Genomic DNA, 56,946 nt, shown 5'->3' with positions numbered 1-56,946 from the left:
AGGCACAAGTAATGATGTATGATGGCTTTGTGTGTTCTGATATATAGACCACCTAGATACAATAAGCATTTTATACAGCAGTTTTCAGAGTTTTTATCACATATTGTGCCTAATAATATTTTAATACTTGGGGACTTCAATATTCACGTGTGTTGCCTGGATAAGCCTAATGCTTCTGAGTTTTTACAATTGGTGGATTTTACACAGTTTGTGACTAGTCCAACCCATGACCAAGGCCATATTTTGGACTTGGTCCTTCCTATCAGCAACACCTATCATCAAAATTTATTCTTAATCATATGCCTGTTATTTTCAATGTTTCTATGCCATGTTATACCTCAGTCTGATGTGATTTGTTCTCATCTCATGTCGCCTTCCATGGCTTTAGAATTTTCTGATGTTAATAACTCATTTGTGAATTTGATTGAGTTTCCTTCTCCTTCTGTTGGTCCGGATGAGCTGTTGATATTGTTTATTTCTTTTTGTTCAGATATTTTGGATGAGGTTGCTCCATATAAATTTAGGAAATATATGTTTAATTCACAACAACAACACAAAAAAAACACACTTTCTGCTATTAAGCAATAAAGCAGAAAGCTTAAACTAAAATAAAAAGGAGAAAATAAAATACACTCTTCAAATCAAAATTCAACTTTTTTCAGACTATCAGGCTGCTGTGAGAATTGCTAGGCAAAATTACTTTTCCAATGTTATTGGAACAGAAATACAATGCCCCTTCAGCCCTCTTCTCTACTATTAATAGCAAGGATAGGACCGGGCCCTAATCGAGCCCTACCCAAGATTTAATATTTCAAAACACAACCAAAATACAAAAAAGCATAAACACATTTTTCAAAACTTTACTATAATATAACACAGCCTAAATACTGATAAGTATTACCAAAATTAATAGTAAATAAATTGTCATAATAAATAAATGGAGATGTTGAAGCACCTAAGTATTTTATGTGTGAATCTAAAATAGCCAATTGAAGAGACCAGACATGAGCTACTCCCACAGCTATGCCTGCAGTGACAAGTACTTGTTACAACAAAGAGAAATATGAGCAATATGAAATGCCTAAAATAGTCTAACAGACAACAAAGACAACAAAATAAAAGTTACATTTTATAATTTATTTGTAGATGTTAGCCAGCTAGCTAGCTCATTAGTAGGGTATAATTAGCATACCCATACCTTTAATTTAAATTTTGTGCATACAGTGGAAAATTACATACTTAAACTTGATTATTTCATTTTATGAATGCTAGATTATAGTCCTAGTCATGATCTTTTTCAAAATACATTTAGACATATTTTGGTGAATTAAAAGCAAGCAGTAATGTAACTGAAATTTAAAACAACATTACAAAATCACACATATTATAAAAAAAAAAAATAAAAAAAAAATAAACAATCAAACAAAACAAAAAAAAACATTCCACGGTGTCAGTGTTACCAGTTAAGATGTTCTAAAAAGACTATTTCAAAATACTATATAAACATTAATGGCTAATACATCGTACGATGTATGATAATACAATAGTTAACTTGTGATTTTTACCTCTATACTGATATTTATTCTGCTTCTCTTCTTTGTATCACTTCCTGCCTTGTGCTCCTGATAATTAAATTTTTTCACAGATCTTTTTAGAAATTATACTTTAATTGCCATGCATAATTAATGTGCAATGATAATGTATTATAATTACGTCATGAGCAGAAAGTGTTCAAATTAGTCCAACATGACATGTTGTCAAATCTTATGATTTTTCGTTGATGTCAATTTTATTTTATTCCAACATTATTATAATCAGATCGGTGATTGATCAGTAGCCTACTAAAATTATGTTAACTGTCAGAAATTATTTTGCTTAATATATGGGTGTAGGAGTGCATGATGGTCACAAAAGGGCACACTTCCGACCAAAAAAAGAAAAAAAACAACTTTCCTGTGGCGCCCCCCCAGTCTTTTTGCGCCCTAGACAACTGCCTATGTCGCCTATGCCACGGGCCGGCCCTGATAAATAGAATTCTTACTCCAAACCAATGTCTTGGTTTGACTTTTTCATTAGAAATGTGAAATGTTTCAGACAATTTTTGTGAAAAAAAAATTCCTTACAGCATCTGTTGAGCCTTTGATGACGTCAACTTGTGTTAGGAGTTTTGACCTATTTGAGCAAGTATCATTGTCACAAGTTAAGGACATCATTATTCATTTAAAGTGACATCTGGTGGTTGTGATGTGGTTCCTTTACGTCTTCTTAAGGAGATAGTGAATGTTGTTGGGCTTTCATTTCTTCATTATCATTTTATATCACTTTTATCATTAATAGCAACCTGGTGTGGTTCCTTAAGCCAGTAGTTGTTCAGCCGCTTCTAAAAAAATACCTACTTGGATCCACTTGATTTGAAGAATTATCGGTGCATCTCAAAAATACAATGCATCGCAAAGGTTTAGAAAAAATATTCTGTTCACAGTCTTTTTTAGACAAGAATGAGGTCTTAGACAAGTTTCAGTCAGGTTTTAGGGTGGGTCACCATCAAAAACCCTTCAATAATAAGAGATGCAAATAATCCTCCAACTCTGATTTTATTGGAAAATACTGCAGCTCTAACTTAATTTTACATCATTGCAGCATTTGATACAATAGATCATGGGAATCTCTTAAAGCATGTATCACATCTAGTTGGGATCTGTGGGACAGTTTTAAAGTGGTTCGATTATTATCTGTCGAATAGAGTATTCTTGGTGATGTATGGTGAATTTGTTTAATCTACAGCTCCTATAACCTGTGGGGTTCCTCAGGGTTCTGTTATTGGCCAGGTATTGTTTTCCTTGTACATGCTGTCATTTGTGTGTGTGTGTGTGTGTGTATATATATGTATATATTAGGGGTGGAACGGTTCGCAGAAAAAAATTGCTAGGGCTGCGGTTCAACTTAAATCAGACAACACATCTGTAATATGGTTTGCTATAAATAACACGTAAAACAAACAGGGTTCGGCTAATGTTTCTGTTGATTGAATGCGCATTCTGGCTTCCCAGTACATTACAACAATAGCGAAGAAAAAAAAAACGTGGACAAACCATTCACTCTTGTTCAATGCGAATGGCATATGCTGGAATATGAGCAGTCATTTATTCCGTCATCACCCGAGTGCTGATAGCGTGCGCACACAGGTGAGACCTGAACAGCACACATTGGCTGCATCCGAAAACTTAGGCAGCTGACTTGCTGCCTCACTGCCGTATCAGGCAATGACTTTGCAGACAGCTTTTTTGCACGAAGGCACCTCATGAAACTGATTTTAGACAGGCTTCTGAGGCAGAGTAATGATTTAATGAGCTACAACAAAATATAGAGAGCTTTGGTGATAACTAAGTGGATATTTCATTACTGCAATATTAATTTCTCACTAGAAATGACATCAAAAGTGGAAAACGTTGATCAAAAACGTACATTTACACACAAACTGACCACCAACCGCAACTTTCAGAGGCCATCTTTATTTTTTGGCTTAACTGTCACAGAATTGAACGCACAGGATTGTGGGATACCAAAGGCAGTGAAGGATACATCTATGCTGCCTTCAAAAATTGGCAAGATGAAGGCATCTCAGGAGACAGGAACTGAAGCTAACATTGAATTCGGACCTGCCTTGATGCCTTCCTACCTTGGAATGCATCCTCCGAAGGCAGCATTTTCAGTTTTCGGATGCAGCCATTGATATCTGTGTTTAAACTAAACTCATTTGAGATTTTCCAGTTTAAACATTTAAGAGCCAGGGCACGCGAGCTCGCGCATGCAGTGAGAAGTCCGAAGCACGCAAACCCGCATCTCAGAACATGCTCAATATTAAGCTCTCTCTTAAAGTATTACGTTTAAATTGACAAGTTCACACCAAAATTATGTCAAAATGTCCGTCTTGGTAAGAATCCTATAGCAGACATAGCCGGTTGAACGTACTGTATCAGTGCACTGGATTAGTGCATTCTCTTAAAGTGACCGCACTTTTTTAATATTAATCAAACAGCTACAACAACGAAATCAATCACTGCTCTTGATTGAATAGCTTTTGTAACTTTAATAAAGATTCATCTTTAATTTATAGTCAAATACGCAATGCTGTTTTACATTTCAGTACTTTATTCAATTTCTGTACCTAAAACTAATGTTAGACCTACCTAAAAAAATGAAAATCACTGTTTATGTTATTTGTATATTTACTCTATTGTATTTATTTGTGCTTTTGCTGGTGATTTGATAGATTATTCTGTGTTTTTTTTTTATTTTTTTTTTATTTGGCAGTATAGTTTTTCGCTAAACATAGCACATACGGAACCATACCGAAACCGTAACTCTATAATCATGATACAAAACGAACTGTGAGTAAGTTGAACCGTTCCACCCCTAATATATATATATATATATATATATATATATATATATATATATATATATATATTTCTTATCATATGTACATGTGCATTGTATATATCCATACCATATGCATATATGCTGATGATACACAAATTTATATCCCTTTGAAACCTTTAGAGAATTGAGGTTTAAATTTGCTTTTGGTATTTCTGGAAGAAGTGAAGAGCTGGATGGTTCATAATTTGGTTCAGTTAAACCAAAGTAAAACAGAGATTTAGATTTTTGGCCCCATCAGAGGATGCTCAGACATTGCCACTTATTTAGTTCCTTGGTGAGCCTAGGAGTTGTGTTTGATTCAGATCTGAAATTTGACAAGCAGATAAATGCTGTGGTTAAGAGTTGTTTCTTCCAAATTAGGTCTCTTGCTCGATTAAAACCTATTTTGTTGATGAAAGATTTAGAAAAGGTTATTAATGCCTTTATTTATGTTCTGTATGTGGGGTCCTGTCAGACCATTATTTCATGCTTACAATTAGTTCAGAATGCAGCATCTAGGCTGCTTGTGAGTGCTAAGAAAAGTAATCACATCTCTCCTGTTTTGGCCTCTCTCAGATGGCTACCGGTGGACTTCAGGATAAAATACACCCAATAAATTATACACATATATAAGTGTATGTGTTTGCAGTGCATGGAATGGCTCCTGCTTATGTGTCTGAACTTATTACTTTCCGTCAGTCATCTAGGTCTTTAAGATCAAATATTAAGTTGTCTTACTATCCCACGAACTCATTTAAAGCTGAACTGGAATCAGGCCTTTGCTGTTGCTGGTCTGCGGTTTTGGAATAGTCTGCATCCGTGATTAGGGAGATTACTTCCATAAACACCTTTAAAGCTGGGGTCAAAAATAACTTCTTGTCATTAGCCTTCATTTGGTCAGTACTTGTCTTTTGAATATCTAAGGATTGTGCTGAATGGTGCTCCACGCATTCTGTTTATCGTGCAGCACATTAAACCGAAAAACTCTCCAGCCTTTGTTGAAGAGTTCACAGAAATGTTATCAGTGATTTCCACAGAGTTTGACTGTTTTGCTTTTGCAGGGGATTTTAATATTCACATAGATAATGCAGAAATCAAAACTACAAAAGAAATTATAACGGTTTTAAACACTTTTGACCTGATTCTGCATGTGAATGACAGAGTTTCTTCTCAAACCTTATAAACAGTAACTTAAACAACACTCACACTATTTTTACTACTGTTGAGAGACTAACAAACCCCGAAGTCAGATTCCCAGTTAAATGCTCTCTGACAGCAAATGCAGTGAGTTTGCTTCCTTCTTTTCTGAGAAGATCAATAATATCAGGAAGGCAATTAGCACATCCTCAAGTCATGCAGAGGTCAGACAGATTCGACCACAATATCAAAAAGAAGATAATATGTCTATTTTTTAAGCAATTGATAGCAAAATTTTGGAAGAAATAGTGCAGCACCTTAAATCGTCAATCTCCTATCTTGACACACTTCCCACATCTTTTTTCAAAAGGGTGCTTAACTGTTTAGAAGCAGATCTCTTAGAAGTGGTGAACGCCTCACTTCTTTCTGGGACATTCCCAAACTCCCTGAAAACTGCAGTTGTTATGCCCCTCCTGAAAAAGAGCAATCTTGATAACACCATTTTGAGCAATTATAGACCAATATCTAATCTTCCTTTTATAGGCAAAATTATTGAAAAGGTAGTTTTTAATCAGCTGGACAAATACTTAAACTCAAATGGATACCTAGACAGTTTTCAATCTGGTTTCCGACCACATCACAGCACAGAGACAGCTCTCATTAAGATAATAAACGATAATCGTTTAAATTATGATTCTGGAAAAATATCAGTGCTGGTACTACTAGATCTCAGTGCTGCGTTTCACACTGTCAATCATAACATACTACTAGAGAAACTGGAAAACTGGGTCGGGCTTTCTGGGATGGTACTCAAATGGTTCAGGTCAGACTTAGAAGGGAGAGGTTATAATGTGAGTATAGGAGAGCATAAGTCTAAGTGGACGTCCATGACATGCGGAGTCCCACAAGGCTCAATTCTTGCACTGCTCTTGTTTAGCCTGTATATGCTCCCACTAAGTCAGATAATTAGAAAGAACCAAATTTCCTATCACAGCTATGCTGATGATACACAGATTTACCTAGCCTTATCGCCAAATGACTACAGCCCCATTGACTTCCTCTGCCAATGTATTGATGAAATGAACAGCTGGATGTGCCAAAATTTTCTTCAGTTAAACAAGGAAAAAACTGAAGTTGCTGCAATTGAAAACAAAGTTGAAGTTCTCAAGGTGAATGCATACCTTGTCTCTAGGGGTCCAATAAGTTAAAAAATTAAGTCAGATATCTTGGTGTGAGTCTGGAGACAGACCTTAGTTTCAGTAGTCATGTCAAAGCAGTAGCTAAACCAGCATACTATCATCTCAAAAACACTGCAAGAATTAGATGTTTTGTTTCCAGTCAAACTTGTTCATGCCTTTATCACCAGCAGGGTGGACTACTGTAATGGTCTCCTCACCAGCCTTCCCAAGAAGACCATTAGACAGCTGTAGCTCATCTAGAACACTACTGCCAGGTTTCTGACTAAAACCAGAAAATCTGAGCATATCACACCAGTCCTCAGGTCCTTACACTGACTTCCAGTTATATTAAGGATTGATATTAAAGTACTTTTACTCATTTATAAATCACTCAATGGCCTAGGACCTAAATACATTGCAGATATGCTCACAGAATATAAACCTAAGAGACCACTCAGATCATTAGGATCGAGTCAGTTACAAATACCAAGGGTTCACACAAAACAAGGGGAATCCGCTTTTAGCTATTTTGCCGCCACCAGTTGAAACCAGCTTCCAGGAGAGATCAGATGTGCTAAAACATTAGTCACATTTAAATCTAGACTCAAAACTCATCTCTTATTGAAAGAGCACTGTGCGATGTCCGAACTGATTGCACTGTATTTTATGTATTGCACTGTCATTTTCTATTTTTAACTGTCTTAAATTCATTTTAAATCATTTTCAAAGTTTTTAAATTCCTTGTTTTATTTTTGTGAATATTTTCTTATGATTATTTTACTTTCTTTTATGTTAAGCACTTTGAATTACCATTGTGTACGAAATGTGCTATATAAATAAACTTGCCTTGCCTTGCTTTGCCTTGTTTTTTTATATACTTAGAGTGTTTGTTGTTTATGTGTATGTAGTTGTACAGCACTTTGGTCTGCATCTGCAGTTGTAAAGTGCTTTATAAATAAAAGGAATGAATAAATGAATCTCCTCTCCCTTCTTCATATTTCTCTCCAGCCTCATGTCCTTTCTCCTCTACACTCTCCTCTAATGTGGACCCACTGGGCCTAGCCTGAGAATGAACACAGATGATGTCACAAATGCATGAAATTAGACACAATATATTCTGTACCAAAAAAAAAAGAATCTTACATTTTCTGACCCAGGGCTCAAAAAAAAAAAAAAAAAAAAAAAAAAAAAGCTAAAATTTTAGAATGGCAAAAAAAAAAAAAAGTATTGTTGTTTCTGTAAATTAGAAGAGTATGCAGTTGTGAAGTCGACTTCATTTTGGAGATCTTGAAGAGGTATTTTAGTTCATTGTATTATTTTAAATTATTATTTTTTTTTTATAATTTACCAAAATTGCTTTGAATCTGTTATGAGATTAATATTTTAAATATAACATTTTGAAAGTAGAAATACTGATTGATTTAAATGATTTAAATAACTGAAATGATATTTTGAAAATTTAACTAAAACTGTCACTAGGTGGCGCCTGGCAGCAAGTCACTGATTTTATCACCGAATCATTCATTCATTCAGTTGATTTGTTTGAAAGTCTGGTTAATTCAGGAACTTTATTAATTGGTCATTAAATAATTGACTTGATTCATTCATAAACATTCATTCATAAATTCACATTCATTCAAAACGAAAGACTGCTGTATTTGCTTGAAGATGTGCAAGCGGCTTAGCTGTGACTGTTTGAAACTGTTTTCATTGAGGAAATAGAGCAAAATCAGGCAATAATGTTATAATCAGACAATGTAAGTCACTTAATATTAAATCTTGTTTATTGAACTGTTTTATTAAATAATCAAAAACTCCAGTGTTTTGAGCAGCGAGTGGATTCTGGTTAACATTGAGTCTTTTGTCTCTTCTGTTGAGGCGGTGGTCTAGAAGTTCAGGGAGGCGACGGCGCAGTCTCCACTATCCCAAGTCTTTCTAGAAGTCGGGCACAGAGGTGGGTGAGTGCTAAGAGTAAGAGAGCAGATCTCAGTAAGGTGTTGGATGGGAAGCTTTACTATTCTAAACCGGGCTCTGATTCTAACACTTCTTCTAAGTGGGCAGTCCCCCTGGGCCCTGCATGCTGTTTTGGCTCATTGTAATATAGCCTTCTGAGGATAGCTGTGTTCTTAGCTTGGTTAATGGAGTGTCCCTCCTGATTGGCTGGGTTCTCCATTTTTCTATGAAGGTAAATAAGTAGCAAAACTCGAGAGCTTGTTGATTTGAATGTGAGAACTTTTCATATGAATATTTGTAATTGTAAGTTGAAATTTACACTCAGAGCTCCGATGTGAAAAGCTGAATCTTTTGATTTGCACACACAGACAACAATCAAAACACCCGTGTTTTGAATTTGAAGTTTCAGATTAATACAGTAGTTACCAATGTGTAAAATGACATTCACGTAAACGAAATGACAGACACAGATGTGTACGACTTATTCACTTTTGCACTTTACTTCAGTGTTGTTGTACAACCACAAGTCAGCACTTACAACCTCTTAGATCTGACAGTACAACTTAAAATCCTAGCACTTTGACTTTTGCTACTCATTTTCCAATATTCCTGTAGCAAAACTCACTTGTGCACTTGTACATGCAGATATGAGAGCGCAGAACCGGGTGGTGGGGCTGGAGTGTGAATAAAGCCAATGTATTATTTTATGATTCTGTGTTGTCCTCAGTTTCTTGTGTAAATAAATTACAAAGGTAGACTTGAGGTAAAAGACCAGGCAAGAACATGAAAAACATGAAAAACCTACTGTATGCAGTGGTGTAGCAAGTCAGCCCCAGGACCATATGCAAAAACATTTGTATAAAATGCAAGCATACTTTACAAGTAAGAGGAAACATGCAATATGGATGCAGACAATCATTCAAAAATGCTGTGCTACCATACTTAATAACTAAGAGTTACAAAAGCCAAACCATTTAATAGAAAAAAATATACATTAAATGTTAAGTTTATAATATGCATAGTTGACAGACTAATTTACAACACGTGAATTCATTCATTTATACCGAAAGAAATGGAAGTGACATGAGTGCCTGGTGAAGAGTGAGAAAAATTGAGGAGCCTATATTTTATAGGTTTATATACAATACTCATTTTGTGAAAAAAACACTTCTTCAAATTATATTTTAAATGATCATTAGGCCTATTGCTGCTTGCCCACTTCAGACGTTAGACCTAATGTGCATTTTTCTTCTTCAAATTATAGCTAAATGGTTTGCAATGATTAATTTAAAATCTGGATTAAATCAAGGTTTATCTAATAATTCTGTTGCACCAAACTTTAAACCATTAAAAATAAGCAGGTTTACATTTTGACCCATCATTTTGATCCTGGATTTAAGAATATATTTAAGATTAACTTTAATCCTGTTGCACCATAACTTTAAACTCAGATTTAAATCTTGATTATGGATTAACTTTAAACTTAATGGAGGTTTGAATAAAATAAAATGCACATGCAATTAAAATAAACAAATCAAAAAAAAAAAAACAGTGGAGATCTGACAAAAACAGGTCTCAGAGAGGTGTTTATTACAAATAAAAATGAAAAAAAGCACATCAGTTGGCAGAGTGCAAGGGTCTTGGCGGGATGCTGATCGATCACTCATGGTACACCTCGGTGTCGGACAAACAAAAGAAGTGAGGAGTATTTAACAGCAGCGGTCATGGTGATGATGAGCCGAGCACCAATGATCACGTCCACGCCTCTCGTTTCTCATGCTCGCTCCGTGTGTCTGCTGGGTGGCGATCAAACGAACAGGGCAGTGTTTTTCATGAGCAGAGATTGCTACTAGACGAATCATATAAAAAAAAAAAAATGTATTTCTTATCTCGGTTCTTTTGTCGTAAGTTCTGCTATTACTCCATTAATTTATATAGCCTATATATCCAGAGCTGCCTGAATGCAGTCTCTGGCTTATTGCCAGTCAAGCACAAGCACACTGCAGGGATGCGTCTATAATGACTTTGATCTGATCATAAAGTCTTTCCGAGTCACAGGGCTCAAGTCCAAGTCAATTCTCGAGTCATTGCTGTCAAAGTATAAATAGATAATCAATCATACTTAAATCATCACGAGTCGAGTCGCAAGTCATCAAATTTGGGACTCGAGTCCGAGTCGAGTCTCGAGTCATGGGACTCGAGTCCACACCCCTATATAACATGACTATTCACAAGCTATTTTATTGACGGTCTAAATCAGGGGTGCCCAAACTCGGTCCTGGAGGGCCGGTGTCCTGCAGAGTTTAGCTCCAACTTGCCTTTACACACCTGCCTTGAAGTTTCAAGTATGACTAGTAAGAGCTTGATTAGCTGGTTCAGGTGTGTCTAATTGGGGTTGGAGCTAAACTCTTCAAGACACCTGCCCTCCAGGACTGAGTTTGGGCACCCCTGGTCTAAATGCTTGGAATTAATATTTAATGTTTTCAAGTCTATTCATTATTTGTAGTGCACCAGCCACCCAATAATCGCAATAAGCGTGTTTTGTTACTTTTAATATAACACAAATCACAGCCTTTAAATACTGTAAATTTTATCTCAAAATACAATCAATAATGTGTTTTTCCGCTCTTTAATGTGGTGTGAGACAGGGGTGTATCGTCTGGGTATGCTGAATATGCACGTGCATATGGGCCCTGGCTGATTGGGGGCCCACCAGGGGGACCATTTAATTAAAACGAGTGAATGAATGCTTAATTTGTGACCTAAATAAATATATTGTCTGCATGTCATATGCAGGGCTTGCCAATTTCTTGTGTGCATTTGTTATATTGCTGTAATAAAACTACATGCAAATGCTGCATTGCATCGGCCAAATAAAATAGTAATTAATAATAAAAAAGAGACACCTGCACTGTTTTAATTCTCTTTCTTTCATTTGAATTCTCTTTTATTGAAAGATTATCAGAAGTAACCATTCTTTCCACTGAGAATACACAAAGCTTTAAATTAAACACCAAGAAAAATGAAGATGAAGTTGATATAAGCAATCCCCATATAATTAAATTAAACTACAACTAAATTTACATTAAGTAATTTGTTGTTGGTGTTTGTGAGGTAAATGTTATCTTACGACAATTCACTGGCTGGTTTATTAGTAAATATGGCAGCATTTTAGTGACATAATATTTTCAGAATAAAGTCAAAATTACGGGATTGAGAAAGCTGTGTTATATCGCATGAATAAAGTTAGGCTAATCAATGTGAAAATTCCGGTTAACAAATAAATGTTATCTTACGACAATTCACGGGCTGTTTTATTGACTATTTTCAAGTTGGTGTTTGTGAGGTAAATGTTATCTTACGACAATTCACTGGCTGTATTATTGACTATTTTCAAAACACTGATTGATCAGCCGATTACACCTATATGAGACGTTCGTTTAAGTTGTTCTGATTTTTTTCAACATGTCTTCTGATATTCATTCATGTTTATCTCGTGCTGGAACTACTTGAAAATAGATGATTGATTAATGTGCTGCTTGAACTGACTACTGTGATCTCACGTCACATTAAAGAGCGGAAAACACATTTATTGTTTGTATTTCATGATAAAATTTACAGAATTTAAAGGCTATGATTTGTGTTATATTTAAAGTAACAAAACATGCTTATTGTGATTATTAATAAATATGATATTCAAAAATTCTGTGACGGGTACACGCTGCAGGGTAACATATTTGCACAATGCCCGCCTATGTTTTACGTTGGCTGGCTGCAAACAACTTGACCCACCCTCAAACTCTGTAGCTGGTTTGTGTGGTTAACATCATGATGAGAAGATGATGTGTCCTACACTGTGAAAGTAAATTTGTTTCATTTCCAATTCTTAAATATTATTCTGCAAAGAAAAAATAAATTAAAATACACTTTACCACAGTAACAAAAAACCAAAACCCCATTCTTTTTCATTTCACCCATTATTTTACTGACGACTGCTTTTCTAATCTCAGGGACTTCAACGCGGGATTCACAAAACGCTTGCTTTTGAAAGATGGTACCACAAGAGCGATTCATAAGCTGTAGTCGTCTGCACTCCAATCACTATTGCGGTACTTGTTGTCATACGCCAATCAGTCTGTACGTGGTAGACCAGTCACAACACACTGGGCCATCTGACCAATCAGAGCAGAGTAGGCTCACGGAAAGGAGGAGTTAAGAAAGACTGAATCTTAGAACGGCTTTGAACGAATCGTGTGAGAATTGTTGGAAAATGAGGTGATTTTAAATGCATATTTTGAGTAAACAAGTTTTTTTTTTTACCTTGCATGCATGTAAACCTATTTTAGGAGACTCCCAAAACAATATTGAGAACCTTAAAAATGGCATAATTGGGGCACTTTAAGAAGTTCTGTTAGCATTTTTCTGATCTTTATTTTAATTTACTGTAATTATTTTACAGAGTACTAGTAATGCATTTCTGATGAGCTGCTATGCTATTGAAAATGTTCTTGAAGCATGTGATTAAAGTAAATAAATAAAAAAATAAGTATAAATTTGTGTTTTATGTGAAATGTAAACAAGTAACATTAAATTACACTAAAAGTACTTGAAGTGGTTCCATTTTAACTAAATATAATGTAATTAGTTGAAAATTGATCTTAAGCATATCTTAAAGAACATCTACCATTGTTTCAAAATAACACATTTAATATGTACTTATAGTACAATTAAAATGTAATAAGTGCATCAAAAATAGCAGAACTTGAGTGTATTTCTTTTTTGGGATGTGGGACCTGTGTGGCTGTGACAGCAGAGTGAAATCACTCAAGCTCAATTGCCCCACCCAACTTTTTCTTCCTCCAAGGTTACCGAAAGGCAAGACAGCAGAGTGGAAGGGCCGAGCTGCCTTTTTTTTTTTTTATTATTGTATCAATCCCAGTTGTGTATATAGCTATAATATATTATTATTATTATTATTATTATTGTTTTTTTTTATTTTAAATAAAAATAAATCAAAAGTCTGCTAGGATGTGGCATAGGTGTTAATGTGGCACTTGTGGGGTGACAAATCTAGATTAATGTGAGATATGTAAAACATTTAAATTAATGCAGGAACTGGGTTATGCAAATTTAAAGATGTAAAGTATATGACAGCGGCATGTTGCTGTTTTTCCCTTAGTCCATATGAAATCTATGAATTTTCTATTGGTTTTCAGCCTCCAGGGAGAGCATTAACCATTTTAAATACACACAAAAAATTATGAAAACATCACAGTATTCACCTCAACAAATAAATTTGATGAATAAATGAATAACATTTTTATGTACTATATATAAACAACAGTGAGAGTCATCACAGTTTGTTTAATCATTTCTAAACATTTTAAAAAACTTTGTAATTCTAATCCAACTGTAAAAACCCTGCTGATAGTTCAGAAGGTTACAGTTTGTTTCACAAGAGTCTGATTTATAAATACAAACATTTGAACAATTTATATATGAGAACACATTTGTGGTGTAATGCATTTAAAAATGATTGACATGCTTTATGAGTTAGATATGGAAATGAACTTTTGAATCGGTGAATATAGTGGTTTAAGCAAATTGAAATGTGTTTTAAGAAAATGAAGTCTTGAATATGAGCCTGACATTTCTCAAATGATTTGAAACTGTGCACATAGTCTGTTTCATGACTTCTTAAACCATGCTTCTCAGTAGCATTTACATTTTGCTTATGGGCTTTATCAATTGTTTCTTTTTCAAAATGTCTTTGTCAGCATCAGACTTCAGCTTGGAGGGCGATTACTTATTGGGTGGCCTTTTCCCTTTACATGAAATTGAACAGGAAGCAACCCTGTTTCCCGTAGAGACCACCGAATGTTTCAGGTAAGCAAGGATCTTTTACCAGTCTTGGGTTATGAATGCACAGTATTTTAAACCAAGGCAGCATTTCCTCAACCTCCTTGCTAAACTGAATATTCAGTTACATGCTATTAACTTCCTCACTTCTGTTTTCAAGCACATTTCCTCAAAATCTGGCTTTCACATGTTGCAAGTAATGAGGTTTGCTGTTGAGGAGATTAATAACTCCACCACTCTTCTGCCCAATGTTTCTCTGGGCTATGAAATTTTTGACTATTGTTCTAATACAAAGAATTTCAATTCAGCCTTACATTTCATGTCAAAGAATGGCTCAATAAAACCTAAAGAAAAACTCAACAACTATCAGCCTAAAGTGATAGCTTTAACAGGACCATATGGAAGCACAAGAACTATGACTATTGCACCACTGATCACAATGGGCCTTATACCAATGGTAAATTATGTTTATTTTTATACAGTATACATAATAAAATACTTACACACTTGCTTCCTACCACCTAGGACTACCACATTACTTCATATATGAGTGTTTTTTTTTCTGTTTTTTTCTTTCAAAGGTGAATTATGGAGCTTCTACCTATGCATTAAGCAATAAACTTCAGTATCCTTCCTTTGTAAGAACAATCCCTAGCAACAAAGACCTGATAGAGATGATTATTCACATCATACGGTGGTTTGGATGGAACTGGGTTGCTTTTATTGGTAGCCAAGATGATTACAGTTCAGATGGACTAAAGCTGTTTAATGAATATATAAACAATACTGGTATTTGTTTGGCCTATCAAGAGGGTCTACGTCTAAATGCAAACTACAGTCTAACACTTAAAAAGATTGATATGCTCAACATCAATGTCATTGTAGTTTTTGCTTTGCCACAATATGCAAGCAAATTTATCAAAGCAGCCATTGCGAACAACATCCAAGACAAAGTATGGATTGCAAGTAATGCATGGGCTATGAATCAACAGATTCCAAGAGAGCCAGGAATTGAGAAAATTGGCACAATCATTGGCATTACAGAGAGACTGTTGTCATTGCCTGGATTTAATGAATTTGTCTATAAAGCCAGAGGAACATCTAATAATGGCCATAATGTTTCTGAGGGTGACGTCGAGAGCAAGACATGTAATCAAGTTTGTCATTACTGCTCATTGCTGACTGCAGAGGAGATTATAAATGAGAATCCCTCACTTTCCTTTGCCATCTATGCTGCCATATATACAATAGCTCATGCATTACATAAAGTTCTGCAGTGTGACATCAATGAATGCCAGAAAAATACAATGGCAAAGCCATACATGGTAAGTGAACTAATGTGAATCCATGACAAGTTTAATTTGTATTATTATACATTATATTATTGTTTATATTATTTAATTATTATGCAATCATTTAATAAATTAGTAAAACAAAAGTAATATTAATTTTATTAATGTAATATAACATTAATGTCATATAATATTGATAATATAGTTATATAATTATACATTATTTGTCTTTTTTTATTTCTTTACACACCTCACAACAGCTTCTGGGAGAAATAAAGAAGTTGGATTTTATACTCAATGGCCGTCAGGTGAAATATGATGATCATTTTGATCCAGCTATCAGTTTTGCAGTTGTGCTTTGGCACACAGAAGTTAATCCTCCACAGTTTGAGATGGTGGGCACATATGATAAACATCCAGAAATTACTTTTACCATTGATAACGCTCTCCTTCCCTGGCATAAAAATGGTTCTGTAAGTGTTTTTGTTATCTAAATATTTAGCTTTATAGATTACAGTTTTCTCAATCAGTTTTACACATTTTGCCAAATTAAAGTTAACTAACAGACTTCTTCTTTAGCAAAACAATTCAATTTATCGTCATGATGAATGAGAAATGAGGTTTGCTGTTGAGGAGATTAAATTAATTCTTAGATTAATTCTTCATGAAATGAAGAATTAAAATGTTCTTGATATTTACACATATGAGAGGTTACTCTGCAATCAAAATACACTGCAAATTTAAAGCTCAAAACTAAAACCCAAAAATAAAAATTAAAACTACCCAAATGAAATGACATTAAATCAAAACAATAAAATCACAAAATCACAACCTCCCCCTTAACACACGCACCTTAACATGCATCATGGTTTTATGTAATCAAGGAGGTGTGTTCAGAACTAATGTCTGTCCATCAATCACAAGAGCTTTACTGCTATTAGGTAAAGACAACAGTCACCTGTTGTTATTTTTAGGGCTGAACGATTTTGGAAAATAATCTAATTGCGATTTTTTTTTTTTTTTTTACAAACAGTGCAGATAAAAAGATTTTTAGTGCATAAAAAAAATAGCTTATTCAGTCTGATTAAAAGTGACAAAGTGACAAAGGGCTCAAGAGCAGTTATTTTATTAAACTGACTGATGAGGAGGTAGAATGACGTCAGTTCCATGGTGAATGAGGTAGTGAGCAGACCACTGCTGCACAAAGTGACTGGTGCATGACATCGTATGTTAGAGGGAGGGGGGGGTGGGGGTGGAAGGACCTGGAGATGTGGGATCTGGGGAGGGGGGTGGTGCCTAGTTCAGTGGTGCCTGAGGCAGAAGAGGGACAAGGGGGCAGGTTCGGGAGCGAGTTCAGCTTCCTGACAGCCTGATGGATGAAGCTGTCCTTCAGTCTGCTGGTCCTGGCCTGGAGACTTCGCAGTCTCCTCCCTGATGGCAGCAGACTGAAGAAGCTGTGTGACGGGTGAGTGGGATCACCTGCAATGCAGAGGGCTTTTCGAGTGAGACGGGTTCCATAAATCTCCTGGAGGGAGGGGAGAGAGACACCAATGATCTTCTCAGCTGCTCTCACTATGCGTTGCAGAGTCTTCCGGCAGGACGCGTTGCAGGCGCCATACCACACAGTGATGCAGCTGGTCAGAATGCTCTCGATGGTGCCTCTGTAGAAGGTGTACATGATGGGGGGTGGGGCTCTGGCTCTCCTCAGTTTGCGGAGGAAGTAGAGACGCTGCTGTGATTTCTTGGCCAGTGCTGCAGTGTTGTCGGTCCAGGAGAGGTCCTCTGTGTGCATACACAAAATGAGTCAATCTTGCTACTCACTCTCTCCACAGTCGCACCGTTGATGGTCAGATGTCACAAAGTATTCATACACAAAATGAGACCAGATATATAGATTTACTGGGCTAGGAAGGACATTATAGATTGCTTGATTCAAGTACTTGCGGGGTCGTGGCTGGGTTGTGGGTTGGCTCCTAACCCTGCCCAGCCCGTAGTTACCATACCCACCAAAGTGTGCGTCCCTGCATCTCACCTGGGACTCAGCAGTCTCCTGTGCTCTCCGCTTCCTGCCTGTCCACACCATGATGCCTGCTGATGCCACCCTTGAGTCCTTAGAGTCCAGATAGAGAAGTGCGTCTCTGGTGTGAAAGACTTTGAATTCCTCATTGAGGCTGCTGAATGGGACCTGGAATGCATTTTTCTCTCCATAGAGTGCTGCGCTGGTCAAGCTGCGTGGCAATCCCAACCACCTGCGGATGTAACTGCTGACCTTCTTCTCCATGGTCTCCACTGTTGACCTAATACATCAGCAGAGGCCATAGGACTCGAAGTAAGATGCCATGTATGTATATCCAGGCCTTAAATCGGCCTAGTAGGCCAGAATTCTCGAATGTGGTGAGCCCAGATTCAAGCTCCCTGATGGTTGATGAATGGCCATTCCAACCCTGAGGCTGCACTCAAAGACCTTGTCAAGGCTCCTGACAGGCTTCTTGGTAATGGATGGGATTACAAACCCAGCCACCTGGAAATGCAACTGGTCACCACTTGTACACCCTTTGCCTCACCATGGACCTGGACTTGGCAGACTTGAAACTCATCCTAGTGATCTACTTCCTCCTTGGAACAAGTCAGACGTCCACTTTGCATCTGCCCAAAAAGTTGTTTTGTGAACCCGAAGGGATTGGCTATGAATGCAGCTCAATTCCTTACTGTCTCTTTCCGCCACCTTCTGTGCCACTCTGTTCTGCAGGGTCATGAGTTTTTTCCTAATTCTGTGACGGAGCTTGATGAGTGGTAGTTTCTCATCCTCAGTTGCTGCCTTGCCAAAGCTCAAAACTCTTGCTGCAGTTGGTGGATCTTGTCTGCTCTTCGGTTCATGGTGTGCTTTGGTCTGCTGGTCTTGCAATCTTCAATGCCAAACCTCTCTGTCACAAAACTGACAGTGATGGTGGTCACTATGGTTTGCTTTGGCGGTGATGATTCTTGCTGTATCCTCAACAAACTGGTATCATACTCTATGCTGGCTTGTTGCAGACCACTTGATCCTATGCTGCTGAAATACTCTGCCTGGAGCAGAAGAGTTTTATGCTTGGAGCTTCTGGGCACTCTGGGGTGTCTCTGGGCCAGGGTCCTCCTGCGTCTCACTAGAATTAACTTCTGTGCATTGTGTTGTGCTCTCCTACACCATGCATTTCATCTTGGTCTAATAGATTTTAAGGCTGTGTTGATTCTTGCAGACCTTGCTGCAAATGTTCCTTGAAGTTGAGGTCATCATCACTGGGTCCATCATATTGTAATTGCTCACATCCTATCTCTTTCAACAACTTCCCCCCTTTCAGGTTTATGACTCTATGGGTGAATCTGTAGCTTTATGAGGTTACTTTTCTTGGAAGATGCCGCTTCGGCTGCTACTCCTTCCTGCTCCAATTGCTGTCTATCAACTGTCTCTCCTGTTGTCACCAACTAATCCATTATCAATAAATATTCAACCATATCAATTACTGTCATTCACTGACCCAGCAAAAATAAATCAACCAAACATAAAACAAAACACAAAAATAAAACACATCTTCAGTTATATTTCTGAGATCATCGGGTGTTTCAGGTCTTTCAACATCATACACCCTCACTCAGGTGACCCAGCTAGAGTTGATCAGATCCTGTCCCAGTAACACAAGGCCATGGATCACTCTTCTTAAGTCACAGTCATCTGGAAGCCCTTACAATCATATGGAGACCATGTAGAAGTTGCCCTAATATTCTGAAAAATGGAAATAACATATGGCAGGAGCTTGAATGTGTTTAATTTAAGAGGGTGGTAGACTTCCCCATTTGCTTGGAACAGGAGGTCTGTGTGTAATGAGAGAGGCTGGGCATACAGAAGTCAGACTCTGTTCTCTAAGCCTGGCAAATATATCAACCAATATGCAAAGGGCAGGGAAATCAAAAACCAGAGAAGACAAGCATCCCTGTTCAGAATGCCCGGGACATGGGTAACCAAAGAATAAAAAAGTTCCATACCAAAAGCTTGTGAGCTAAAGCATGAAGCTTGGAGGAGCACATCCCTCCTTGGCAGTTGATATATGCTACAGCTGTAGTATTGTCACAACATGCCAGAACATGATGCCACTGCACATGATGCCAATGCCAAACAGGATGGGGAGCCACCAAAGGAGAACAGAAGAGCACTCTTCACTCAGCACATATAAATTATTTGGAGCTCCTCACTGTGTGGAAGGCTCTGAAACATGGACAGATTGACAGGCATAATTGAGAACAAGGTCATTGATTGTGACAATCTCCTTCCAGAGCAAGGGTGAAAGGACCCTTTCTCTGGATGTTGTCCTATTCCAATCAAGAGCTTGGCCTGGTAATCGGATAGCAGGGTGTAGATGTTAATATTTTTTTTCGGAAGTTGGTTTAACCAATAAAATATACTATAATGTAGCTGGGTCGCTTTGGTCAAAACAGCTCAGAAAGGCTGCACTGTGAGAAGCCCTCGGGTTTGCACTCTAATAGTATTTACTTAGTTATAAATATACTAATCCATGCAGAAGAAATCAATTTGATTCCATTTGAATAATGGCTATATGACTTTATTTTAGTTGGCTGTTAAAGCTAGGGTAGGCAGCAGGGCCGGCCCAAGCCTTTTTTTTGGGCCCTAAACAGAATTTAATATGAGGCCCCCTCGGTGCTGCCAATACGACTGATTATTGCCAGTGCTTGATTATTTGCACACTATAAATCTAACACACCTGTTATCAATTTTATTTGTTGTAGCTGTGTTGCTTACATCAGTGTCTGCTTGGTGTGTTTTTACCCTTCCACGATTTTTGATTGTAACAGTAGCAAACCCACAAGAGTGGTCAGTTGTTAATTTGCACTTTAACGGTCAAAGTCTTACAGTGCTAAGTGGCACACTTAATGTGGTGGTGCACTGAAAAGTAGCTAAATAAACCAGCAGACAACACATTTACAGAATGTTATTTTAATGACATAACTTATTAAACACTGCAGCAAGCCATCTATTCATCTAAAAGAACAACTCTTAATTTATAACTAGCTAATTGGGTATAATGATATTGGAATATAATAGCAAAGACAAAAAGTAAATAATTTTAAGCTGTTATCAAAGTTTATGAAACAGAAGCTTTATTATAAAACTAGTTAAGTAAAATGTTATATTATAATCGATTTTAACCCTTTGATAGACTGCGCTTTGGCTGGCGCTGAGTCAAAGAAGGACACTCTCAGTGCTCACAGGTGCATCTCAATAAATTAGAATGTCGTGGAAAAGTTCATTTATTTCAGTAATTTAACTCAAATTGTGAAATTCATGTATTAAATAAATTCAATGCACACAGACTGAAGTAGTTTAAGTCTTTGGTTCTTTTAATTGTGATGATTTTGGCTCAAATTTATCAAAAACCCACCAATTCACTATCTCAACAAATTAGAATACTTCATAAGACTATTAAAAAAATATTTTTAGTGAATTGTTGGCCTTCTGGAAAGTATGTTCATTTACTGTACATGTACTCAATACTTGGTAGGAGCTCCTTTTGCTTTAATTACTGCCTAAATTCGGCGTGGCATGGAGGTGATCAGTTTGTGGCACTGCTGAGGTGGTATGGAAACCCAGGTTTCTTTGACAGTGGCCTTCAGCTCATCTGCATTTTTTTGTGCTCTTGTTTCTCATTTTCCTCTTAACAATACTCCATAGAGTCTCTCTGGGGTCCAGGTCTGGTGAGTTTGCTGGCCAGTCAGGGACACCAACACCATGGTCATTTAACCAACTTTTTCTGCTTTTGGCAGTGTGGGCAGGTCCCAAATCCTGCTGGAAAATGAAATCAGCATCTTCAAAATCTGGTCAGCAGAAGGAAGCATGAAGTGCTCCAAAATGTCTTGGTAAAAGGGTGCAGTGACTTTAGTTTTCAAAAAAACACAATGGACCAACACCAGCAGATGACATTGCACCCCAAATCATCACAGATTGTACAAACTTAACACTGGACTCAAGCAACTTGGACTATGAGTGTCTCCACCCTTCCTCCAGACTCTAGGACCTTGGTTTCCAAATGAAATACAAAACTTGCTCTCATCTGAAAAAAAGGACTTTGGACCACTGGGCAACAGTCCAGTTCTTCTTCTCCTTAGCCTAGGTAAGACGCCTCTGACGTTGTCTGTGGTTCAGGAGTGGCTTAATTAGCCAAACTTGTTACCAAATTCCTTGACACGTCTGTGTGTGGTGGCTCTTGATGCCTTGACCCCAGCCTCAGTCCATTCCTTGTGAAGTTCACTTAAATTCTTTAATCGATTTTGCTTGACAATCCTCATAAGGCTGCAGTTCTCTCGGTTGGTCGTGCATCTTTTTCTTCCACACTTTTTCCTTCCAATCAACTTTCTGTTAACATGCTTGGATACAGCACTCTGTGAACAGCCAGCTTCTTTGGCAATGAATGTTTGTGGCTTACCCTCCTTGTGAAGGGCTTCAATGATTGTCTTCTGGTCAGATCAGCAGTCTTCCCCATGATTGTGTAGCCTAGTGAACTAAACTGAGAGACCATTTTGAAGACTCAGGAAACCTTTGCAGGTGTTTTGAGTTGATTAGCTGATTGGCATGTCACCATATTCTAATTTGTTGAGATAGTGAGATCTCTGTTTTTCTTCCAGTTCACTAGCCACTTACATTAATTTTAACACAAAACTTTAATAAATATTTTGGATACAAACACAAAACTTTTGGATAAAATTTACACCCCACAACTTTAACTGTTTTGAAAGCAAGAGCTAAGAAATTTGTGTGTATATAAGGCAATTATTTCATTTGTATTGTGTTCACTGATCTTAGGTTGGAGAAATGTGTAAAATCGATTGAAATGAATGATTACTTTAATAACATTTTCCGTTCCTTAAAGGTTCCTTTCTCAAATTGCTCTGTTGAATGTAAGGCGGGATATTCAAGGCAACCTGAAGGTTTTCGTAGTTGCTGTTTTACATGTAAAAAATGCCCACCTAACAGCTATGTGGATTTATCTCGTAAGTACCTTAGGCAGCAGACAATGACAATTTGGAATTTAAAGAGGTAGTCCACCCAAAAATGGAAATTCTCTCATCATTTACTTACCCTCATGTGATTCCAAACATGTATGCATTTCTTGTTCTTTCTGAACACAGAAGATATTTTGAAGAATGTTAGGAACCAAATAATTTCCGTTCCTATTGAATTTTCAATTGTATTTTTACCCATACAATGTCAGTGGAAACTGTTTGGTTACCAAATACCAACATTTTTCTAAATATGATCTTTTATGTTCCTCAGAAGTAAGAAAGTCACGCAGGCTTGGAATGACATGAGGGTGATTGACTGATGACAGATTTTTCATTTTCAATGTGGATCTCTTTAAGCTCCCTCAGTACATTCTACAATACTTTACTGGAGTTATGGTGCTATGTGAAGTGTGATATTTGAAGACAAAATATTTCCCACATCAAGTTACAATTATTGCAAAATACTAATAAACTAAACTAATTTTATTTTTATTTATTTTTTCAGGAGACCCTTATACCTGTTTTCCTTGTGCAGAGGGTGAATGGTCTGATGAGGGCAGCACAGCATGTAAGACACGTTCTGTTGTCTATCCTCAGTTCACAGAAATCCTCTCCATCATTGTCATGGTTTCTGCTGCATGCCTTATTATTGTCCTTATTGCCATATTTTGCCTTTTTGCCTACAATTACGACACACCAGTGGTGAAGTCTGCTGGTGGCAGCATGTGTTTCCTCATGCTGACCAGTTTGATTTTGTCTAGCATAAGTGTGTTCTTTTTCTTTGGAAAACCCACATTTGTATTTTGCCTCCTGAGAAATGCCATATTTGAATATTTCTTCACTGTCTGTATTTCCTGTTTGACTGTCCATTCCTTTCAAATTATTTCTGTTTTTAAAATGGCTTCTCAGTTTCCTAAGGTGTACAGCCTTTGGGTAAAACACAATGGCCAGTGGCTCTTCATTGCATTTGTTTCTTTCATTCATTTAATTTCTTGTGTGATATGGATGACTGTCAATCCTGTCAAAGCCATTGCTGACTCATGGACTTTTAAAGACCAAATTATGCTCATCTGTGAAATGGAGAACACTATAACCTTGACCATAGTCATGGTTATAAGTTGGTTCATGGGTTTCCTGTGTCTCCTGTTTTCTTATATGGGAAGAGATCTGCACCGAAAAATTACACCCCTTTAAGATCAAGTCTCATTTGGATGTACTATCGAGGCCAAATCGATAACCTCTCTGTCAAAGTCTCATTTTGTACTATCTGACTCTTCAGTTATTTGACATACCAAAATCACCCTTTCCACGAGTTTAAATCCTTCACTTTTATTTTACAAAAAAATTAAACAAAAAACATCTAAAATATTAAAATCCCACACCATTATTTAACCAAACACTGTCTAAAACAAAAAATCATATATTACAACAAAACTCCAGATCAGTGACAGTATCCAGTCATACTGGTCTGTTAATGGAATTCATTTTCACATCATAAAATTGTCTATTTATAAAAGTAAATTCTGCCCTAAAATTCTTACATCACCCGTAATATTCCAACCACAAAAGGCTGCTTAACAGCTCCCATTGCATACTTTCAAACATCTATTCAATGAATTGACACCCAAACCATTAGTAGGTGTGACTTAGACTCAGCACATATCAAAGTTAGTAGTTGTGCGATGGGAATGCTTCAGTGATTCCTTATAGTAAAATCGTCAACTCTTTCGACAGACCCTTTCAACTGTTTCCGTGGGCGGGAAAATCGCAGCGTTCACTTTTAAAGCAGCCCCATGTTGGACGCTGGGCTTCACCACAGTCTGAGAAGGAAATCGAGTAAGAAAATTCTGAACGAACTCGTCTATTGAACGTAACGCATTTTTTAGTCACTAAAATGATATTCCAATTTGACCGGTGACATTATAAGGAAGCCAGAAACATATTTAATCAAAAACCAAACACAGCACACCACAACAACAAAAAAACAAACAAATGGCACACCACAACATCAAAAGAAGAAACATATTTAATCATGTTTTCACCACAGGTGACGTTTCGAACCTAAAAGCTCTTCATCAGACAATGAACACATACAAAGAGTGTTGTAAGGTTTAGTGTCATATTAATTAAAGACACTAAAGGGCAAGCAAACACTGTTGAATGGGTTCTTGGTAGACAGAAAAAGAAGTTAAAAATTTGGGCAATACATGTGTTATGTGAATGTAGAATAAAATGCGCTCTTCCACAAACATGTCTTCACTGAGCTTATGATGAGAACATTATAACTGTCCGAGGTTCAAAAAGTATCGTTTTGTTGTCACCTTTCCTTGTGTATTTTAATTACTTTTTTTTCTGAGGGAGGGGTTACCTAAATATTCTGAACAGATGTGAACCTACAGACTTCACATTATTTTTTCTTTATATTCTTTTGCAAAATGATTTTATTATCTCTTTTCCTGATTATCTGTTACATTTTTATTGCATAGCTTTGCACATCTGTTACAAGCCTGGAGATGTGGACAGTTTGAGGCAGCTATAAGGTGGTTTATTCCCCTCTTCATTTACTCATTAATTTGTTCACTTATTTATCTATTTATTTTCTCATTTATTCTTATTATTGTTACACCTATATAACATATCTGTAACATATCTATTTGTTGTCTTGAAGATTGTTTGAAGAGTATTTGTGAACTGTTAGCTGTGTGTTTCGGGGTGAATGGGAAAGTAGTGGGAGATGTTTATTATGATGTTACTTTTTGCTTCATTTTTTGCATTTTTTCTTATGAATGCCAATTAATAAAGTATCAAAAAAGAGCTACATCATTGCCCATATAATACCTTTTCAGGAAATGAGCATTAATAAATGAGTTTGAAGTACAGTGTTTGACAGAACACGACAGAGTTCTGCTGTTATGTCCCCACCAAAGTCAAAAGCAACCTACACCCTTGGTATTGAGTGAGTTGAGTGCTCACAGATGAGCCAGAAAGTCACTTTAGCTTGATGACACATTCAGTCATAATGACATCCTCATGCTTTATAGATCAATTTTAATACAGATATTTTAACAGTACACATTTATATATATTTATAATACACATCCTATATATGTGGGACATTTCAGATCAATTAAACTAAAATGCATTTTTTTGTTTAGGTTAGAGTGAACCATGTAGAATAGAGTCACATATCACAATGTACATAAATTCAACCACACAGCCTATATAAGTCAGGCTTATATATTATATCCCTCTTCAAAAAGGCAGTATATATCTATATATATATATATATATATATATACAGGTCCATATATATATTATATATATATACAAAAAAAATCTGTGTTCATATACAGGTCCTTCTCAAAAAATTAGCATATTGTGAAAAAGTTCATTATTTTCCATAATGTAATGATAAAAATTAAACTTTCATATATTTTAAATTCATTCCACACCAACTGAAATATTTCAGGTCTTTTATTGTTTTAATACTGATGATTTTGGCATACAGCTCATGAAAACCCAAAATTCCTATCTCAAAAAATTAGCATATCATGAAAAGGTTCTCTAAACGAGCTATTAACCTAATCATCTGAATCAACTAATTAACTCTAAACACCTGCAAAAGATTCCTGAGGCTTTTAAAAACTCCCAGCCTGGTTCATTACTCAAAACCGCAATCATGGGTAAGAGGTTAACCCAGAAGGCCATCATTGACACCCTCAAGCGAGAGGGTAAGACACAGAAAGAAATTTCTGAACGAATAGGCTGTTCCCAGAGTGCTGTATCAAGGCACCTCAGTGGGAAGTCTGTGGGAAGGAAAAAGTGTGGCAAAAAACGCTGCACAACGAGAAGAGGTGACCGGACCCTGAGGAAGATTGTGGAGAAGGACCGATTCCAGACCTTGGGGGACCTGCGGAAGCAGTGGACTGAGTCTGGAGTAGAAACATCCAGAGCCACCGTGCACAGGCGTGTGCTTTTGAACCAGAAACAGCGGCAGAAGTGCCTGACCTGGGCTACAGAGAAGCAGCACTGGACTGTTGCTCAGTGGTCCAAAGTACTTTTTTTCGGATGAAAGCAAATTTTGCATGTCATTCGGAAATCAAGGTGCCAGAGTCTGGAGGAAGACTGGGGAGAAGGAAATGCCAAAATGCCTGAAGTCCAGTGTCAAGTACCCACAGTCAGTGATGGTCTGGGGTGCCATGTCAGCTGCTGGTGTTGGTCCACTGTGTTTTATCAAGGGCAGGGTCAATGCAACCAGCCACCAGGAGATCTTGGAGCACTTCATGCTTCCATCTGCTGAAAAGCTTTATGGAGATGAAGATTTCGTTTTTTAGCACGACCTGGCACCTGCTCACAGTGCCAAAACCACTGTAAAATGGTTTACTGACCATGGTATTACTGTGCTCAATTGGCCTGCCAACTCTCCTGACCTGAACCCCATAGAGAATCTGTGGGATATTGTGAAGAGAAAGTTGAGAGACGCAAGACCCAACACTCTGGATGAGCTTAAGGCCGCTATCGAAGCATCCTGGGCCTCCATAACACCTCAGCAGTGCCACAGGCTGATTGCCTCCATGCCACGCCGCATTGAAGCAGTCATTTCTGCAAAAGGATTCCCGACCAAGTATTTGAGTGCTTAACTGAACATAATTATTTGAAGGTTGACTTTTTTTTTTGTATTAAAAAACACTTTTCTTTTATTGGTCGGATGAAATATGCTAATTTTTTGAGATAGGAATTTTGGGTTTTCATGAGCTGTATGCCAAAATCATCAGCATTAAAACAATAAAAGACCTGAAATATTTCAGTTGGTGTGCAATGAATCTAAAATATATGAAAGTTAAATTTTTATCATTACATTATGGAAAATAATGAACTTTTTCACAATATGCTAATTTTTTGAGAAGGACCTGTATTTATAATCTAAATATATTAACATTGCAACATTACCTTCATCTGATATTAGTTCTTAAAACAGCCATATTGCAAATTCTGCAAAGGCCTCTTAAATTAATAAAAGCCTTTAAGATTTAAAGATATTTAAGACTAATGACCTTAAACTTTAAGGGAAAAAAGCTGAATTTAACATTTTTAAGACTTGTGAGGATCTACTTATATTTTATGGTTTGCACACATCTGCAAAGAAATGCTTAAACTGTCAAGCCCTGTTAATTCATTTTTAATATCCTAATTTAACTTAGGTCTAATCATTTATTAAATGCTAAGCCCTGTCTGTGAATCAGGGCCTATATATTAAATAGTTAATGTTAAAATAGTGTGGATGCAAAAATAAATATATTTGCATGTAAACTGACAGACCTTTACTTTGAGTGACTTATATATATAATTCAAAACCAAATTAATAGCAGTCCTGCATGTTCTCTGATTGAAATGAGTAAAAATCAAGACTGATTTGATAATGTTTCTATATTGATTCAAAGTTAAATAAGTGATTTTAATTTGAAGAAATTTTGATTTGTATGACAATCTTGATCTATTTTTCATCATTGAAATAACGAAAAATTTATGTTAAATTTAAACATTGAATCAATGATAATGTGGTTGATGCATTAACATTGATATGGGATATGAGTATTTATGTTGCTTCAGTCCTGGGATCATGAAAAAAAAAAAATTAGAAATGAGTTGGCACAAAGCTTGTTTTTAGACTCATTTATATATTGTAGAAGACCAAATATCAAGTACATGAAAAAAAATGTTCAGTGTTAAAAATGCAGGTCTTAAAGGGTTAATAAATAGCGGGATGTGCGCGGGACATCTTAAGACTGCTTTCATTAATTACATTTAATATTCAAATCACATACATAGGTAAGATGCGAAAATTAATGAAGCAATCTATAATAACTATAATAATTTGACACGTTAAAAAAAATATATTTTGTTATGGCCACCAGAGAAGCGCACGTGAAGTGGGCGGGAAATCGAGTCAGTGTTGATGAACGCGGAGAGGCAACAGGTATGGCTTACATTAGAAAAATAAGAGCTGTCTAGACTTTCATAACAATTTATTCATAGACAAATAAAGCTAATCTCCAGGATACTGAAATTGTGAAATTGCTGAACGCGAAAAAACGCCGACGTTTTTAATTGACAAGATTGCGTCTCAAAAACTAGTGAGCTCCCTACCTAGACAACATTCCTGGGCGTCAAGTGCGCTCCCAAAACACAAAACATCTCTTGTCCACATATACACAACATTTTGGAGCAGCATTCAAACGTTTACCTTTCCTATTCAGTATCTAACTGTCAACTTATAAAAACAAAAACCAAAAAAAAAACAAACGCTAACTTATAAGAAAATTTGAGTGACAGCCAGAACTCAAGTGCAACATATATTAACAAAAAAACATTTCTTATGTTACCTTGCGAATGAATGACTATATTTAAATGTACGGCGGTGTTAATAAATGCTAATAAGTTCATTAAGTTACAGTCGAGCTTCACAGTCTGCCATGACGGCTTGTGTTTTCTCAGACACGCCACACGTCACGATGTTTTATGCCCAAATCTTCACCTCCAAACGAAGCACACTAGCCAAGATATGGCTCGCAGCCCACTGGGAGAAGAAAATAACCAAAGCACAACCATTTTAATTAAACCTATAGACCACAATCAAAGAGATCTTATCGCCCCAGGTAATAAACAAAAAACTAATCCATGTATTGACACTAAACCAGGTTAATTAAGGGGTAGTGCTCACTTTTAGAAGTAGAATAAAGTGTAAAGCTAAATTAAAAAGATTTAAATCGTTTTCTTTTGTCTAAATGTATTTATTTAGTTCCAAAAAAAAGGATAATGTACACATTAATCAACATTCTTGAATGTAAATGTAACCAAATTAACTCAAAGACTCAAATAAAAATAATCCATAGATAAATTATAAACATTCTTCTCCTCTGTGTGTGTGTGTGTGTGTGTGTGTGTGTGTGATTCATTACCAGATTAAAATCGGTCTGCGAACTTCAGGTCACCTTCTTTTAGGAGTTGTGCGGATATACTCGAGGAAGACCAGATACCTTCTCACAGATTGCAGTGATGCATTGGTCAAAATTAATGTGGCTTTCCGTCCAGGTGAATGCGGTCTCATATGTGCCATCTCTGATTTTAAATCCGTCGGTGACAACAGAACAAGTGAACACTGTTCATTTCACTTCATTTTTGATCACAGGACAGACAGATCTGCCTGAGGGTGCGATGGAGGCCACGTTAAAAACTATCACTCTACCGGAGGACTTCACTGACTTTGATTCCAAACTGCCTGATCTCAAGTATCATGTTCTTTAACAGCGCTTCATGTTTTGTATCATGATATCATGTTTTTATGACTTATTTGGCATGTTTATGTCTCACCCAGCACCATTGATGTGGTCGATCACTTCTCTTTGAACCAGTGCCGCACTGAAGATATTACTCTCAAAGAGACCTTTGAGAACCACTTTCTCACCATGGAGAGAATTGGTAACACCTCTGAATGAACAACTAACCAAGTTTTCACATAAGCTATGCAAATCTGTAGATGTTTGTATTTACTATTCAAAGGTGAGGAAATCCAGTCATATCAAGGATTGTTTGATCAGAGTTTCAGTGTCCATGGTGACTGCTTTGGTGATGAAGAAATGGCTGTCGACCTCATCGGTACAGTGTATATACACTTATGAGTTTGCGACACACACACACACACACACACTCTCTAATGAAATTAGTAATATTTATGTGTATGTTTAAAGTCAAAATGAAATCAAGAACTGACAATATGTTTTTTTTCTAATGCAGCATGTTATTAAAAAAAAAAAACTTGATTATAATTATGTTGCTCAATAAAATTAATTATAAATGAAGATTAAAATATTCATAAGTGTTAACCAAATGTCAAATAACTGTTTAGTTATTGTTTTAAGATACTTTTATAAGTCGTGCTGATTACAGAGTATTAAAGGGAGTTAAATGATGGCCCAATTTTCATTTTTGGGTGAACTATCCATTTGAAGTAATAGTCAAGAGTTAAAGGGATACTCCACCCAAAAATGAAAATTTTGTCATTAATCACTTACCTCCATGTCGTTCCAAACCCGTAAAAGCTTCATTCATCTTTGGAACACAATTTAAGATATTTTGGATGAAAACCGGGAGGCTTGAGACTGTCCCATAGACTACCAAATAAATAACAGTGTCAAGGTCCAGAAAAGGTATGAAAGTCATTGTCAGAATACTCCATCTGCCATCAGACGTCCAATCTGGGTTATATGAAGCGACGGGAACACTTTTTGTAAGCGAAGAAAACAAAAATAACGACTTTTTTCAACAATTTGTTTGTCAACAGTCTCCTCTGTGTCTCTCCATATCATTGTATGCTGCGTATGCTCTTCTGTATCAGCCGCGCCACAAGGATGCGCTGTTTCTACGTGTATTTAGCTTTGATTTGAAATAAAACAGCGCATCCTTGTGGCACGGATGAAACAGAACAGCATCTCCCTTTAACACTATTGTTATAGAGGTTAGTGCAATAATAGCAAATAATGAAATGTTTAAATAAGAAGTGGGATACATTAAAATGTCCATATGCCAATTTATGTAAGAGAAAGGGTATAATTTCTCTGCCACAAAAGGGAATTGTAAAAATTGACAACTTTTAAATATGTTTATCGAACACTTCCTCCATGGCTCAGTGTGAACATTGAAGTGGGATATGATAGTACACTGTAACATAAGTGAATATGAATCCCCTTGCTTTTTGTGCATTTTGTACAAAATCATTGTATCTAAATTATATATTTTTTTGTCTTTTTTAAACCACTAAAATAATGGAACTGTATCACCCTCCCACTTCTCTGAGTCCAATATTTGTTTCCTTCTGTTTATTTGTGGTCTGTCAAGATTTTATAGCGAATACTACAGATGATGCTGTGGTGCCTGATTTCTATGAGGACACCCCTAATGAATTACCAGCTACACCTCCTCCTACTGCTGTCACCGCAGCAGGAAATGATGGTACACTTTTTCTATACAATTGCATTATGTTATTTTTATTTTAACCTTTGAAATAGATGATCAAGCAGCCATGTTGTTGTTCATGATTTATTCATCTTTATATTTCATTCTTATTAACAGTTGGTTTTGGTAATATTAAATTATACACATGCATGTTTACACACAATTAAAAAGGAAGATAAAACAATAAATTCTTTTAGGAATTCTGAATATGAATCAAGTTTTTGAATACATTTTTACAAGGTAGGAAAAATAAACATAGAATTAAAAATACAATAAAACACTTATTACAATAAAACACTTTACATGAAGTAAGATTATGAAATGATAAATGGTTAATATCTAATTGATTATATGGGTGTACAGTAACAATCTTAATATTATAAATTCTTTATCTGTAATTTAGTAGGAATTGGCCTTTGCTTGCAACGTTAACATTTACCACTGTGTCATTTTCTCAAACCAGAACATTCCTGTTTGAAGGGTAGGACCAGTCCAGCCCTGACTGAGACCACTTTCTTGGTAAATGCAGATGAAGGCTTTGCTCTTGCACCTGTTGCTGGCACACGTGAGTTTTAACAGCTCTGGAGAACATAATGAGCAGTAGTTTTGGACATTTGCCTCAAATTGTTGTACATTGGTCACTGTTGAACTGTTAAAGGGACGGTTCACCAAAAAATGAAAATCCTGTCATCATTTCCTCACCTTCATGTCGTTCCAAACCTGTATGAGTCCTACTTTCTTCTGTGTAACACAAAAGAGGATATTACAATGGAAGTCAAAGGTAACCAAATATTTGATTATCAACATTCTTCAAAATATCTTATTTTATGTTCTACAGAAGAAAGAAAGTCATACATTTGGAACAGCACTAAGGTGAGTAAATTATTACAGAAATGTCATTTTTTGGTTGAACTATCCTTTTAATTTTGGGGTTTTAACTACTCTCATGAAGCCACTTGAGGGTGCTATTGGCAATCAGGAATAAAAATATCCACATAGGGTTTGCAGGCCAGATCATGGTAATGAATCAGCTGCTGCAGTATGTACACACTGTGTTTTTTGTGTTTAGCATAATGGCCTACTATGTTTGCCAAAAGGCATAATATGCAGTCAGAGCGTGGAATACTGTATCCCACAATGTCAAATGTCAACCACAGTTTTTATTCCACTGACATATATTAAGATATTTTTGCATAATACTGGATCACAAATACAGAATTTGCTTTTTATATATATTTTGAGATGACAAGTGGATACACTGAATTAAACATTCAATGTAGTGAGTTAATTTTGGCATTATATAGTATATACTGCTCAGTAAGCATTATGCTAGTATTCCAGATCTGCTAAGACATCAGACCAGGGCCTAAAACTAACGTTTTGCTACGCCTGCCAATGGCTGGTGACTTGAGAAAATTTACTTGCACTAAACTTTTTTTTTTTTTGGGGGGGCATATTTATTATTAGAATTATTTAATAAAAAAAAAAAAAACTGGCAGAACAAATTACAATAAAAACATCCAACTTCAAATTTTAATTACTATCAAAAATAAAAACAAAAATAATTATTTAATAAAAAAACCACATAGAACTTATAAATATATCACTATGATACTACTGAACTGTAAAGTAGTTCATAATAATAACTGTGATATATATTTATATATATATATATATATATATATATATTATATATATATATATATATAATATATATAGCAAACATTAAATTACAATACTAATATTCATGTTTGTTTTTTCTGTGCTTTCAAACGTTAAACCATAAATATTTATTTTGGCAGAAAACCACATAGAAACATCTTTTTTATTAACAACAGACCATTCTCATTATAAACTGTGCATTTGGAGATGCAACATGGGCCAAACATTATAAGTGACTCAAATTCGCAGCACTTGCAGAGATGGAGTTCTTGTGGAGCAGCATTTACTAGAAACCGCCCCAAAACACTGAAAACATGCAGTCTTTTCAATTTGATAATCGCACCAAACCATATCATGTTTTCAGGTATTGTAAGAATTAATAAAAAACAGTTAATGGCCAACTGGCGAATATAAGCTGTTTCATATACTCACCAACACTGATTTTTGCTTAAATATGGCGGTTGGTGAGTGTTTATTTTAGACCCTGCATCAGACTAATGGAAAGTTCAAACATGTGCTCAGCGTCTTCGGCAAGGAAAAGAAGTTCGAGGAAGCGGAAGCTAGTGATCGACCGGTCAAAGGAACTAACAAACGATGACATCAGGAATCAATTGGGTGACTGCTCTGATCTTTTAACCCCATTGGAGATAGCCCCGCCCACTCGGCAGCTCATGGAGTGGAGGGAAAGTGGAGGAGTGAAGCAGCTGTTCTCCAGTTTTTGTCTGCCACTCTTTCACCCTAACTTAAAGCAGGTATGTATCGCCCACACCTGCAGCTGAAATAGTAGCTGAGCTCAACTGAAGTGCACAGCTTTCATGGTGAGTATAGCATTAAGCAGTGCATCATGGGAAATATTCCTCTTCCTCTATTCCTCTAGCTGTTCCCTTGTGGCACATCACGTAGGAGACCAGGCTTGGAGGGAGGAGCGAGACAGCAGACTGACCCTGAGGAAATGAGAGAGCAACCTAGAGAGGGTAACAAACCACATCGCATCAGACAAAAGCAGAGTTGATGAAAATCTGCCAATTTCCACCTGGTATTAAGATGCATTTTCAGTGATCTGATCTCAAGTGGTCAGCTGAGACTAGAGGTGCTTCCCAAATCTCATACTTGTTCACTATTCTATCTATGACATTTTGTAGTACAAATAGTGTGAGTAGTGCGTTCACACTGAATATTCCAAAAAGAAAAAGTGCACTTTAAATACCTGAAAAAACCTGATGTTTGAAACTTCATGCACTCAATTGTCGCAGCTTTAATTATGTACTGAAGGGGGAGGGGCTTTCAGACTCCGATTATGAATAACGAAATAACCTTATATAATTCATTCTATACATGGTTGAGTACATAGTGCATAAGTACATAGTGTATTAGTGCATAGTGTATAGTGCGTCATTTGAGATGCAGCTTGGGGTTAAAGAGAAAAATAAAATCCCCTGTAAAACCCAAAAAAATTCAAGAAACTCTGGAAACATGACACTAAATTTTTTAAACACTTACAACATAAAGAAGGGCACCGGCACAATGACTTGAATTTTTTTTCCCCTGATAACAGAAACCATTTAAAAAACGCCGTCATTTTTGCTCATACAGATAAGAGTAATGCATCATTCAAAACTGTAAAGTCTACTTTTATTTGTGTAAACTCATTTTATCAACAAAATGTTGTGCTTTTTTAAAATATAGAAAACAAACAGGATGCACTTTCTGCCGTCTCTGTCGCCGTTAACTGTGGAACACATCACAAAAATGAAACTCATCATATGGGCTACTTGCCTCATAGACATGAGAAATATATCTATAGAAAGCTCGAAATGTCTAGCTCATTATATAAAAACCATCATGGCAAAACCAATAAATTCAAATTAATCTATATATATATGTATGTATGTATGCGTGTGTGTGTGTGTGTGTGTGTGTGTATTATACATGTTTAGAACAGCATGAAGGTGAAATCTCTTAAAAATTCAAAAATAAAAATATTGTCCTGACTGGTGTGTGTGAGCATGTAGCAGTCTGGGAGAGCACTGCTCAGCCGGTGCTGGATGACTGGAGTTTGCTGCAAGAGTCTGTTGGTCCAGATCAACCAGCAGGTGAAGACACCACTGTAGAAGCATCCGTCACTCGTCCAGAACCTCCACCGCTGTGGAACACCACCAGTGTAAGAACTACATACGCACTTTCAAGTCAACAAGAAGTCAATTGACCCTGTTTACTGACTTTATGCATGTTCCGGGTTTTACTGTGATTGATTCACTGGTCCAAGTTCATAATCATTCATCAGAATGTAATAACTAATAATTCCACCCCCATCTCACCCTTTCTCTGTCACAGGAGGAGAGTAGGTTGGATGTGTCGTATCCAGAGCCTCTCTCTGATACCTCCATGTTTGTTCATCCTTCTGGAGGGATGAGGGAAACCCCAGTGACACAGACACAGGTAGTGCTGAACACTCAACCACACACGAAACATCAGGACCACAAATAAATAAGACCTGCCACAACTAATCCGTAATGGACCCTTTTCACATTTCCAGATTTCTCAGCAGTGGAAGTCAACAAAGTTGGGTAAAATTCTATAGCAGTGAATGTGAGACTATAACAAATATATTTTTTGCATTCCCATTTGCTCAAAAGTTAAAAGAAAAACTCTACAATAGTGTTTGCAACTTTCAAAAAGGGAAAAAGCAAATGGAGAGAGATGATGGCAGTCAGAAGAGAGAATAATGTCAAATTTACCATCGCTGCCATAGTCGTTTGTATTAGAAACACCCTTGAATTAGCATTAACTAGTTTTTGTAATTTGAAGCAAAGGTAATATAATACAAAGTAAGTGTATAGTGTACATAATTGTAAAAAAATTAAAATATAAAAAACATTCCATACATGCTGATGACCATTGGAACGTTGCATCACAGTCTTTGTAAAAAGGGACTCAAGTTCAACTACAACACTCAACAACACTGACATTTTTGCACTGTGCAATGGCATCACTTGTCAACACTTTTGAAATTAAGGTAGCAATCCATCCAATTTGTCATATTTGTTGAACTCAAGTTGAAAAATAACATTCAAAAAAACATGGTCACAAAACTGTATTGCTCCAATCTTACATTCTATACATCATCACACCATAATAACACATATCAAACAAAAAACAATAATATTTAAACTTCATATTACAATTCAATAACATTTAATAAACAAACAATTTTTTCCATTTAAAATGTTTCGACACTTAATTCACATTATTGCTAAATTAATAAGTTGCACTAACAACCAATTCTATAAAAAACTGATAAACAATTAGTCCAAAACTTAATTTTCTCTTTCCAAATAATTTAAAACACTTCATGAACATTCTTTCAAAACCTAATAGTCAACTTCCACAGCCTTTAAAACAGGTCTTACACAACCTTTCAAACACTCATAATGAAACTCACTGCAACTTACAAATATACCAAATACAGCTTTCAAAAATTTATGTTACTCATTGCAGCTTTCAAGTATTTCATAGAGCGTGTGCTTGAATGTCAGTCAAATTGTTGAAACAGAGAAGGGCCTGCAAACTTCTTAATCTGAACTACTACTTAAATTAATAAGTAATTATCATTGAAATCCTCACATGAAGTCTAATATGTTCATATACACTAATGTTCAAACATTTGGGGTCAGTAAGTTTTTTTTTTTTTTTTTTTGTTTTTTTAAGAAATCAATTATTTTATTCAGCAGGGCACATGAAATTTATCAAAAAATGACAGTGAAGACTTACAAAATGTAAAAAAAAATTACACTGAAGATTGGAGTAATGATGCTGAAAATTCAGCTTTACATCAGAACTAAATTACATTTTTCAAATAAAAAACTGTTTAAGTGTTTAATTGTAATAAAATTTCACAGTATTACTGTTTTTACTGTATTTTTGATCAAGTAAATGCAGCCAGAAGAGACTGGTGTGTGTGTGTGTAACATTTGACCTCCTTCCTTTGTCTGCAGTCTGCTCTGAATAGCCAGGATCTGGAGGATAAAAGAATGACCAGTCGGGCACACGACCTCCTCCAGGCACTCAAAGTAAGAAATAATCAAGCACCAAATACACAGAGAGTGTTAATGCTGATCTGGCCTGGCATGTGTAGCAGCTGTAGATGAGGAATTATGAGTGAAGAATTAAGACAGTGGAAAAATAAATGAGAGAAGTAGGCCTAAGGGCATAAAGTCTCGTTCATTCGACACTCTGCTCACAGTGACAACACCAAGCTGTGTTAAAGCACTGTAATCCTGATATATATCTAGATCAGTGGTTCTGTGATTTATATGAAATATAATCTTATATTGTCCAAGATGGTCGTTTGAACAGTATGTGTCTTAAAAGGGACACTTAGACCGCCTACTTACTATCTGATGTATATTATACACAAACATAGCAGGATCGGTCTGAAAGTGCTAGTTCCAGTCAGTCCCAGTCGACTTTATGCAACTTGAGTGTGTTGGGGTGCACCCACACATAAAAATAATGAATAATGCCTAATAAAGCGAGTTAACTTGCTCTAACTTCTCTTTTCTCTTCAGAGACAAGACTCTTCTCCAGAGGCCGTGTACAGTCTGCATGCTTTATGTGAGAGCAGCAATCGTTCATATGTGGCAGCCATATTTTTCTGCCTGCTGGTGTTGAGGAAACAACAAATCCTCAACCTGCACCAGAGCGCCCCATACAGTGACATCATCGCCACTCCTGGGCCTCTCTTTTCCTCCCTCTAGAACAGGCAGCCATGAAGCAACGGAGGGAAAACCTTTAGAGACGTTAGAGCTCATTAAAGGGCTTTGCTGTGTCATACACGTTCTTGGTTGGAAGCAAATTTGATGGATTTCTGTAAAAAACAATTTTGACATTGTGTTAGAAATTCCCATAGAGACCTGCTAAAAAGTGTGTCTGATCTATGAAATGTGTCTGTATAGTGTTATACTGTTTCTTAAAAAATATATATATATATATAATACCCAGATCTGTATGAGCTGGGTTATGGTTGAAAATTACCGTAGAGTAGCACACAAAATATCAAATGAACCTTACTATGATTGTTTCAGTTTAACAAATTTCATGAACTAAGTTAACTCAATCTTTGTTCATTACTTGAATGGATTGAAACTCAAGCCTGAATAGGTCTTTGTCTTTTCATCCTTCAGTTTAATGTAATAATAGGTATGTTCCAAAAACAGTTCTTCTCTGTGTTGATTAATATGATCTGCATGTTCTTTTTACCCAATTCTTGAGACCATTAAATGTACAAATCAAATAAATAATTATTGCAAAACTAAAAAATAAATACATAATTTACTGTTTCTCTTGTTGTTCCAAACATAATTTCACTCTAAAGGAAAAGTTAGAATAATATCCTGGGTGCTCTTTTAAAATGCGTGAATAGGAATGATCCTATATTTAGCTTTGACAGTGTAAGAATAATATTCATATTGTTAGTAGGACTTCAAGATGAACTTTTACTGGACTGAAGCAAGAGTCCACTTTACTGTTACAGCTTACTCTTGTTCAAATATGAATATCAAACATGTAAAATCAGGCTAAGGAACGTTTATTTGTTCACTTCTCATCATTGCATTGCATTATAAGTTTTGCCCACACAATAAAAACTACAGAGCTTTGATCATAAAACTAAAAGTTTAAATATAATTTGCTTAGACATATTATTTGAAGACAGAGTGACAACTGATATTTATATGTATTTTATGTAAGTAGTCTGTTAAACTGTTATAAATAAGCCATCAGAATTTCAGCATTTTTGGCCATATCAGCAACTGTACCAAATTGCATATTTCTGCTCACTTTTGCCTCTGAACAAAATGGATGTGTTGTGTCGTACTACACAGGTTGATTTATAATATTTTGATGTCAAGTATAAATTGATACAACAGGGTGGACATGACATGTTATGTTTTACGCTATTAACTAAGTCTTATAAAAATGAGGAAAAGAGAGAAAATTTTGACGGTTAATACTTACAGTACTTTGTTTTTTCCTCCAAGGAATGGTGTCTCTTCCAATAAGCCTTATGATTAGGGCATATGCTTGACATTTTAAAGATTGTGTAACTCAAATGTAACGGTGAACTGGAGTCTAAGGGACATAAACTAATGAAATATTTTTAGACACTAAAAAGAAAAAAAAAATGTATCACAATAATTTGTATTTTTATGTCAAAGAGAGTAAGTAAATGTTTACCCTAATGCTCAGTTTGCTAATTTAGATGTATGTTATATTCATTTCAAAGTGAAGTTGAGAAAACATGAAACACACACACATACATTGTTTTCTTTGTGTATTCCGACATCTAAAAGCATTCAGTGGCCTCGATCTTGTCCAGTGAACATTCATACTTTCTCCAGTAAAATCAGTGGTTCAAGCAATTGCCATAGACTTCCATTAATGGACGGCAATAGGTCAGATTTAATCATGAAAAGTCTGATTGCATTTCAGAGGAAGCTGGCACTAACGCTTTAAATGCTCAGAGCCACTAAAGAGAGATTCAGTAATCTGTGCTCATGTACTCTGTAAACAGTACAAATTGTTGTGACTACAGTTCTGCGGCAATGATGACATAATAATTACTATTTTGAACATTTGGTCTCTGCCCCTTTAAGAAACGCCGTCGCAGCGTCGCGCAAATGCGTCGTTTCTGCTTTCTCAGGTCTCGCACGCGCGCGCGCGCTCATCAGCAGCGTCAGCATCAGCATCCGTGCATCAGCAGACCCGGGCGAAATGATGCCGCGCGCGGGGCACCGCCGACATCCATGCACAAACTTCACTGGGATACTGCAAAGCTGCGTCGACGGAAGAAGAGCAGAGGATGTAAGTGACGTTCTTCCCGGTTCACTCCTCTCAGTCATGAATTCTCTCGACTCGAGCTGTTTCATAAACTATAACAGGTGCTTAAAGGATTGGTGTAACTGCGTCTCTCAGCCTACTACAGTTTCTACACACTAGGCGTATTATGTAATATAGTTTTACGCTGAAGAAAGTCAACGACGCACTGTTGCAGCGCCGCGTTTCAGTCTCAGGTGAAGGGTGTCTGCTGATATCAGATACTGTTACATAAGACAGCTTGTGCCCTTTACTACACAGGGACCATTTACCTGCAGACTACGGAGGGAGGTGACGTCATCGTGGGTCCTGGAACCATGGAAGTTGTGCATCTAGGAAAATCTCTGATTCTTGTAAACAAAAATGTAATCTTTATATATTTGCTTGTTTTATTGTAGTACAATCATGTGAGGCATGTCCCAGATATTTCAAATGTGGGGGTAAAAATATCTATCTATCTATCTATCTATCTATCTATCTATCTATCTATCTATCTATCTATCTACAGTATCTATCTATCTATCTGTCTATCTATGGCCTATCTATTTGTATTTGATATTAATTTGGTAACAGTAATTTTTTTCATTTAATTGATTCAACTTTAATTGATTCCATTTGATTGATTCATGTCATAATGGAGATCTTTTAGTTTCATATAAAATGTTTTACATGAAAACATTTTTTGTTTATTTTGGACACTAATAATACTGCTAGTGAAAATGCTTCTATTTAATTTTTTGTTTTTTTTTTAATTTATTGTGCATTTCTGTTTACACAGTATACTGTCATCAATTTAATGCAAATGCAAATTGAACAGGAATTTAGAACCTCTGACCGTCTGTACGATCAGTAGGGTTGGGAATTGTTAGAAATTTTCCGGTAACTGTTCCATTAAAATCATTAAACAACTATTAAATAATAGTGGTAAGGAAAAATGCACAATACTCAACTACTCAATGCTCAATACTGTTTATTACTTACTGTCAACTTAATTTAAAGTTTGGCAATGTCAAAATTCAACATATATTATGCTTTACACATGTTCAGGTTCCGATTCCGGTTCCATTTAAATGAACTATTATTATGTTTTTTTACTATTTTACCTTCATTGAATGTAGTGTTGCTGGAAGGTAGTAAGTAATGTTGAGTAATGCTAGTCCATCAATCAGCATGTGCTTCAAAGTTGATGTTTTTTACACCATCAATAACATTTAGCTTTTCAAGCAGGAATAAGCTGGTTGGCCAAGTAGTCCCTTGAGAGCTATGACACTTGTTCATTTCCCTAAATTAATGAATTATAAACACACTCCATAAAGCCCCTATTTTACAAATAATAATGCAGTCAGGAGATGGTGTGATGCAATGAGTGGTTTCCACATTTTTAAACATTTTAAATGCATGAAAATAAATATTTTCTATCACTTTATCACTCTTGAAATGACCTGTACACTAAATAATCTAACCCTCAAACTTACATAACAATAGCAGTCTATTTATTTAGTGGTCCAAGTTGAAGTCAGTATGTACAGTGGTGTGAAAAAGTGTTGGCCCCCTTACTGATTTCTTATTTTTTTTGCATGTTTGTCACACTTTAATGTTTCAGATCATCAAACAAATTTAAATATTAGTCAGTGATAACACAAGTGAACACAACATGCAGTTTTTAAATGAAGGTTTTTATTATTAAGGGAAAACAAAATCCAAAACTACATGGCCCTGTGTGAAAAAGTGTTTGCCCCCTAAACCTAATAACTGGTTGAGCCACCCTTAGCAGCAACAACTGCAATCAAGCATTTGCGATAACTTGCAGTGAGTCTGTAACAGCGCTGTGGAGGAATTTTGGTCCACTCATCTATGCAGAATTGTTGTAATTCAGCCACATTGGAGGGATTTCTAGCATGAACCGCCTTTTTAAGGTCATGCCACAGCATCTCAATAGGATTCAGGTCAGGACTTTGACTAGGCCACTCCAAAGTCTTCATTTTGTTTTTCTTCAGCCACTCAGAGGTGGACTTGCTGGTGTGTTTTGTATCATTGTCCTGCTGCAGAACCCAAGTTCGCTTCAGCTTAAGGTCACGAACAGATGGCCGGACATTCTCCTTCAGGATTTTTTGGTAAACAGCAGAATTCATGGTTCCATTTATCACAGCAAGTCTTCCAGGTCCTGAAGCAGCAAAACAGCCCCAGACCATCACACTACTACCACCATATTTTACTGTTGGTATGATGTTCTTTTCCTGAAATGCGGTGTTACTTTTACACCAGACTTAATGGGACACACACCTTCCAAAAAGTTTCCAGAAAGTCTTGGGGATCATCAAGATGTTTTCTGGCAAAACTGAGACGAGCCTTTATGTTTTTTTTGCTCAGCAGCGGTTTTCGTCTTGGAACCATTTCTGCCCAGTCTCTTTCTTATGGTGGAGTTATGAACACTGACCTTAACTGAGGCAAGTGAGGCCTGCAGTTCTTTGGATGCTGTTGTGGGATCTTTTGGTACTTCTTGGATGAGTCGTCGCTGTGCTCTTGGGGTAATTTTGGTCGGCCAGCCACTCCTAGGAAGGTTCTCCACTGTTCCATGTTTTTGCCATTTGTGAATAATGGCTCTCACGGTGGTTCTCTGAAGTCCCAAAGCTTTAGAAATGGCTTTATAACCTTTTCCAGATGGATAGATCTCAATTACTTTCTTTCTCGTTTGTTTCTGAATTTCTTTGGATCTCGGCATGATGTCTAGCTTTTGAGGATCTTTTGGTCTACTTCACTTTGTCAGACAGGTTCTATTTAAGAGATTTCTTGATTGTGAACAGGTGTGGCAGTTATCAGATCTGGGTGTAGCTAGAGAAATTGAACTCAGGTGTGATAAACCACAGTTTTATCAGGGGGGCAAACACTTTTTCACACAGGGCCATGCAGTTTTGGATTTTGTTTTCCCTTAATAATAAAAACCTTCATTTAAAAACTGCATGTTGTGTTCACTTGTGTTATCTTTGACTAATTTGTTTGATGATCTGAAACATTAAAGTGTGACAAACATACAAATAAAAAAGAAATCAGGAAGGGGGCCAACACTTTTTCACACCACTGTATATTAATGACAATATGGGACAAATATAATGTAATTTAGTGGCGCCAGGTGCTGTGCGCTTCCGGTACATGTACACTCAGACAAAATGGCATGCACAGTTATCAAAGACACGAGTGCGTGCACAGTCGTAGGAAACGTGTTCGGTAGTTAAAAACACGACGCAGCGCCGTGAGTCTGTGGAGTGCGCATCATTGGAATCAATGCTTGGTCACGTGTCGCACCAGAACCGTTTTCCTGAACCGAAACTTAGAAATTTCTCATGGTTCCGGTTCTTTTAAAACAGAAAACAGAATAAGTTCTGAATAAGAACCGATTCTCGGTTCCCAACCCTAATGATCAGCATCACAAATTTACTTTGATTAGACATTTAGAAATAGTGCAGAAATATTTCATATTTACATGACTTTATAGCATGTAGATTTATATTCGTTTCCAGGTTTAAATTCAGTTTTTACGTTTCAGTGTTGTCTCGGACTCCAGTTGTATTTTATATTTATATTTACGTTTATTAATCTGGAAGACAGTTCAGTATCTAAAATTACAAAAAAGGGGTGCAACATGAACGGTTCAACCGTAGTAACATAAGAAGTGTGAGATTCAGAGAAATGCGGACTAGAACAGTGATGAAAGTGAGCAATAGGGAGAGAATATGTGTCGTGAAAGTTGCATGATTTTGACTGTTCGGGCCGGCTTTGGAACATATGTATTCCTAGTCTCAATCTGTATATAACACCAGCAACTGCAGCTGTAGTGTGTGTGTCCCTGTTCGTGTTACTTGTGTCGCAGACCATATGTGATGTCCTGAAATGAACCCTGTTGCCTGACAGATGCTCTCGGGGGCTAAATATACTAGCAGTCAACTCAAATATCATACACTTTCTGCTTATCTGTTGTGGAAGTAATGTCAGGAAATGTTATTTTAAATGGTTATGATTGGGTTTTTTGTTTTTTCTTCCTCTTTTTTTAACAATGACAGTGCAGACTCCTCAGCAAATCAGAACTGGGTCATGCTAGAAAAAGTTTTTTTTTTTTTTTTTTTTTTTTTGGTCAATGTGCACCTTGTGAACAGAAATAAGCCTTTTTTAGAGATGTATTCTCAGAATCAGAATCAGAAGAGCTTTATTACCAAGTATGTTTACACACACAAGGAATTTGACTTGACAAGAGCTTCCAGTGTAGAAGAAAGTACAAACATAGTGCAGACGTACATAGAAATAACACAGTAGGGATGTAATGTAACACTAATAAAAAAAAAAAATAATAAAAAAACAACATTAAATAATGTGCTATATACAGAAATAGAAGTATATCGAAAAATGTAATTGTTAGATAAATGTACAGATATGTTATTAGTGTGCAGATAATATAGCCTACGGGAAAAAACTGTTCTTGTGTCTGGCTGTTCTGGTGAGTGGGCTGGGTGTGAGGGGTCCAAGGTGATTTTTTTAGTCCTTTTCCTCACTCTGGAGATGTAAAGATCTTGGAGGCTGGGCAGAGGGGCACCAGTAATCTTCTCAGCAGTCCTGACTGTCCGTTGTAGTCTCTTGATGTCTGATTTGGTAGCCGAACCAAACCAGACAGTTATTGATGAACACACAGGACAGACTCAATGATAGCAGAGTAGAACTGTTTCAGCAGCTCCTGTGACAGGTATAACTTCCTCAGCTGCAGAGGGAGTACAACCTTTGTTGGGCCTTTTTTTGCAATGGAGTCTATGTGAGTGTCCCACTTCAGGTCCTAAGAGATGATGGTGTCCAGGAACCTGAATGACTCCACTGTCATATGGTGAGTGGGGGGAGTGTAGGTGGTTCCTCCTGAAGGCAACGATCATCTCAAAAGTTTTGAGCGTGTTAAGCTCTAGGTTGTTAAGACTGCACCAGATAGCCAGCTCTTTAACCTCCTGTCTGCCGATGACTGTAGTGTCGTCTGTGAACTTCAGGAGTTTGACAGAGGGGTGTTTTGAAGTGCATTCATTCGTGTAGAGAGAGAAGAGCAGTGGGGAGAGAACACATCCCTGGGGGGCGCCAGTGCTGATGGTGATAGTCCTGGATGTGAGTTTACCCAGCCTCACTAGCTGCTGCCTGTCTGTCAGGAAGCTGGTGATCCACTGACAGATGGAGGTGGGCACAGAGAGCTGTGTGAGTTTGTCTGAGAGAAGATCAGGCATGATGGTATTGAAAGCCGAACTGAAGTCCACAAATAGGATCCTTGTGTAATTCCCAGGTCTGTCGAGGTGTTGCAGGATGTAATGCTATCCCATGTTGACTGCATCATCCACAGACCTGTTTGCTCTGTAGGCAAACTGAAGAGGATCCAGTGAGGGTCCAGTGATGTCCTTCAGGTAGGCCAGGACCAGTTTCTCAAGTGACTTCATGACCACAGACGTGATAGCGTCAGGTCTGTAGTCATTAAGTCCAATTATTTTGGGCTTTTTGGGGACCGGAAAGTAGTGGAGCATTTAAAGCAGCAGGGAACTTCACAGAGCTCCAATGATCTGTTAAAGATCTGTGTGAAGATGGGGGCCAGTTGGTCAGCACAGACTTTTAAACAGCCAGGTTCTCAGCTCTAAACATAATCTTAACATTGTAAAACTGCTTCCAAAGTCACTTTCAACACCTTACAGGATAATTATGATTAATCAAATAATTCATCAAATGTGCATTATAAACTATATACAAGTTTACATAATCATAAAAAATATTTAAATGACAGATGGTTCAGTTGACCCTCCTCAGGCTTACAAAACATTCAGAGTGCAGGCACATTTAAGAACACATCTTAAGAGTATGATCAGCTCTAGTAATAATAATCACCATGCCTCCAATTACAAAAAAAGCATCAAATATGCATTAAAATAATGTAGAAGCACATGAATCAATATTTAACACCAGCTTTGTCATGGCTGCCAGTGTTACGTCAGTCACACCCACACACACTTTTGTCACTCATGTCACCACTTCATGCACTGGAGAGACAATCCATGCTTCTGTGAGTGTGTGAATAGCTCAGTTCAAATAGTGGAAGAATCAGTCATCTGTGCTGTATGTATGTGTGTGACTTTGTCTAGGTCAGTTTGTTTATTGTTCTGAATGCTTGGTTTACATAAGCATTTATTTTCTTGTGAGTCATGTGACATCCAGAATGAAATGCTCTCTGTTGGATTCTGTTCAGCATCTGGGGGAATCTAATATTGTCTGGCATGTGTCTTTTTGGATTTGGTATTTTAACGGGATGCAAACATACAAGAGTCTCCAAAAAAAAAATTTTTTTCCAAAAGTGACAAAAAAAGCACCATAAAAGTGATGCATGCACTGTATAGCAACTCTTCTGGGGTTGTGGCTTTCTTCAGTTTCGGTCTGTTCTTCACACATACAGTAGCTATAATATGGCTTCAGAATGTCATATGACTTGGAATATTGTACACAAGTCATATGGACCACTTTTAAGATACTTTTTGATTCTATAAATTATACACTACCATTTGTTTGAGTGACAGTAAAGACATATAATGTTACAAATGATTTCTGTTTTAAATAAATGCTGTTCTTTTGAACTTTATGTTAACAGAAAACTGTTTTCAACATTGCTAAATAATGTTTCTTGAGTAGCAAATCAGAATATTAGAATGATTTCTGAAGGATCATGTGACACTGAAGACTGATGCTGAAAATTCAGCTTTACATAACAACAGGAATAAATTACATTTTAAAATATGTATTTTGAAATAAAAAAAATCAGTCATTTTTTAAAGTGTAATATTTCAGAATATTACAGATTTTACTGTATTTTTGATCAGATAAATGCAATCTTGGAAAACATGAGAAATTTCTCTCAAACACCTTTAAAAATCTTACTAACCCCAGACTTTTGAACAATAGTGTAAATATATATAATATATATATATAATATTTTCCATTAATCAAATTCATGTGGTGCAGCCAACATGCAGAAACATGCATTAAAAAACATAAAGAAATGACCTGCAGACCCTTGTGTTACGGTCAGTTAGTCTCTTAAAATATAATCTGACCCTTTTGTGTTCTGTTAAAAAAGGTCCCTTTCCCTTTAAGTACCAAGAGATTAATATTGTGTCATTCAAATGTTTTTTTTTTTCTGATTGTATTTCATGTTCTGTGGCGTGTGTATGTCTTAGAGAGATCTGTCCTGAGGAATCCTTGTAATTGTGCCGTTACAAGGTGTCAGTGGTCACCCATGTCCCACTCTGCGAGCCGAAAGCCATCAGCTGGTTCCCGCAGGTAATGCTCCCCTCCTCTTTTAACACACACAATCAAATGCATGGAAAGTTTTCTAGCCTAATTATTATGATATAAATATTCATTCAGTTGCAGTAGTTTGAATTCCTTTAAAACACATCTAGTTTTCCAGTGTAAAAAGTTGCACTGTGACAGCCTGTTTGATATGGACGTCAGAGCTCAGCTGTCTCTGTGTGTGTGTGTGTGTGTGTGTGTGTGTGTGTGTGTCACAGAAGGCCTGCTGCCCCAAGCAGCACTCGACACTCGCATGGGGACTCGTCTGTCCGTAGCAGTTACTCAGCAGCGTCCTGCAAGTGCACAGAGAGCAATACTGTACCACGCTCCAACCCAGCCACACCACGGTGAGCGACACACACTCAAAGGCAGATTAGATTTGTCTTCCATCAGGGTCGTGTTCCAGATTTTGTATGGTGGCAAAAAGTACAGTGCAAAAATAGAATTAATGAAACTGACATGACACTATATCCATTTAAAAGACATTTATTACTAATCACACACTCACATGTCATTCCAAACGTGTTTTTCTTTCTCTGTGGAACACAAAAGGAGGTATTTTGTAGAATGTATGGGCTGCTCTTTTCTATATGAAAGTGAATGGTGAGTAGGGCAAAAAAAAGGACAAAGAAAGACCATAAAAGTAATTCGTAGTACTCACACATTATATTCCAAGTCTGATTAAGTCATACAAATAGCTGTCATTCACTGAAAATCTAACCTTTCGCAGTTGCATTTGTGACTGACTTGGCTTACATTTCATCTTTCATTTTTGTGAATGGTGTTATGTGCAAGTTGATTGCAAGTTGCATGCTGTAGATATGGAGATGCCTCAGTCCGTTAAGTTGCCTGGTAATAAAACTGACCACATGTTCAGGGTCGCTATTTTGTCTTTGACAATAAAATTGTAGCCCTGACATCTTCTCAAGAGTCCACTGCTGTGGAAGTTGGCAGTACCTCACTCATGTAAAGCTATTTCAGCTTCAGTTCATTGATGATGCTTTTGCATAACATTCTGTTATTGTCAAGTACATGGGAAAAAAATTGTGATAATGTCAAATCATGAAGTAATTGCTATTCTGTTATGTTGTGATCACAAGAAGTTTAAAAGAACAAGAAAAAAAAAAAGATAATGCATTGCCTCGTAGGGCTTCTGTAATTGTCTCTTTGGCAGAAATATATAATTTGTTGATTTTTGTGCAAATGAGAAGGGTAAGAGGGTTATTGCATAAATTTACACTGTGAGTGTCGCACCAGTTGCTGAACCTAATAATTATACTTGGGGCTTATCAGGACTGTTAACGTGTTAACTATATTCAAATTACGAGATTAATCACAATTAAATATTATTTATTTCTCGCTCTCTGAACCAGACGGCAGGCAAAGTATGCAACCTGTAGTGAGAATCACGGGATCCGTCCGCCTGCTCCTGAGCAGTATCTCACCCCACTGCAGCAGAAGGAAGTGTGTATTCGTCACTTACGAGCTCGGCTGAAAGAAAATGTGGAGAGGCTTCAGGACAGGTCAGTGAAGCTTTTATCTCTCAACAACATGTCAGTGGAGTTTTATAGCTTCCTGACATCCTGAGTATCATACATGTGGTTATATACAGTATATAGCAGAACCTACCCTGCATTTGAATATGCCTACAAATATGTCAGAATTCATAATATTAAACATTATCATACTACACACATTCATACCATAGAACATACTTTTTAATGAATGTGAAGCAAGTTTTAAATCAAATGTAGTATCTACTTAACAGTATGCGGTTTTCAGATACAACTCTAGATTTATTTCTATGCCCATGTTTTTTTAACCATGGTAGAGACTCTGTGATCGGGGAGTTACGGATGCAGCTGACTCGGATGCAGGAGGATTGGATTGAAGAGGAATGTCATCGCATAGAGGCCCAGTTGGCCCTAAAAGAGGCCCGGAAGGAGATCCGGCAGCTTCAGCAGGCTGTAGAAACTGTTAGTTCCAATCTGGGAGCCCATGAGGCAGATCAACAGGACTGTAAGTCTGAAGGTCTAGGTGTCGGAAGGATAGGCCCACGATTTGGAGCATCCAGGTCTTGTGGCTGCTCTCCGGCCCACACCATGAGCCGCAGCGCCACCTTCACCAGGCTAAGCAGAGACACGTCACCTGGCGCTACAGATCACAACGGAAACATACACTCTGATTGCTACATTCCCGCCAATAGAGGGGCGATGACATTACCAAGAGGGGACGGACGTACTCACCTACTTCTGGAAGCAGCTCTACTGTCTGAGCAAGTTCCTCACACAACACTATGCTCCTCTTTGCCACGATCCTCCACCTGTGAGAGATTGTGCAGCGGAGAGACGGTGTTGCCCGTCAGCCGATCCTGCCATGCTGTTAACAACAACTGCAGCTGTATTCCACATGCCTACCTCCCACACCACCATTTGTTTTTGCACCTCCCACAGGAGGAAGCACCACCTCCTCATCTGCCTCCACCACCACCACCACCTCCAAAAGTGCCCCCTAGTGCATCGGAGGTCAGTGACAGGCCAGGTTACCGGTCACAGGCCTGCAGCCCCACCATAACCTGGATCTCCGAAGAGTGTGGAGGTGAGGAATTGAGCGTCATCACTTCAACAACTTGCGCGCCAGACATTACTCTAGCTGAACCACAGGTGTTTTCACCATCCTCTGCAACTACTTCCCCAGCTCAGCTGTCTTGCATCACAGAAACTTTGCCGCTAGACAGCACAGTTGAATTTACATCATCAACAACAATGCCTATAGTGTTGACGAAGCCACAGGTTCAACAACCTTGTCCCAGAGCGCCACCACCACAGGAAGCAGTGGTAGTAACGGTCAGTGATGAAGAAGGAGTGGAGGAGGATACAGAATCAGCTGCCCCTCAGAGGAGCCACTGGAGTCGTTATTTCCTGATTGACCTTTTAGCGGTGGCCGTTCCTGTAGTTCCAACACTGGCGTGGCTTTGCCGGGGGTCACGGAATGAAGGCATGCCGGTGTACAACATGGGCTCCCTGTTGCGTGGCTGCTGTGCCGTTGCTCTGCACTCTCTAAGACGGGTTGGAAGCGGCCGTGGCCCCTCAGGAACAGGAAGAGCTAAACCTATCTGATAGCATTACCGTACCATCTAAACCTTTTAATTGGATCTTGAGTGGGCTTTTTGTCCTTGATCTACCAGTTTGTGGTTTTTATTTATTTATTTTTGAACCAAGGAGGTCTAAATCTATCACACCAATGCTTGTTTTGGGAAAAGATTGGGGGAATGTGGCTCTAATTTGCACAGACACTCACGAGTTTCAAGGCTGTTGCTCATTTCCACCATTTGTTTTCCTCTTCCTTCTGGTTCTCTTATCTGCTATATTTCCTCCCATTCCTGGCAGAAACTCAGCAGACAGTACACAGTCAAAAGTTGCTGCAAACACGAGTCCAAGCTGAGCAGAGAAGTCACAATGTATACAAGTTTAGGCGTTAAGATTTAAGAAAAATAATAATTAAATGCTTTGAAATATCATTCTTATGTAAACTGTTCTACTGAACTGAATTCATTCTGTTCTCGTTTCACGAGTGAAGCCTGTTCTCAAGAAAAATGTTGCATGTAACTTTAGGTAGGTTACATAAACATTAGTGTGAACTGATCTTCATGAGAAGAGGAAATTTCAGGTCCATAGCGCAAACAAATTAGTGTGGCTAGGCTTTCAAATTTTAAACCTTTACATGTTGCCAAGCAACCATTGTGCCAATCCATCTAATTTCATAAGAAACAGAACTTTTCACAATATAGACACAAAATTAAGTTTGTTTAAAAGTGAAAATAATATTAAATGGTAACTGTGCAAGAAGCAATAGGCATCCAGCAACTTTGCTGTTTAGATCTCTAAAAAACATGCATAACTCATTAGATATAAAAACATTGATCCTTTAACATAAAAATGTCTTTACTAATGTGGAGTGTTCTAAGGATTACTATTCTGATGTCATTCTAGACTCTTCTAGAGTTCTAGAGTTATGTGTCAGTTGTTTTATCGGTTACACTACTGTGTATTCTTAATATGAGCAAAAATAAACTGCTTTACTATGCTTCATTTGCTTATTTAATTGTAGAAAATGATGTTCAAATGCCAGATTTCACTGATAAAGCAATGGAAGGTGATGGCCTAAAATGACTTTATTAATCTGTTCTTTGGGTGGTAGATTTCTGTTCTTTTAAACTCAGGTGGTACTCAGGTGAATAGTATTAGAGAGGATGCAAACTTAGCGGAAACCCATGTCAGAACATCCATTCATTAGAAAAACCAAGGTTTATAAATAGTAGAACAGCAGTTGTGAAGATGTATATTTACTGTCATAATAGGCTTGTCTTTAATCTCAAGATATTTTAACACACCACTTCAGAAAACAAATGGGTCTTTAACTGTTGCATGCATACAGATTTCAGTAACTCTATTAGGAAAATACTTGCAATTAATTCATGGATTTGTAAAGCAAAGTCTTCTGTTTCTTTGAAGTAGCACAAAAGAACAAATCTCTGTAATCATGGTATTCCAGTAGGTTATTTTAAGGGCTTAAAATGCATGTTAGCACAATAATTCCTAGTAGTTAGCTGTCAGTAAATTTAAAGATTGTTTCAAATAGACATTTACATAAAGAAGTCATCCTGATTTGCAGAGCCTCATTACAAAATATGATTGTGTATTTAGACAAAGCCCATCTACACTCAACCCTAATTGTAAATTTGGATTGTTTTGTTCAATTGCCCCTTGAAAATAAAAATATTTTGTTAAAATGACAAAGCTTTTGTTCTGCTAATGACTTTTTCTTTTATTTACACAGTGTCCTTGTTCTTGTTTATTTATATAGCACCATTTAAAACACAACCGAGGTTGAACCAAAGTGCTTTACATAAAAAGTACAAGAATGAAAACAAACATCGACAACATAAAATCCCACATCGACATATAAAACACCACAACTAATCAGTGTATGCTACCAACATTAGGTGTACTTTCAGCAGTTTCTTACAAGATTGACAGTGATTTGGCAGACCTGATCGGCAGGGGCAACTCATTCCAAAGTTGTGGCCCTATCACACCAAAGGCTCTATCTCCTTTATATAGGCTATTTGTTCTAGGCACTACAAGTAATTTTTGATTCTCTGATCGCAGTGTTCTAGGAGGATTATATGGGTTTAAAAGGTTTGCCAAATACGATGGGACCTGGTTGTTTAATAAAATTTTATATTTAATTCTAGAATGGACCAGGAGCCAATTTAAAGATACTAACACGGGTAATTGATTCATATTTCTTTACCTTTTTCAGTAACCTCGCCGCAGCATTTTGTACTGATTGTAGCCGACACAAAGATGTGGCAGTGATGCCAGAATACAAAGAATTACAGAAATCCAACCTTAAAAGAATAAAGATATGAATTACTTTCAAAAGAACGGTTTTACTTTGGCTAATAAACACAAATTATAGAAACCAGCCCGAACCACTGAGTTAATTTGCTTATCTAATTTTAAGTTACTATTAATTAGAAAGACTAAATCTCTCACTGTTATTTGAGTGGCTAAAAACAATGACCTCTGTTTTTTCCTTATTCAGCATTAAAAAATTATTCGCCATCCTTTTAACACTCTAGAAATGAATCAAATGAATTTGTGGAATGTCTGATTGGTAAATACATTTGTGTGTCATCGGCATAACAGTGAAATGATACTACATACTTTCTAAAAATGCTGCCCAGAGGGAGCAAGTATAGAGAAAAAAGTATAGGAGAAAGGATAGAGCCTTGCGGAACCCCCCAAGGAAGATGTTTTTTTTTTTTTACCAGAAATTGTATTATTATAATTAAAACTTATATCACTCAAATAGGACTGAATCCATTTCAGGACAGTTCCCTTTAGCCCTACTAAATGTTCAAAGCGGGAGATGAGGAAGTTATGGTCGATCATGTCAAAAGCCGCACTCAGATCAAGCAACACCATCTCCTTTGTCTAAGGCCAAGAAGATATCACTTAACACTTTCAATGAAACCTTTCTCCTATAGAATTTTCACTTAGAAAGGAAAGTAGTAGTTGCAATACAATTTTTTCTAAGATTTTTGAGGCAAAGCACAGCTGAGAGATTGGTCTATAATTCTGCATTTCATCCTGAGCTAAATTTGGTTGCTTTAGCCGAGGTGTCACCACAGCATGTTTAAACTCCAGTGGACATGTTCCACTAGACAAACTTTTGTTGATCAGATGTGCTAAACTCAGTGATACGCAGTCAAAGGTCTGCTTTAACAAACGACTAGGTATAAAATCATTTTACTAGTCATAGTCTGTCCCGTGCTGTGACATGACAATTACAGGCAATCAGAACAAAATTAATGTTTAATATTCAGTTATGCATAGTGGGATTTCAACAAATGAGATTTCAATGTGCACAAAATGAAATAGGGACCAACTGTCATCATCTAATAACACACATGTAAACACACCATTCCAGTTTCCCCAATCAACACATCAGAAACCAGCTTAATCTTTTTATAAACAATTTATTTTCAAGTAGTTTTGTTTTATACTTAACCAGATTTCCCCACCAGAGTACTTGTTACCAGCTCAGCCACATCCTGTTACTGTGATCGCGTTTACAACACAGAAATCAAATATAAAAAGAAATAAGAAAAAGAAAAAAAAAAAAGAAACCTGTGTCTTAGTGAACATCCAGTAATTGAGAGTATACCAGTGATTATGTCAAGCAGAAAAGAAATAAAAAGCAACAAAATATACAAATGCAAAACAGAGCTAAGCTAAGTGGTATCGCTATTAACACTAGTCCCTTTTGAGGATCACATGCATGGAGCAATGTTCCTTAAAAAGGTTGACCTGGAAGAAAACAAAGAGAGAGGTTTATTAAACAACTGAACTGTGTTCCTCAAAGTCCATAAATATGATTACGAGGGTTTAATCTAAGAGCCTGTTAAATAAACTCTACAGGACGTTTAAGACTACAATAATCTCCTTTAAAGATCAACTGTTAATTATTAAAGTGATCCATGCAACTGGAGGAACTATCTACGATGATAAAAAAAAAAAAAAAAAAAAATTGTACATTCTTAGGTGACATGCAGTCATAAAATGTATTAAATACCAAGTAACAACAACAAATGAACTCAAAGGAGAAATGTGGAAAACTGCACATACCCTGAAAGAATGAATAGGGAATAACCTGAGTCCAAATGTGGGGGCTTTACTCCAAGCCAATCAGCTCCACATCAAATATGAGGGTTGCGTTGGGAGGAATGATGCCCGGGTGCCCCTTGCTCCCATAAGCAAAGTCCGGAGTGCAAGTCAGCTTGGCACGCTGCCCGACACTCATCTGTTACAAGGAGAAGAGGTCATTTTTGCCAAATTAAATCCAGTAGGAAACAATGAATGGAGGTTAAAAGCAGTGACACTGCTTGGTTATCAAAACCACAATAGACAGCTTGTGTGTACTTGTCTGTTGAAGCAAAAGGGGAAATTTTCCAATTAGGCCGAGACCTACTTTATGAACACAAGGTGTGCCATTAGATAACAGCTCAATGTAGGTCGGGCAGTTTTATTTTGCAAATCAAACCCATTTTTCAAAGGATATTGAGGAGAAAGTGTTTTTTAAATTACCTGGGCTACTCCTTCATCCCAACCACGGATGACTTCTTGTTTGCCAATTTTGAATTTAAAAGGCTTTCCCCGGTCCCGGGAGGAGTCAAACTTGCGTCCATCTGTCAGAGAGCCTGAGAAAAACAGGAATTAGCAGAGATATGAATGACGCTGCGTCAACCTGCGCACGCACGATCACACATCAACAAGAAACGCTTAACACGAATTTATTTGATTTTTCATTCATTCGGACTGTACGGCAAATGTTAAAACAGCCTTCCATGGCTGCCGATCACAATCATTTGGATTCATCAAAACAGTTTGGTTTGAAAGCATAATGCCCGTTTGAATGGAAAATTTTGCGCGTCATAGACGCCGGATGTTCGAATCAAAAGGGTTTTGAGAATTATGGGCATGTGCAAACCAAAGCATTGTGAAAATCACACCCACGGAGGATTCGAATCGCGGAACATTCGAATATAAACATTCTGAGCATCATAAGCGCGGTAAAATGTGACGTTCTCCAAAAACGTCTAATTCGGCGAGGCTGCCCGCTATTTTTAACGGCAGTATAAACACTGTATGTCCCCGAGAACAGGCCACAGTTTCCAAACCATGTGGTGTCAGACGCATTTATCAGTTGGGGATAAAAGAAAAGATCAAAGATGTAGCAAATATTAAAGCTTGTTAAAATCCGAACGACTGATAGCCTTTTTGAGCCGATCGCGGATGCGAAAGTGTCTATTGTGTCAGTGCGGCTAATCAGCTAATGCTGGCTAACACCCTTCATGCGATTCATCAACACGAGCAGTCATCAAACTTACCCACGTAGTGCACGACACACGTCTGTCCTTTTTTAGGGAAAGTACTTCCTGAAATCCAAAACAAAAAGAGCAGATGTTAAAAATGCACGGCCAATCCTATGGGAAGAGGTTAGTGTTTAGCTAGCAGGCTAACAACGCCCGTGATGCCCAAAACAGGCAAAATGTGTCGAGTTAAAATGCGTCTTATTTGATATATAGAAGAACTGTTGCTTGTGAATTGTCGATGTGATGCTATTTGTGGTGCAGTTTACCGTCTCCAGGAGTAATGGTTTCAACCTCGACTCCCATCCTGGCTGCTTGTTTTGACTCCTGAAGCTCTGCACACAAAATGCGCTTCAGTCGCTGATTGAGGGCAGAACCCCGTCCGCGCCACACATGCGCATACAGCGCCCCCAGCGGACACACGCCGAACAGCGCCCTATCAGCCACACATCGCCATATACAGTGTATATTAACCACGGTTTCAACTCTAAACACATTTCGTACAATGAAATACTCTAACTTGATATTAGCCACCACTGTCATAAATAAAGTATTTGTAATTCAGATTATTGTATGATTAATATGTTTCTGTTTGCACTGTACACCATCTTTTGCACCATCTCCATCACAACCAGATCATCTTTTTTAGGCTATAGGCTATTGTTAGTAATTTGCACTGACTGACATCTTAAAAACACTTTAACATAGATTATATAAT

General features: G+C 37.1%; 4 protein-coding genes across 7 annotated transcripts; 3 read left to right on the top strand and 1 right to left on the bottom strand.

The window, feature by feature from the left end:
• Positions 1–14,394: 14,394 nt before the first annotated feature.
• Positions 14,395–24,162, top strand: LOC109073828 (taste receptor type 1 member 1-like). Its single transcript, XM_042761445.1, is given in 7 exon segments — positions 14,395–14,578; positions 14,711–15,006; positions 15,131–15,874; positions 16,102–16,314; positions 22,759–22,879; positions 23,397–24,061; positions 24,064–24,162. Coding segments are annotated over 7 exon segments (2,322 nt in total).
• A 5,337-nt stretch (positions 24,163–29,499) lies between these two features.
• On the top strand, positions 29,500–38,872 carry LOC109073699 (double-strand-break repair protein rad21-like protein 1). Its single transcript, XM_019089781.2, has 13 exons — positions 29,500–29,547; positions 29,854–29,983; positions 30,081–30,180; positions 30,267–30,370; positions 30,452–30,547; positions 31,787–31,900; positions 32,367–32,468; positions 34,088–34,317; positions 34,443–34,539; positions 35,578–35,726; positions 35,900–36,004; positions 37,561–37,635; positions 38,134–38,872. The coding sequence occupies exons 3-13, from the start codon at positions 30,107–30,109 to the stop codon at positions 38,320–38,322; spliced, it is 1,335 nt and encodes a 444-aa protein (XP_018945326.2). The 5' UTR covers positions 29,500–29,547; positions 29,854–29,983; positions 30,081–30,106; the 3' UTR covers positions 38,323–38,872.
• Positions 38,873–40,238: 1,366 nt separating this feature from the next.
• On the top strand, positions 40,239–52,549 carry LOC109095495 (syntaphilin-like). 3 transcript variants are annotated; one of them, XM_042762844.1, is made up of 6 exons: positions 40,241–40,426; positions 40,700–40,803; positions 47,674–47,776; positions 48,007–48,135; positions 49,162–49,311; positions 49,620–52,549. In XM_042762844.1, the coding sequence occupies exons 3-6, from the start codon at positions 47,733–47,735 to the stop codon at positions 50,905–50,907; spliced, it is 1,611 nt and encodes a 536-aa protein (XP_042618778.1). In that variant the 5' UTR covers positions 40,241–40,426; positions 40,700–40,803; positions 47,674–47,732; the 3' UTR covers positions 50,908–52,549. The 3 variants fall into 3 exon arrangements, with proteins under 3 accessions (XP_042618779.1, XP_042618778.1, XP_042618777.1); XM_042762845.1 differs by lacking the exon at positions 40,700–40,803 and having other exon boundaries at positions 40,239–40,426; positions 48,010–48,135; XM_042762843.1 differs by lacking the exon at positions 40,700–40,803 and having other exon boundaries at positions 40,242–40,426.
• A 1,770-nt stretch (positions 52,550–54,319) lies between these two features.
• Positions 54,320–56,650, bottom strand: LOC122145961 (peptidyl-prolyl cis-trans isomerase FKBP1A-like). 2 transcript variants are annotated; one of them, XM_042762847.1, is made up of 5 exons: positions 56,498–56,650; positions 56,247–56,294; positions 55,444–55,556; positions 55,010–55,159; positions 54,320–54,666 (listed from the first exon to the last, which is right to left on the bottom strand). In XM_042762847.1, exons 1-4 carry the CDS (start codon positions 56,532–56,534, stop codon positions 55,031–55,033), a joined length of 327 nt encoding a protein of 108 aa, XP_042618781.1. In that variant the 5' UTR covers positions 56,535–56,650; the 3' UTR covers positions 54,320–54,666; positions 55,010–55,030. The 2 variants fall into 2 exon arrangements, with proteins under 2 accessions (XP_042618781.1, XP_042618780.1); XM_042762846.1 differs by having other exon boundaries at positions 54,985–55,159; positions 56,498–56,648.
• Between the last annotated feature and the right edge of the window lie 296 nt (positions 56,651–56,946).

Source organism: Cyprinus carpio, chromosome A8 (assembly GCF_018340385.1).
Source record: "Cyprinus carpio isolate SPL01 chromosome A8, ASM1834038v1, whole genome shotgun sequence".
Classification (NCBI taxonomy): Eukaryota; Metazoa; Chordata; class Actinopteri; order Cypriniformes; family Cyprinidae; genus Cyprinus; species Cyprinus carpio.
This window is presented reverse-complemented; position numbering and strand designations above follow the sequence as displayed.

What these genes read in the sequence shown, in the direction of transcription:
- LOC109073699 (XM_019089781.2), top strand. Translation starts at nt 30,107, where the DNA reads ATGGAGGCCACGTTAAAAACTATCACTCTACCGGAGGACTTCACTGAC. An exon ending in TCTCACCATGGAGAGAATTG is followed by an intron (nt 30,371 to 30,451) that starts GTAACACCTCTG and finishes TACTATTCAAAG; the next exon opens with GTGAGGAAATCCAGTCATAT. An exon ending in CACCGCAGCAGGAAATGATG is followed by an intron (nt 31,901 to 32,366) that starts GTACACTTTTTC and finishes TTCTCAAACCAG; the next exon opens with AACATTCCTGTTTGAAGGGT.
- LOC109095495 (XM_042762844.1), top strand. Translation starts at nt 47,733, where the DNA reads ATGTCCCACTCTGCGAGCCGAAAGCCATCAGCTGGTTCCCGCAG. An exon ending in TCCAACCCAGCCACACCACG is followed by an intron (nt 48,136 to 49,161) that starts GTGAGCGACACA and finishes TCTCTGAACCAG; the next exon opens with ACGGCAGGCAAAGTATGCAA. An exon ending in GTGGAGAGGCTTCAGGACAG is followed by an intron (nt 49,312 to 49,619) that starts GTCAGTGAAGCT and finishes TAACCATGGTAG; the next exon opens with AGACTCTGTGATCGGGGAGT.
- LOC122145961 (XM_042762847.1), bottom strand. Translation starts at nt 56,534, where the DNA reads ATGGGAGTCGAGGTTGAAACCATTACTCCTGGAGACG. An exon ending in AACCATTACTCCTGGAGACG is followed by an intron (nt 56,295 to 56,497) that starts GTAAACTGCACC and finishes TTTGGATTTCAG; the next exon opens with GAAGTACTTTCCCTAAAAAA. An exon ending in GGGATGAAGGAGTAGCCCAG is followed by an intron (nt 55,160 to 55,443) that starts GTAATTTAAAAA and finishes TCCTTGTAACAG; the next exon opens with ATGAGTGTCGGGCAGCGTGC.